The sequence below is a fragment of the Lolium perenne genome, chromosome 5, assembly GCF_019359855.2.
Source record: "Lolium perenne isolate Kyuss_39 chromosome 5, Kyuss_2.0, whole genome shotgun sequence".
Lineage (NCBI taxonomy): Eukaryota > Viridiplantae > Streptophyta > Magnoliopsida > Poales > Poaceae > Lolium > Lolium perenne.
The window spans coordinates 124,356,131-124,427,749 of NC_067248.2; the positions used below are offsets into that span (position 1 = coordinate 124,356,131).

At 43.8% G+C, this 71,619-nt stretch overlaps 4 protein-coding genes and 1 long non-coding RNA gene across 6 annotated transcripts; all 5 read right to left on the reverse strand.

Annotated features, from left to right (window-relative positions):
- Positions 1-2,856: 2,856 nt before the first annotated feature.
- LOC139831285 (uncharacterized) lies at positions 2,857-3,302 on the reverse strand. Its single transcript, XR_011745985.1, has 3 exons — positions 3,171-3,302; positions 3,008-3,067; positions 2,857-2,916 (listed from the first exon to the last, which is right to left on the reverse strand). It is a non-coding gene; the product is annotated as an uncharacterized lncRNA (long non-coding RNA).
- Positions 3,303-5,196: 1,894 nt separating this feature from the next.
- On the reverse strand, positions 5,197-8,988 carry LOC139831585 (uncharacterized). The gene is made up of 4 exons (XM_071820884.1): positions 8,778-8,988; positions 8,017-8,431; positions 7,609-7,920; positions 5,197-7,495 (listed from the first exon to the last, which is right to left on the reverse strand). The coding sequence occupies exons 1-4, from the start codon at positions 8,986-8,988 to the stop codon at positions 5,197-5,199; spliced, it is 3,237 nt and encodes a 1,078-aa protein (XP_071676985.1).
- Positions 8,989-12,583: 3,595 nt separating this feature from the next.
- Positions 12,584-14,561, reverse strand: LOC127304796 (uncharacterized). 2 transcript variants are annotated; one of them, XM_051335382.2, is made up of 5 exons: positions 14,280-14,561; positions 13,996-14,114; positions 13,431-13,713; positions 13,088-13,317; positions 12,584-13,004 (listed from the first exon to the last, which is right to left on the reverse strand). In XM_051335382.2, the coding sequence occupies exons 2-5, from the start codon at positions 14,110-14,112 to the stop codon at positions 12,753-12,755; spliced, it is 882 nt and encodes a 293-aa protein (XP_051191342.1). In that variant the 5' UTR covers positions 14,113-14,114; positions 14,280-14,561; the 3' UTR covers positions 12,584-12,752. The 2 variants fall into 2 exon arrangements, with proteins under 2 accessions (XP_051191342.1, XP_071676697.1); XM_071820596.1 differs by having other exon boundaries at positions 14,218-14,561.
- A 154-nt stretch (positions 14,562-14,715) lies between these two features.
- Positions 14,716-17,063, reverse strand: LOC127304795 (uncharacterized). Its single transcript, XM_051335381.2, has 5 exons — positions 16,356-17,063; positions 16,093-16,259; positions 15,554-15,711; positions 15,282-15,463; positions 14,716-15,151 (listed from the first exon to the last, which is right to left on the reverse strand). The coding sequence occupies exons 1-5, from the start codon at positions 16,773-16,775 to the stop codon at positions 14,816-14,818; spliced, it is 1,263 nt and encodes a 420-aa protein (XP_051191341.1). The 5' UTR covers positions 16,776-17,063; the 3' UTR covers positions 14,716-14,815.
- A 51,098-nt stretch (positions 17,064-68,161) lies between these two features.
- LOC127299811 (sialyltransferase-like protein 2) lies at positions 68,162-69,657 on the reverse strand. Its single transcript, XM_051329857.2, has one exon. The coding sequence runs from the start codon at positions 69,507-69,509 to the stop codon at positions 68,355-68,357; it is 1,155 nt and encodes a 384-aa protein (XP_051185817.1). The 5' UTR covers positions 69,510-69,657; the 3' UTR covers positions 68,162-68,354.
- Positions 69,658-71,619: the final 1,962 nt, after the last annotated feature.

Consider the following 71,619-nt stretch of genomic DNA (forward strand, 5'->3'; position numbering starts at 1 on the left):
GAGCTAAGACCTGTGGCCTGACTCTTTCAATTTTATCAGCTGGACAAAAAAAAATTAGATAGAAGGCGCTAAATAGTCCGACTTTAAATTAATAAAGTCTTTTAGGGCTGAGATTACATAATGCTAGAAACAGCTTACATGTCACAAATGCAACAAGCAAAAGAAAGAGAAATGGAGCGCTACTTGTGTATCGAAGCCTTCGTCCCAACTCCGCGCACCGAGTGGAGGAAGCCAAGAATGGAGAGGCCGGATCACACCACCGTCTACTGAGATTCCGTCACGGGCTCCGCGGTGGCTCCGCCGCAAGACTAGTCACCAACCCGGACCAGGAGAATTCTATTTGCCATGGGCCGAGGCCCAAGCATTACCCACTGCGTCAGGTACCCAGTTTGCCGGCACAAAAAAGTGCCGGCAAAGGCACCAAAAGTGCCGGCAAAGGTTTTTCGAGGCACAAAAAAAAGTGCTGCGTTTATTCCAGTCGAGATTGCTCTTTGCCGGCATTTTTCGTGAGATGCCGCGGTATGTAATTCAAGGCACAAATACTGGTGCCAGTAATAGCTATTTCAGGCAGATCAGTTTTTGCCTGTTAAGAGTTTTGCCGGCACTTTTCGATTGTGCCGTGGAAGGTTTTTGCCGGCACTTTATGGAGATGCCGCCGAATCTTTTTCTGGCACAAGGTGGTGACGCCGCGGAACCTTTTTCTGGCACAAGGTGGAAATGCCGTTCAAAGCTTTTGCCGGCATTTCTGCAAATGCCTCCAAATTTGTTTTCAGGCATATAGGCCTAATGCCGCTGTTTCTTTTTGTAGGCAAATTTTGATATACTGTACTGGCAGCATTCATGAACATTCAGTCAAATCATTTAACTTACAATTCAGTCATAAGCATTCAGTCAACACTTTGAAACATCCAAGTATTTAACTTACAATTACACAAACAAGCATTCAGTCATAAACAGAATTCAGTCATAAGCAGTCATAAACATGATCATCCAGCATCAGATAACTTACAAGCATTCAGTCATAAGCAGTCATCAACATCATCCAGCATCATCCATCATTAGATAACATACAAATTCATCAGCTTGAAAGCATCATCCAGCCTGGTCACACATCATCCAGCAATTCATCAGCCTGGACTGGAGAAGCTATGGAGGCTTTTGACTTGAAGGTGAAGGTTCTCCTCCTCTTAGTTCTGTCAGGGTTTTGACTGTCATTGAGGTTATCTGTTCTCCTAATTTTATCCCGATTCGCTGCTTGCTCCTGCAATGTCAACACCCTACCATCTGATCTGGAATGAATGCGCAAGTTCTTGTCCATGCTGCTCACAATTGATGCATGAGTCATGTCCACTTCTTCAGTACTGACCTGCAAGCATTACCCAACAAGGTTCAAAATGAAGCTATGGTCCCCAACAATAGTTGGCATCCCTATAGCTTGAGAAATAGAAGTAAGAGAGTCATTACTGCAAAGCAATTCATTTCAAACAACCAACTGATAGGCAACAAGCTAGGCTAGGATGATTGGAAAGCATCACAGAGGTCACTGTATCAATACACATGCTTTTCCAACTATAAGCAACCACCAGTACATGGTGAGGAGCAACAACACAGTTTGTCAGGCAACATGCATAGATAGTTAAAGCATTAGATAGTTATCAAGCAATTGTTTGGGTATCTATGGAAGCAGAATCCTGATATATTGAAGTTCCTCTAAATATCAGCAGGTGCACCAATACTACAATCATGGTTGTTTCATGACACTACAGTATTGATCATGTTTCACATGGTTTTTTTCATGACACTACAGTATTGACACTACAGTATTGATCAAGTGATAATTGGCATTCTCAAGAGGCAAGTGTAACTTACATTCTTCCTTGGCCACTGGATTGAGTGTGCCTCAGCTTCACCGAGTAGCGTCATTCTCCCCTTTGCTTGTGGTAACCTCGTGGTTCTCTTCAAGACCATGTTGATCATAACCTCAATGTACTCATCAGTGTCTGCATTCTGCACAGTGCCAAGAGCCACTATTGTTTCACTGGTTGGTGAAGTTAAAGCGACGTCCATTCCTTTTTTCACATTTACTGTCCCTTTGTTCCTTTTCTTCTTCACCTCACTGTTTTTCATCTTGTTCTCTTGTGCCTTCTCCACTTTGACCGATTTAATGATCTTGTTCACACTAGCTGTCTGCAGATAACATATTTTGTTATTTCTTTCTATAAGGCTCAGTTATAACATATTCTGTAGAGTATTTTTCATTCTATGAGGGTCAGTACCTTTGCCTCTAGATGCTTGTAGGTTGTCTTTGAATGATTCCCTTCTTCTTGATTGGTAAACATTTCTTCCTGGCTAAACATACTTTCCTGGCTGTATACACCCTGCTGGCTATACGTTGTTTCATGGGTATAAATTGTTTCCTGTCAAATACCAAAAATGTCGCATGAATGTATGATTAGGTGGTAGATTCAATTACCAGTTTTAAAAAGTACCAATGTTAGCAGCTCATACCTTTGGTATAGAACTATTAGGTTCCTTCACACTCTTTCTCTCCTTTATTTTTCTGGCTCTTCTATCTTCATGAGTTGTGGTGGCCTACATTTAAACAATCAGAGCACACAATTAACAGGACCATCTAGGGGCCAAGTGGACATGGAACTGTTGATACTTTACCTTGGCTTGAGATCCTCCAACTTGTGAGGTATGACTATGTTTTTGGCTTCTTTTTGCATGTGTTACTTCAGTTGATCTAGTTTCCTGCATTTAAACAATCAGAGCACACAATTAACAGGACCATCTAGGAGCCAAGTGGACATGAAACTGTTGATACTTTACCTTGGCTTGAGAACCTCCAACTTCTGAGGTATGACTAGGTTTTTGGCTTCTTTTTGCATGTGTTACTTCAGTTGATCTAGTTTCCTGCATTTAAACAAAATTATCAAATACTTACCTGCACCATCTGGATAGTATGATTACAATACAGATCATGAAAGAAGAAGCTGAGTCTTACATTTTCTTTGCAACCTGTAACCTCACTGCTAATAACTTTCTCAACATTTTGTTTGGTAACCTACATTGGTTCAATCATATCACTAATTTAGATATCACCAGACTTTATGGAAATATACTGTTGACCATGTAATTAGTCATGAATGAAGAAGTTTGTAGTGTACCTGGATTGTAGGAATACCTTCCATTCCCTCTTCACTTGTCTGCTGTTGCTGTTGCTGGTTGTCCTGTATTTTCTGGCTAGCTTGGTACACTAGCATTAGTTGACTCAACTGCCCTTCTATGATATCAGTCTTTCGTGCCATGTTTTCGACCACAAGCTTTAGGTCTCTGGTCTCTTTCCTACTCTCTTCAAGAGCTGCTAGTGCTTGAGCTAGATTTTCTGATCCTTTTCCACCAACTACCATGCCTAGACCATACCTTGTTGACTTCTTTGCTTTGGGAAACAATGTTGAATAGAGGTCATTGGGATTTGGTTCCTCCCCATGCAGCTCAGGATTGGCATTTAGTTTGTTATTGATTTCATTCTACAAGGAAATCAGTGTCATGGGTGTATTGTTGCAAGAACAAGTATGTGTGCTGGCAGTAGTTACTTGAAGGTGAAACTTACAATTTTTCCAGCAGCAAAATTGTCAACTGGCAGTCCTTTGCTATTAGTGTGAGTGATCCTGTACAGCTCAGCCCTCCCAATTTTTTTACCTTCTAGGATCTCCTGCAAATCACATGGATTATGCCCTCATGAACTTGTAAAAATATTTCAAATGGTAAGGTTGTACACAAAGTAATATGCAGAAAATTTAATTCTGAATTGATTAGTTTGGATTATTACTGTTTGATCTTGTACAACTGCGAAGCTCCTTGACCCAGTAGTGTGTGTACTATTTGGCTGGTTTTTCCTTGCAGTTTTGTTCTTCCTTGACAATCTCTGCAATTTAAGTTTACATTTTCAGTTCATGGTAAGATTAGTAAGCATACATTTTCAAATTGAAAGTTTGAAAATGTAATGATTCACCTTGCACTTTTTTTGCTTCCAACGCCTCACCAACCAATCCCATTGAGCTTCAGGAAGTCTTTGGCCACACCTGTTCGCAACGTTCTCTTCTATTGATAACTTTGACTTGTAATATTTCTTCTTTAAGTAGCACTTGAAATCTTTCCATTTTTTACCTGCAGACTTTAGTACCCAGTACCTATGTCTTTCTTCAACATTAAAGAATGCCTGCAATACATAAGTAGCAACAGTTAGACAAAAAAAACCTTTCCACTGTTATTGCAGTGAGAAATAAATGTAATGCAGTTTAAATACCTTAACAGTTTCCCACAAGTGCATTTTCTCAGATCTGGGTACTTTGCTCCAGCTTGTTGCTGCCATTGAAATTTCTTTTCCTTTAACTAAACTTCCAATAAAATTGGAGAACTGGCTGGTGTTTGGACCACAAGGCTGTCCATTGTCATTGAATTCCACATCTATTTTACAGTTTGGATTAACATGTTTCCAGAACCCCTTCAGTAATGTTGGACCTCTATGGGATTTCTCTTCTTCTGTGCCTAAAACCATAATTGTTAAAACAGATTAGATATACTATATTTCTTTCCATTAGATACTGTTAACAGAACATTGATAGATCAAGAATCTAGCCTGGAGTGTTGTTAATTTTAATTGATCCATCTTCATATTCATCACCAGGATCAGTAGTTGCATCACTGTCATAGCCTTCACCATCATTTTCTCTCTGCCCATCCTCAGCACCATCTTCTTCCTCATCATCCTCTTCATCACTGTCATCTTCATCATCATCATCATCTTCATCTTCCTCTAGTTGTTCATATATAGTTTTATTCTCAACAATCTGAACAAAGGATATTTAAAAGTAATAGTTAGACAAATATCTTGGAATCCTGCAAAACTAGTTGTGTACAAAGGTGTTGAGATGTAGAATTCATTACTTACTTGCTGGTTCCCTGGCAAGTATCCAGTAGCTTTTGCTATGTGTATGAACCTTTCCAACATATTATCACCATTGCTTCCAGCTGCTACAGCTTCACCTACTTTGATCATCTTTTCCTTCCATTCTTGAGTATCTGACTTATTTGTTCCTGCACATATATTAAATGAATTATTTGTTCCTGCACATAATAGTAACTTCAAAGAAAAGTAAGAACATGTCAAACAGGACTGTCATACCCAAACTAACTGTCTATTCTAGGCTCCATGTCAAAGTAATCTCTAATTGAAGGACAGACAACAGAGTACCAATCATCATCTACAGCATCTTTCACATAGTATATCTGCTTAGCTTGGCTTGCAAATATAAATGGTTCTGATCCAAATTCTAACTGCTTCAGGTTTACTTGTGTTATCCCAAAGTTGGCGATGTTTTTAACTCCAGCAGGTTTTGACCATTCACATTTGAACAGTACAACACTTCCTTGGTTGGAATAATTTAACTCAACAATCTCAACTATTCTACCATAATATTCTACTTCTCCTTTTAATGGGTTCTTATCTTTCGAACTAGAATAACTGGAAGTCATAGATGAGTTTGAAACTCCATCACATTGAGTGCTTTTGCCTGCTGCAAACTCCTTTGTGTGGAATACACAACCATTAATGCAGTAGCTGTTGTACTTCTTGACCATCATGTAAGGCTTGTTTGCTAGCAAAACAATATCTTCTGGCAATTTTGTGCCTTTAAGAAGCAAAGACTGCACATGGTCAATGAACCAAGTATGGAATGTTCTGTGATGTTCTACTTCTACCTGTCTTTTACTTTTTCTCTTTTTCCCAGCAGCTAAAGCTTTCATATGCTTCTCTGTGTAAGAACTGATGTGCTCATAATTGAAGAGTACATACTTCTGTGCTTGTGTCCATGACAGGTAATCTAGTTCAGAAATACTGCAAGCTGATAATGGTCTTCCAAAAATCGTCAGGTACTTGCTGCAATTTTTGTTTGCACTACTAGTCAAATTATCATCATGTCTTGGTGGTCTGTTGAACTTGGTGTTACAATCATCCACATATCTACTGCAGAATGTCAAACACTCATCGAACAAATATGACTCTGCAATGGATCCTTCAGGGTGGCTTCTATTGTGTACCCAGTTTTTCATGTTGCCAATGAACATTTCTGTGGACCACATGTTCCTGAATTGAACAGGCCCAGCAAGTCTCACTTCAGTTGGAAGATGTATAACCAGGTGCTCCATTATATCGAAGAATGTGGGAGGAAAAATCTTCTCAAGTTCACATAATATCTCTGGCAACTGGTCTTCAACAATTGCTATCTCTTTGTTGCTGACGATCTTCGAAGTAATGACCTTGAAACACTTGGCAAGCTTCACCAAGGGCAATGCAACTTCTTCAGGCAATGTCTTCATTACAGCCAGAGGTAATATTTCTTCAAACAAAATGTGGCAATCATGAGTTTTCAGCCCAACAAACTTGTTTTCCTCTAACCTTACCTTGTTGTACATTGAGGAAGCATGGTTGTCTGGAAATCTCACATTTTTCACCAGACCACAGAACATCTTCTTCTTTGATGACTCCATGTAGTACACTGCATCTGGCAAGTCAGGTTTTTCTTGTGTTTCATCAATATGCAAATGTTCTCTGATCTTCATTCTCTTCATATCCATCCTAGCATTTGCATTATCTTTTGACCTTTTGTCCACATCAAGCAAAGTGTTGACTATGTTGTCAAACACATTCTTTTCAATGTGCATTGAATCCAAGTTGTGTCTCACTAGCAAAAATTTCCAATATTCTAGTTGGAAAAAGATGCTCCTCTTCTTAAAAGTTGATTCAACAGTATGTACTTCCTCCTTATTCTCCAAATCCTCATCCCCTTCTCCTCTTTTCCTTTTCTTCCTTCCACTCCTCTTTTGCTTCTGTAGTTTTCCATATGCAGTTTGGATATCCATTGTCATAGCAGAAATTTCTTCCCCTGTTGGCTGTACTGGAGGATCCCTGAAATCAGTAGTACCATCAAAAGATTTCTCATCTCTTCTGAATGCATGATCCCTTGACAAGAACCTTCTGTGACCTAAGAAACATGCTTTGTGCCCATGCTTCAACCTTCTAGAGCAAGTTCCTAAGAGGCAATGAGAACAGACAACAATACTTTCACCACTCAATATTCCACGGCCCAACCAGTCACTAATGGTCCAGAGAAGTGCAGCATAGACTCTAAACTTTTTACCAAAATGAGCATCATGTACAAGAACACCATGGTGCCACAACTCCTGTAGCTCATCAATTACAAGTTGCAGGTATACATCAATGTCTTTCCCTGGTGATCTCCTTCCTGGTACAATGACAGACAATATGAAGTTGGTTTCCTTCATGCAAATCCAGGGAGGGAAGTTGTATGGGATCAGAATTATAGGCCAGATGCTATATGACAAGTTCATATTCCTGAACGGGTTGAATCCATCTGTAGCTAGTCCAAATCTGATGTTCCTTGGTTCTTTGCTTGAACGACCTGCACTGCTGTCAAAGTTCTTCCAAGCGTGTGAATCAATGGATGCCTCATTACTTCATCTTTGGTTCTCCCATCATTGTGCCAACTCATCAGAGCTGCTGTTTTGTTAGATATGAACAACCTCCTGACTCTTTTCTTCAGTGGGAAATGTCTGATAACTTTCCTTGCAACTCTACTGATTCTCTTCCCACCTACTACACTTCTCTCAGTCTTCCATCTGCTTGTTTTGCAAACTGGGCAGACATTGGCATTGGCATGGATGCCTCTGAAAATTATGCAGTCATTGAAACATACATCATAAGTATCATATGCAAGACCAACTCCTCTGATGTACTGCTTTGCTTCATGAAATTTCTTCGGCAGAGAATGTCCTTCAGGTAGTGCTTCCCTGAACAGTGTCAGCATATCTTCAAATGCAGCATTTGTCATTCCCCTGACATTTTTAATGTTGAGCAGTCTTACTAGAAACTGCAGCTTTGAAAACTTCTTGCATCCTGGGTACAACTACTGGCCACCATCATTGACTAACCTCTTGTATGTTTCGACATCTTCATCTTCACTATCATCTTCACTGCCTTCTTCTTCTTCTGAATGCAATGAACTTCTAGGGTACATGTCAAACCCATCTAACAATAGCTGGTCAATCTCATCTCTAGCATTACTACTATCTTCTGGAGAGCTAGAGTGTGTGTCAGGATCATTGTTAACAACTGGTTCACCATGAAACAGCCAGGTTTTATATCCAGGCATGAATCCAGTACAGACTAGATGATCATTCACAATGTCTACATCATGCCAGAACCTGTTACCACAATTTTTGCATGGACACAGTATCTTCCTATCTTGCACTTCATTTCTTACAGCAAATTTTAAGAATAAGGAGACTCCAGCTGCATACTCATCTGAAGACCTTGAAGCTTCCATCCAACTCTTATCCATTATTACTGTTTTTTAGTAAAACTTAGAGTTTAAATAGAATCCAGTAATGAACTAAGCCATCTTATACAATCACAAGGGAACAACTAATAGAGCAATGCAGTAACCAAGCAATAGAGCAATGCAGTAACTATGAATTGCAGTAATCCACTAACCAAGATCAAGCACAATGCATTAACCAAGCAAACAATCACAAGGGAGCAAGTAATAGAGCAATGCAGTAACCAAGCAAACAATACAGGAAGGTTAGCATGCTATCCAGTACTAGAGCAATCCAGTAACCAAGCAAACCAGCAAATCATAGCAAACCAGTAATACAGGAATTTGTAGGTGGAGGTTCGATTCACCACGTACCAGATGAACTCGCCTCCGTGTTGTTTGAGTTCGTGAATCGACGGAGAAAGGACCGCCGCGGATCAACCTTAGCTTGGACTCCAGTAGGATCCACCTTGGCTTGAACTCCAGTAGGATCCACCATGGCTTGAACTCCAGTAGGATCCACCATGGCTTGAACTCCAGTAGGATCCACCATGGCTTGAACTCCAGTATGATCCACCATGGCCATCAGCACGCGGATCCTAGGGGTCGCCGTCACCTGCGAAACCTCAGGCCGCCGCCGCCACGCAGAATCCGCAACCCTAATCGGTGGAGGGCCGAGGTGGAGGAGATCTAGATCGGTGGAGGAGGAGGTCGGTGGCGAAGGAGGAGGGCCGAGGTGGAGGAGATCTAGCGGAGGTGGAGGAGGAGGTCGGCGGCGGCGGAGGAGGGCCGAGGTGGAGGAGATCTAGCGGAGGTGGAGGAGGGCCGAGGTGATGGAGGAGGGCGGCAACGGCGGAGGAGGGCGGCGGTGGCGGAGGAGGGCGGCGGCGGCGGATCAGATCGGCAGAGGAAGGAAAAATGCGAAGGAAAATGCGAAGGGTTGAAGGAAACGTTGGGTGGAAGGACCATATTGTAAAAATGAGTTCGGTGGAAGGACCATTTGGTAAAACGTTTTGAGTTGCATTAAAACAAAATCACTTTCGGTGGAAGGACCAAATCATTTTCTTTTGTTTGAAAACAAAACGTTTTGGTAAATTTTTTAAAACATTAAAACATTTTAGCATTTAAGAAACCATGTTAACATAAGCCAAAGGGTTGAGAACCATCCTTTGGTAACCATCATGGATTGAGAACCATGTTATCTCCATGTAAGGATTGAGAATCAAAGGGTACATGCTCCTTTGGTAAAAAATTTTAAACATTGCAAGATGTTTAAAAGCAATGCAGAGGTTGGCTTCTATCCATGTTTGTAAACATGTCAAGGGAATCACTACTGCATAAGCAGTTCATCCATTTATGTTGTTCAAAAAGAACAACATAATTTTCAATAGAATTTTCAAAAATATGCAGCAGCTATTGTTGCAAGAAAAATTCAATGCAAATGTGATGACAGCACAAGTGCTTTATGAATTCTTGCAATGACATATATAGTAATACAAAATCAGTTAACTTCCTAACACATAGTAATAGCACACATATTTGATAATGCCATCATCAGGTCATACAAAGACTGGACAACATAATGACAGTAGTCTTACATAAGCAGCACATCAACAAAAGTAAACACCAACAAGATGTGTTCCATAGCAGCACATCAACATAAGCCAACAACAAGATGTGTGCCATTGCAGCACATCAACAAAAGTAACCACCAGCCATATGTCTTCCACAAACTAACAGTAATTACATACTGCACAAACTACAGTCAAAAGCACCAACATAAACTAAAGCATCTTCAGTCAGCAACCAGCTTGAATCAGCATTTCTTTAGATGTCTTCTATCTTGTGGACAGAGACACCAATGTAGTCTTGCATCATATCAACCCTGATCAGAAGAAGAGAGCCTTGAACTATGGAGTTGGCCTCACAGAAATTGTCCATGTCTTGTCCATTCAGCCAGACGACCAGCCTGCCCAAGACCCCAGTTTGAATGAAGTAATGCCCAGCAATGTCTTCACTGATAGTCCTGCTAGAAAACCTTGCAATTCCCCTCTTTGGGTAATTGTAACCATGGACAAGGTTTTCTGGCAGTGCCTGCAATAGAAACCACAGGAGTAGAGCATTAAGCAATGCTGAATGTGAAATGTAAGAACTGTACGAACTGTATGAACAAGGTTTGTGAGACTTGAAGATTACCAATCTTTTTGATGTAGCATCAACTGCATCAACTCTGTGAACAAAGTACTGAAGCTCATCAACTGAGTCGACATCTTTTGAGGCATCCTTGTACATTTCCCAGACAATCTCAGTCATGTCTGCTTCACCAACAGCATGCATGTTTGAGAATACTGTCTTGTAAAGTATGTCTCTGATTTGCTCAGGTACATAAATTGGTCCTGCAAAAATTTGCAAAACAATGAACACAAATTATTAAACAAACTAACTGTCTGACAAGTTTCCAGAAGAGTAATGTACATACCATTCATAAGAAAGAAGGGCTTTTGGTTTCCATCAGGATCTGCAACAGATACTTGGAAGATGCCATCACCAGCCTCTTCTTCATACTCCATACCTTCTGCATCTTCATCATCAAGCTCATCTTCACTGTCATCTTCAGTAGGTAACTTGAAGGTGACAACATCGTTGACATCAACAAGGTGTGACATGAGGAAATAAGACCACCAGGGGCCACATATGGCTGTGGAGTTTGTACTCTTCTCTAAGTAAAAGTCCAGCCTGTGGCCAGCAGCAAGAGCATGCAACCACTTGTCCCCATACTTGTTTAGTTTTTCCTTGAAGTAACAAGGAACAGTCTGTTCAAAGCATGAAACACAATGTGAGATTAGTCTTGCAGATAAATAGAAATTTAAGCATGAAATTCAAGTAATCAATGTACAAGGAATTGCATACCGCAGAGTGATCATAGTCCTCTTGCATGATGATCTTGAATGATGTAGCACGCCTGTTTGAATATTTGCAGTTGGCCATAGGCTGATGGCAGAACCGACAGTTGCCTTGATCCATTTGAACCTATCCCAAAGTAAATGTCAGTATATTAATTGATATGAACCCTAAAAAAATTGTTTACAGTGATGGAAACAGATCTAATCTAGCAAATGAACCCTAAAAAGGTTGAATGGGTTGAAACCATGATATATAATCTAGCAAATGAACACATGCAAGGATGAAAAGGTTAAACAGATTGAACCAATGCAGTCAAAACAAGCAAATGAACGCATGCAAGGATGAAAAAGGTTAAATGGATTGGAACCATGCAGTCAAATCAAGCAAATGAACGCATGCAAGGAGGAAAAAGGCCAAACAGATTGAACCAATGTGAACAGATCTGAGAAGATTAGAAAGAGGGAATGAAGAATGTTCAATAGATTGAACCCATGCGAACACATCATCAATCAAGAAGAAGTGGCACAAAAAAATCACCTTGCAAAAAAGATGGCAAGAACTGGAAGCAAGGAGAGGGGTTTTTTTGTTTCGAACTAAACTTGCAGGAGAGGGTTTTTTTTTGTTTCGAACTCACCTTGCAGAAGAAGCGACTGCAAGATCTAGATGAACTTGAAGAAGAACCGTCGACGAACTGCTACAGGAGATAACCGCTTCCAGTCGTCACCGTCGAGGAACTGCTACAGGAGAAGTGGAAGAAGTGGAGCGAGAGAGATGAAGTGGAAAAAGTGACGGAGAGAGAGATGAACTGGTTAATATAGTAGGGGGACGGTATGACTTCCAACAACCCAGCCCAGGATGAATTATATATGGGCTGACGACCGGCCCAAAATGAAATTGAAGGCCCAGATCTGGTTAATGTTAGCCCACGATGCAGAGAAACTTCTGTTTTGAAATGTCCTTTATAAATGGCAGAAAGAACAACAAAATTTAGCCAAAACAATTTTGAAGATGTGCAGCTATTGTTGCTAGAAAAAATTCCATGCAAATGTGATAAAAACACAAGTGCCTCAGGAATTCTTGCATGGTAAAACTTAAAAATCCTGATTTTTTTTGGAAATCTCCTTTAGAAATGGCAAAAAGAACAACAGCTGTTGCAAGAAAAATTCCATGCAAATGTGATAAAAACACAAGTGCCTCAGGAATTCTTGCTTTCACATATATAGTAGTAATCACAGTAGATTACAGTAGTCTTAAAATTGAATCTTAGCACATTCAAAACACATTTAATATCATCAAGCAAATCACAGTACATTCCACAGTAGTCTAAAACATTACAAATCACAATAGATTCCACAGTAGTCTAAACATTTCAAATCACAATAGATTGGTAGAAAATAGATTAAACAGCAAGTCACACATGACCACTTAACAACTAGACCCTATACTTCATGGGTTGATGATCTCCACAAAGTCCAGAACAATTGCTTCAGCCCTTGGTGTTGCAATCATCAGAAGGAGAGTTCCTTCAACAATATGTGATTGCTCCCTGAAGTTATCCCACCCAATGGTAATTGCAATGTGATCATCTCCTTCAATGTGGTACCAGGCTACAACAGGCTCTTCAAGGTCCCTCTTCCACAAGTGTGCAAATCCATTGACAGGGGAGCCGACATGGTTAAATGGTTTTGGATTCAGGTACTGAAAGAGGGGAAAAAAAATCTTGTCAGTACAGACTTGTATTCACAGTTCACAGCACATGTCTTATTACATGTACAACATACCAGGGCATCAAATTGCACATTTTCCTCATTATAAATATGAGCAAAGAACTGCAACTCCTTTGTACTCTCATAGAACTCATTTTCATCAAGCTCCTGGTTTGGAGCAGCCAACACAACTTTGGTCAGGCCAAAGGTAATGGCAGCCATATGCTCCTCAGTGATGGCTCTGATGTTTGTGAATATTGTCTTGTGGAGTTGCATCCTGATTCTTGGGATTACATCATAAACAACTGGTGCAGAACAAAGAAACAAGTCAGTATAAAAATGAATACCTTGTCAGTGTTCACAATTTGGTATATGAACAATTTGTTGCCCTGGTATGTTTGTGAATAATGTATCATACCTTGTTCTCTAACATAAGGTTTCTCTACCTTGTCAGTGTTCACAATTTGGTATACATTGAGATGGAATCTGTTCTCTTCTTCCATGTAGGTGAAAGAAACTACATCACCAAGTTGGATATCATACAACCTCACAAGGGACCTCCAGTATGGACCACAAATTGTTGTAGTGGTACCATCTTTCTCAAGATACATGTCAAAAACCCTCATTGGGCATTTTGCCACCATCCAGTTCTCTGAACTTGCAAGCTTACTAACTTGCTCCTTGAATTTGCAAGGCACAGCCTGAAATAATTTAGAAGAGCAGATAGGAATGAAAAAATAATACTGAGCATTGCAATGCACAGACTGAAATAATTTAGAAGAGCAGAGAGGGGAATGAAAAAGTAATAGCATGTCATACTGAGCATTACAAGGCACATAAAGACATAATTTGGTATAGCAAGGAGGGAAGAAAAAATAATAGCATGTCATACTGAGCATTGCAAGGCACATCAAGAAATTATTCAGTATAGCAAGGAGGGAAGAAAAAATACAAGTTAGTGGTATTAATGCAATGGTACTAACCACTCCATTTTCAAATCCCTGCATCATCTGAACTTCGAAGGAAACTGCACGCCTGTTAGAACGGCGACCACAGTTTTCCAGGGGTTGACGACAGAAAAAACAACCAACCGCATCCATCCCTGATAAGAACATGAGTTGCAATCTCATCCATTGGTTGATGACAGAACAAATGAACATGAAGATTCATGCAAGAATGTGAAACATGTAAAGAAATTTACCAACCAAAAGTGCAATGCAAATGAAGGAGAACAAACTGCCCAAACTGCCCAAACAGTAGAACTCACCAGGAACTGCTTCTTTGGATTTCGCTGGCCGGTTTTTCTCCTTATGTAGGTGCCAGGCAATGATTCCACGTAGTGGTACCACTTACCCACGTTCCCACGATAGAACAGAAAAGGCCCACAGGCCCACAGGCCCATTGTGCAAATAAGTAATTAATGTGCAGGCCCAATAGAACAGAAAAACATTGAATGGACATTTTTAAAATTGCTTTTTGAAGAAAACAAATCAAAAAAATGTAAACGCCAAATGTTGGCTACCTGCCTTGTTCTGAATATAGATTATTTCAGAACATTGATGGCAGGATAGTCATTTTGTACAAAAGGAATAAAATCATCAACAATATGACACAGGATATTGATTTAATCTTTGATAATATTTCATACATTGTAGAACAATGCAGGCAGGATGATCATACTTAATTGATAAGATCCATGCATAACTTACAATAGTCTTAACCAGTATTACAGAAGTACCCAATAACACTTAACATCATAACTTATAACTAGTGAACCATCCAACACTGCTCTTCTCCATTAGGTCATTCTTGTAAATCTTCAAGCTTTGTGATCACCATCCGTAACCAGGCAAATTGGTCCCTCCTAGTGTATGGAATTTCCCTCTCATCCTTGAAGGTTATCTTGCAAACGTCTCCTTCCTTGAGCTTGAATGCTTCTACAGTTTTTGTCCAGCCAACACTGATCTTGGCCTTTCGTGATCCATCGTACCTCATCCTGCAGTACTTGTTTAAACTGCTTGTACTAGAGTTGACAACTACAGCGACATCCTGAGCTCCACCAGAAATACCATACTTAATGTGCTGATGTGACATTAGAAATTGAACAAGGTATGCACTGGTGTACTCTTGTGAAAAATCCTGAAATTCATGGATCGAATTTGAATTCAGTAAAATTTCTACAATCTTATAGAACATGCATCAATGGAAGGCAACAACATTCATCATCAGATGCTATTCAAAATAATGCAGAGAAAGCAGGAGGACTTACCAGTTTACCTTCACCTGGTATTACATTGTTCTTCATCAGTGTGCAGACATAGTGCTTCATTTCTGGCATTGGCAGCTCCTCCACAATGCTACATAGCTGATCCCTTTGTTTACAAGTCAGCTGTACTTCATTACCAAAAATGCAGCACTTGTCAAATGATTGATCACCAGATAAACCTGGCCCTATTTGACAAAATAGTGTGGTGTTAGAATAATAGTAAGGTAATGCAGCACTTGTCATCTTTGAAACATAACTTTGATTCAGAAACAAACCTCTAAGAATGGTCCACGTGTTCCAATCATCATCATCAGCACTGAAGTAATCATCCTCTTCACTGTAATGATCATCCTCTTCACTGTAATGATCATCTTCTTCACTGTAATAATCATCCTCTTCAGTCTCATAGTCTGGCTCCTCTTTGTTCTTCTCACTGTGATGGCAAACAAGATGAATTAAGCTTCCCATGATGGCAAACAGAAATTTCATGATAGGCAAAGAAGAAATTTCCAAAGCAAATAAGGGTAGGCTAGAATTAACTAGGTGCCTGCATTGTCTTGACTCACAAAAGAATTAACTACATTGTTGAACAAGTAGTCCAGATCAGCTCTTAAATACTCCAGACATGCAAACCACTTCAACAAGCATAAGCAAATTGCAGATATATGCTTAAATACTCCAGACATGGTAACACCAAGTAACCTATCCTTGTTGACATAATTTTTGAACTAAAAAAGGGGTATGTATTCGTAAGTTAACTGAACCCAATATCCACTTCCTCATTCTGCAAACAGAATTTTCATGATGGACAAACCTGTGGGATGCACCAACTCCTCGGTGTCCTTCGCCTGAGGTGGTTGCAGGTCGTAAAACGGAGATGTTGTGAATCTGTCCCGGTGGCAGGGACTCCAGGGAGGGAAATGTTGAGGCAGTTGTTGAGAGCGGAATGGTGACGGTCCTGCGGAGGGGAGCCTGTGGTGCCTGCGCCGGAGATGATGTCAGTACCTTGTTTCAAACATTCACCAACTAAATCTACATAATAGAGAGAGAAATTTGAGGGGCAGTTGATGTCAGTACCTTGTCTCTCCTCTCCTTGCCTTGGTCAAGCGAATGAGATGGTGACGGAGATGGGGCAGCGAAGGGCCTGCGATGGGGACCTGCTCCGGTAGATCTTGGGACGGGTAGCTTGCGGTGAGGAGCTTGCGGTGGCTGCACAGGTGGCGCCAGAGACGGAGACGGCGGCCCAAGATTGGGGATCCTGCGGCCTGAAGCTTGCGGTGGCTGCACAGGTGGCGCCAGAGACGGAGACGGCGGCCCAAGATTGGGGATCCTGTGGCCTGAAGCTTGTGGTGGCTGCACCGGTGGCAGCGACGGAGACGGCGGCGTGATCTTGCGGCGTGAAGCTGCTGGTGGCTGCACCGGTGGCGATGGCTCTGCATACTTGCGACGGAGAGAAAGACCAGAGGAGAACGGCCATTGCGGATAAGAGGGATCCATGGCGGTCGGCGAGGGAGAACGGCGGTGGCGAAGGAGGAAGAACGGCGGCGGCGACGATGGGAGGAGAAAGTTAGGGTTTTTTTTGGTGGAGAGTGGTAAGTGACGAAAGTGTTTAAGTGCAGCCACTGGGAACGCCGCGGTGGGAGGACGAAAGTGTTTAAGTGACAAAGCACGAAGGGCCTTTTTGAAAAATGAACCACTATATACTGCCTCTTCCTCTCCGCCCGGAAGATCTAGGTTTCATTTCCCCCCCGAGCTAGGGTTTTCCACTGAGCACGGAGCTGAGGAGCCGGAAGGAGACGGAGCTGAGGAGACGGAGCTGAGGAGCCGGAAGGAGGAGACCACGCCGGCGCACGTCGGAGGCAACGCCGGCGAGGAAAGGTACAACCAAATCTTGATCCTTGATCCCCATTCCAAGAAGACGATAAAGCAAAAGAAATGGCTTTATCTTGTCAACCATTCCTCGTCTAGAAAGAAAAGTTGGGCAAATCACGGATGGTCTGTTGTTGGGGATGGAGATGGTGGAGACGACCCTTGGGCTTGACTGCTTGACTGTACTGTAGTACGATTTGTGACTAATTGATTTTAATTTTCCTGGACCTTACTAATTAGGCTTTAAATAGGCAAATCATGTGTGTGAAGCTTCTAAAAAGATGAACAATTGAAGTTCAGATGATTGAGTTTTGTTGGGCTGTGCATTTACTGGTCTTAGTGGTTGATGAGGAGCATTTCTGTCATTTTGCATTGATTGCATGTACTGGCTTGTGCATCCAGTGGTGCTGGTGCTGGTGGTCTTTTTGGCTACTGTCAACTGTCAAGTCTTTTTGGCTATTCAAACAAATGAAACACAAGAGATAAATTTGTTTTGTGCTTGGTGATAATGACTTGTTTTACATGGCAATTGCTTTTGTTGGATGAGTTACATGGCAATTGTTTGAAGTGGTTTGAAGTGGTTTAATTCTGTCTGGATCAGTTCCTCCTATTGTCTGGTTGGTTTAGCTACCAGTCTTAGAAAAAAGTACATGAAAATGTAGCCCAACCTACTGTCTTCAGTTCAAATGCATTACTCTCTGTCTGTATTCATATTATTTTTAAGTTGGTTGATGAGTTTAAGTTAAAATGCATTACTTTGATATTTATTTGATTTAGTTGGGGAGGTAACACAAATATAGTAACTTGTATTGTATGTCTTCATATTATTAATGCTCTACTATCTTCATATTATTGATTGCCTATTAATATTATAACTTGAACCTTATAGATGGGATCCACTAAAGACAATCCAATAGAAATTGACAGTGATCCAAGCTCTGACAGTAGTGCTCCAAGCATGTTCTTCAGTTCTTCAAGCTCTGACAGTGATGGCATGTCTGAATGTGACAAGTCTGAATGTGACTGTCATTCCAATGTGGTCTTCAGAGGTATTAACATGCATTTGATTCTTTCTTCATCCTGTTGGTTAACATCATCTCTAGTCTAATGTGGGTTAACATCATCTCTAGTATAATGTTGTTATTTATTTATTTATACTAATGTAGGCTTCCATTACTTAACAATGAAATTTCTCTTTGTTACAACTAGGGCCACTGGTGAGTGGGAGACAAGATTTTGATGAGCACTGCATGTTTGGAAATGACATGTACCTGACAAAAGGTCAAGTCACTTTCCTTAATGACCACTGCCACCAATTTCCAAAGGAGGATTTTGAGTACTATGTCTACAGGATGACCAAATCATCAGTGGTCAAAAATAAATGCAAGCTGGTAAAAATCTAACCTTCCTTAATATTTACATAACAATGTTGTTACTGTTGCTGATTGGAACTGATTGGATACATTGTATGGTTGACAGGATATTGGAAAGAAGTTCACTCAGCAGTACCTGAAGAAGTTCATTGACCGTGCTCCAGGCAATGCTGTTACCGTTGGTCTGGAGTACATAGACAACGATGCATGCTTTGATGTGACCATGAAGATGGCAAAGGGTAAGGCCGAGAATGCAATCATAGCAACTGGATGGTCAAAAGCAATGAAGACATATGAGATCGAAGAAGGAGACATCTGCATCTTTGAATTCTTCCTTACGAGGAAAGGTAAGCTTGGACTGATGATCCACAATGTGCATGATGACTCTGATTCTGATATGTCTGAGTCATCAGAGTAAGTGCTAAACTCTCCTGAGTCATCAATAACTGTTAGTTATCTAAGAACTTTTAGTTATATATGGACTGTTAGTTATCTATGACCTGGTAAGTGTTGAACTATGTGGACCTATAAGTTCTGAACTGCTTTTGATGCCTACCAATGGGCATTATTATGTATGGACTGTAATATGTATATAGTTAGTACTGCTTCTGAACTATCTATTATGCCTGTAATGCATGTTATGCCTGTAATGCATGGAATTGTGCCAGCAAAAGGAATTGCAGGCACTATCAGTAAGTGCCAACAGAAGGAATTGCCGGCACTTTTGAGGAGATGCCAGCAAAAGGCATTGCCGGCACTTACTGTATGCCTGTAATGACTGTATTTTAAAGGCAGTCTCAAAAAACGCCGGTAATACTGTGAATTGCCGGCACTTTTGAGGAGATGCCACTAAATAAACTGGAGGCCATTCGATAATGTGCCGGTAATACTATGCATTGCCGGCACTTTTCTGTAAATGCCACGAAAACAACTGCAGGCATATCGATAATCTGCCGGTAAACCTAGGAATTAACGGCTCTTTTTCAAAAATGCCGAGAAAACGACACTTTTTACTGGCACCTGCTAAAAAAATGCCGGCAAATGGGACAAACGCAGGCACATTTTAGAAGTGCCGGCAAGAAAGTGCCGGCAATTCTAGCACCTGACGTAGTGACCCCCACCCTTGATCTCTTCTCGACGCTGTGGTGAATGGGTGATTACCAATCCGAAGTGGAACCCATTTCGGAGCTGCGGCAGCTCAAGTCCGACTCCGGCGTCAGCATGCGTGGGATAGAATTCACCGACGTTGTCAAACCGATTCCGACTCCAACACTCAGTACCGAAGAGATGGAAACTCAATAAATAGGCACCCAATTCGATCCCACACACCCCATCAGATCATCCATCGCTTCGTTCCCCGGTCGGCCAGCAAATCTCTCTCACTTCCGAGCACGCCTGTGGTTGTGAATCGAGAAGATCATCGATGGCGTCGGTCGAGCGAGCAATGGCCAAGGCCGCCGCAGCGCTTCTCCCGGGTCTGCTCCCGACCCCGCCGAGGAGCACGATCGCACCGTGCCTCATCATCCTGCCGTCTTCCTTCGCCGCCTCCAAGCCCAAGCCCGGCCGCGCCGATTCAGTTGAGAGGTGGGACGCGAACAAGAAACCTGGTAGCCCGTCTTCTTCGTCGTGTGGCAGCTCAAGTCCAGGGCGCGCATCCTCCGTCGAGCGCTGGGACATCAAGAAGTTCGGGAGGAGCAGCAGCAGCACGTCGTCTTCGTCTTCGTCGAGCCGGGGAAGCAGCGGGATACCAGGCCGTGCTTCCTTCTGCGACAAGTGGGACAGCAACAAGCGTGCCCCTAGCCGCGCGCCCTCCGCCGATCGCTGGGATATCCACAAGAAGACTCGTGCAGCAGAGTCCGAAGCCGAGAGCCGGACGAGCGAGCAGGAACTGGAAGAACCGGAGATCATCAACGACGAGCAGCGGCAGGAGGACGAGACGATGGATTCCGTGTTCTCTGGATCGAGCTTCTTCGCCTCGCCGGAGCCCAGCATGCTTCCCATGCCGGCCTTCTTTCGATCACGGCGCCCTAGCATGATGCCCGTACCAGCAATGTTGCGGGCACACTAGTTTGCTGCAACCAACTAGTTTGTAATAATCCAAATCGGCAACGTGGTAGCAATAGCATTCATTCATAAATTTTGTACGTGGACGTTGTAAGCTATTGATCGGTATTCTGTCTTGTATACGTCTTATGATTAGGGAACCCCTTGATTAAGTTGTGCTGTATATAATCTTAGTTATTTAGTTAATTTCAGAGGCCTGTTGTTGGTTGATCGTATGTGTTCAGAAAGTTTGAACTAGCTCGCATTCAGTCCACTCTCGTTCAGCTCTTTCCATCCTTCTCGTTTCAGGGCATCTCCAGCGGCGCAACGCATTTCGGACACCCAAATTGTTCGCGGGCGCCTGTTTGCAGACGGACGCGGAAATGGTCGTGCGTCCGTTTGTGTCTGGGGGTCGCTCCAGCTGGACGATGCATTCTCGACGCATGCCAGAATTCAAAAAAGAGGTTGTAGCCTCAAATTTGCACGAAATTACAGCCTTAAATTGAAGTCTGAAATAAGTTCATCTCACTTTGCACATGATACAACGCAAAGTGGAGTCCAAAAGGGGGACAACAAGGCCTGAACAGCAATTTAAAAAGTACAAAAGGAGGCCAAGGTGTGGGCGCATGGCGCCGGCGATCAGGCATCTCACGCGCGGATTTCGGCGTGCCTCTTCATGAACCAGGCCTTGGTGTCGTCGTTGACGCCGCTCAAGTCGGCTAGCATGATCCTTGTGTCTTCTGCACGGGTCTTGGCATCGGCGTCCATCCTCCTGGCCTCGGCATCACACAATTTGGCATCGGTGTCTGCCTTTTTAGCCTCGACGTCCATCCTTTGGACCTCAATGATCTCTTTCGTGAGGTTGAGGAAGATGTCAGCTGCAGCCTCTTTTTCCAGACGCCTCTTCTCGTCCCTAGCAGCCAATGCGGAATGATTGGCGGCCATCATCTTCTCCAGGCTTTGGGTGAACGCAATGACCTGTGCCTCCCGGACTAGATCGGCCTTGGTAGCTAGCCTTATGGCCGCGGGGACGAGGTGGAAGGGCTTGACGGCCATGATCGTCATCTTCGCCATCGAGGTTGACCGATGTCCCATTCTTCACAGCTTGATCATAGGCCGCAAAGCTTGTCCTCCACTTTTGCGCGTCCTTGAGCCTATCCCAGCAATCGACCATATGGTAGCCCTTCTTATGCACTGCCTTGAACATCTCTAAGCATGTAGCCCTCCGCTAAACTCGGATGGAGGGCTACTTGCGCGACGCCGGCTTTCATCTGCATTTGCCGCACCTGCTGGTTGGCGGCCGCAACAGTCTTCTCCTTCAGGTTCTTGCGCCGGCCTCGACGCTTTTCTCCTCCTTGGAGAGCACCTTCTTTGCCGCCTTCGGCTTTGCCTCCCGGCCGCCGGTGGCGGCCCGCTTTGCTTCCGCCGGAGCTGCAGCCTCCATTGTGGCTATGGTCGTGGCTACGGGGGAGTTTGGGGCAGCGGCGGGTGCGGCGGTTTGCTTGGCATCCATGGTGGTGGCTGCGGCGGCGAGGACGTCCATCGCTTCTAGACTGCTCCCGCCGGTCTACTTTGATTTTTCGCGCGGGAATGGTGTGGTGACCCTGCATACCACTGCATGTTGTAGTATGCCAGTCGGTGATATAACATTCACGAAGTACCATTCCGCAAATATTACATCCCTCAAAGTAGTACAACAGAACATAGCAGGTCCATAACTCATTCATTTATTATTACAAGCATAATATACATATCATCTCGGAGCTCCTCTTGGGTCCTAAGAGGGATACTCCTGGGTTCGAGGCGAACCCATCTTAGCTTACAATATAGAAGTTTTACTAGGTGATACATTTATTCCCACGAGCAGTTGAGTACTAAGAGTTCGTACTGCTCGGATACTACTATTACTTATTGGTCTAAGCCTGCTCTCCTCCGGAACCCTCCCCGGTTCCGTAGACTATAAGGTAGTCTACACCTTCGACACCTCCAGACAGGTCTGCTTCTTCATAGCCGATGATGTCGGCTCCTTCAGGGTTGTCGTTGTCCTCCTCTAGATGGTTCAGACAATCTAAGCAGGGGATTTAAGAGTGGTATGAGTACGAGCGTACTCAACAAGTTCATTATAGAAAAGAGGTGTTTAATGCACTAGCTACGATATTAGACCAGAAAGTCTAATACAAATGCAAGTTTTGATAAACATTTCTTCAAGAGGTTGCTTTTATTTCAAAGAACTATGTCCGTCAGCCTTCACCGGTTCACTAGAACTTCATGGAGCTCCTTTCCGGCAGCGTTCGCAGTTCCAAATCCCGGTACAGGGAGTGACAGGTCACGGTTCATTACACTCTGCAGAGGTGTGTTGCTTTACCCATAAGAGATCTTAACCTTGGTGCCAACCGGGCAGCTTTCCCGTCCACACTTCCTTCGGTGTGGGGCCCGGTATAAGGTCATAGCCAATCATATTCTTCCGCTACCTCGCACACCCACCCTTTGTTGCATCCCCGACCCTGGGTCCTCGCCGGTCCTGTTATACCAATTAAGGATGGACCTAGGCCACGACAACAGTTCTGGGCTCATACCATAAACTCCTTCACCGGCAGCTGCGACCCCTCATAGACCGCAATACCGTGGGGAACTTTTGGCTTCCCCAGCCTACCGCTTGCACTTCGGCGACAAGTGTACTACGGACAAAGCCGTGGGGAACTTTTGGCTTCCCCATCCTACCGCTTGCCCCGACAGATGACAAGTGTCTACGGTAAAGCGCATCCGTTGATGTACAAGAGGTGGAAATACGATTGACTATCCCGTCCCACTCCAGATCTTATGGTTAACATGGGTATTACGGCACAAGAATCACTCGACAACATTTGTTGTTTAATCCTAGATGGATATAAACCCTTGCAATGGAACCTCCACCATATCAAAACAATCCATGGTTCCATTGCCCACCACTTAGTCATATTCATAGTTATGAAAATAGTGGTTTTGCTTTTTATGCAATAGTGATAAACATAGTACTTTGCAAGTAATTTGGTAAAAATACTCGAATGACATGAGCAAGTGATGAACTTGCCTGAACACTGCAAAGTGTTGCAGTTGGATGGTGTGGACTGACCCTTGTCCCCTGTTGCTGAAAAATAGCATCATTGTCCGATAAGGGCAATGGTTAAAGAAGCATTTATGCATGATTCCAGTTTTTAGGGTTTGTTCCCCCCTTCCGATGTCTTTATTATTTCATGTGAGAGGTTAATACTAAGAATAACTTAGGGATACTCTATTTAGGGCAAAATACAACCATGAAATGTTGTCAAGGTGTTTTTAGAGTCCAAAAGAATTTATGGACTTATTTTCATTATTGAAAATATAAGGTGTGATTTAAATGATTATTTAAATCATCAAATTTGAACTTATTCTTGTTTAACTTCAAAAATTCTATTTCATATTTTATTATGATAGAGTTTTTTATACTGAGTGGTTTTCATATTTTAATTTTTTTTTAGAGCTATTAAACATTTACTAGTGATTTTCAAAGTTTCAGCATTTTTATGCATTTGTGAAAAGACACATTTGCCCCTGGGCCCACCTGTCAGTGGAGCCCAGTGGGTTGGGTTAGACCAGCTCGGGTCCAACCGACCGGAGCGGTCGCTCACATTTCGCCTCACCTCGTGCCGCCTCGACGAAACCCTAATCCCCTTCTCTCTCTGGCGACCTGCATCGCCCGCACCGTCGCCGGCTGATTCCGGCGGTCTCCGACCGCCATGGCTCTCGCCATGGGGCGCAATCGATCCGCCTCGCGACGCTGATCCTTCTCCTCCGTGTCGATCTGGAGCAGGCGCTGCTCCCGCTCGTCCTCGACCCCCTTCGCGGTGGCTAGGGTTACGGGATCCGCGCGATCTTGCTGCTCCCACGGTTCCTAGAGCGATGGCGCCGCCGTGGGCCTCGACACGGTGGTTCGGGGAGCTGCGGCGCTTGTCGGAGCATGGCCTGGCCTGGCCAGGTGCTGCCGTGCACTCGGCGCGCGCCGCCGTGGCCGCCATGGCTGCATCTGCCGTCTGCTCGCCCCGGGTACGTGCGCCACCCTTCTCTCTCTCTTGTGCCTATTCTTCTTCCTCATTATCTAGTTCTGGCCACGGCTGCTCCACCTCGTGGAGAGGCTTGCCGTGCCCATGCTCTGCTGCCGTGCCTAGCTAGCTGTGCAAGCTCGGGTGCTGCTGTGCTGCTGTTGTTCGTGCTGCTGTGCTCCAATGGCCTTGGCCATTATTGCCATGACCATGCCAGGCTTGTGTTACTGCTGTGTGCAGCCCTACCATGCTATCCTTTATACTGTGTAAGAATTCCTTGTCTAAGTGCTTGCTATGCTTGCGTTTCTTGCTTAGTTATATCTCTGTGCATCTGTTCTTGTTACTATGCTTGCCAGATACTCAAGTGTATTCATGTATGCTGCCCTGGCTTGATTACAGTGTGTATTTCTTGCAATTTTGCAAGTGCCAGAGCCATGGTGTGCTGTTTCTTGTGCTCAAATCCATGAGCATGCTCAACTGAGCATTGCTGTTGGCTTAACAGTATGATTCAGTGATAAGTGATATGTGTTTTATTTGTTTAGCATGATCCAGTGGTTCATCAAGCCTTTGATATGCTTCTGGATACAATCATAAGGTTATTAATTCAATTATCTGTTTATTCATTAATGACATGGTTGGATTTCTTCAGTATCTGGTTAATTCCTGTTGCTGTACTTGGCTGTGGCAATCTGTAGCAAGAGCTAGTGGTGCTCTGATGATCAATTGATCAATAATTGCTTGTGAGAAATTGGTGTGCTACTCTCTGTGCTCACTCTTTGATGTGTGTGCATCACACAGGCTTGGCCTGTGTGTTATGGTGCTTGCCCAAGCATCAGTGGATGCTTGCAATGATCCATTGGATCATCTGCAAGGCTCTGTGCATCAATTGCTTGTCTGTTTCATTTATCTGTTTATCTGCCTTAATAAATGGATGAATGATGTGAACTGTGATTCAGTGATGATCATTTCAATTAGATTTGCTAGGGCTAGCTGGATGACAACCTCTGGTTGGTACCCTAGCCCTCTACTGAATCCAAATGGATGATGATGTGGTGGTTTCATGTGTTGGCTTTGGGTTGAGGTGACCCTGGCAGCACTGTGATGCTGTCATGGTAGCTCCCCCTCTCTGTGGCTTGCTATGGTTGATGTTTGCTTGCTGGATTTGGATAATTGCTCACTGGCTTGATCCAATACTGGATTTCCAGTGGCTTTTGATGCTGAGAATTCATATAGACAAGAATTTGTCTATAGTCTGATGGCCTAGATAGCTGTAGGTGCTAAGTGTGTAGGGCTAGGCTAGCTGTGATTTCATTCTATGCTGGATTTCTTTAGTTGTGCATTGATTTGCATAACTGATGTTCCCTTTGGATGATATCCTATTGGCCTTACCCATATTTGCTTGCAACAAATGGCTGTGTAGCCAGATGATGACACAAACAGGGTATTCTACCCTTCTGTGCTCCTGTGATGCATTGTATGCTTATTTATGAGCAAAACTTGGTTTTGCTCAGGTTGATTTGGTTTATACCTCACTCCAGCTCCTAGATGGTTTGTTGGTGTAGGGGATTTCTTTAGTGTTGAGCTTATGCTTGCCCTGCTCCTCCTTGCAATCCTATTGTGCTTGATTCAGTACTGAGGTGATTTTGGACAGGTTGAACAGCAGTGCTGTTCTTCCTGTTCTTGTGTTCTTCATTTGCTGGTGACTTACCCAGTGAAGCATGTCGATGGATTTGGCTTAGGGTTTACTATGGAGGCTTTTATGTGGCCTTCTCCTTCCTCTCTGGTCGACAACAAGGCCTGCAGCTTGTGGTGACTCACTGGCCTGTGTGTGCTGTTGAGCATGCACACTGCCTGGTGAGCAGTTTGGCTGTGTGTGTGTACCAAGTGCTTCGTACCTGGCTTGGTACTTGGCTGTGAGTAGATCAGCTCGGCAGAGCTGTGATCATATCATCTCTGTTGCCATTTTCTTTCTAACCTGACAAGTGGCATTGCCACTTGGCATAATTGTTGCTTTGCTTTGTTGTGTGCAGGGAATCAAGGTGATGATCAAGTGAAGATCAAGCTCAAGCATCAATGAAGTTTAGCTTGTAGTTTTAGGATAGATCATTACATTGTACTTTTCTTTCTTTTTCTTTTTCCATTTTGCCAATTCTTGTAATGTGTTGTAATATTCTTATATTTCAATTGTGAATATTGTAAAGACAATGTATCTTGTGTGTTTATCAATAAAGCTCAACTTTTCTCTAATGAGCTTTACTTTATATTTGTATTATTCAAGTTCTTTATTATTTATAATTTACTTAATGAATTACCTCACATTTGAATTATGAGAAATTCCTTTGATGCTTGAATTTTAATTTCAAATGCAACTCAAGTTTGAATTCAATCATGCAACTTAAGTTGTGATGCAATTACTCTCCTCTCTTCTCAAAACCCTAACTTAGTTGAATAAGAAACAAGTTTATCGCACTCTCGAAACCCTAACCCTGTAAGGTGTCGAGAGAGAAACTTGTCCCCCTTCGATGCAGTTTTGTTTTAAAAGCGCCAAATTTCCATAGAATTTACGATGCAATGCACATCCCTTTCTAAAATCTACCCCTCGATCGTCTCTAAACCTGGGACATTACAGCCTTTCCCCCTTAAAGAAAACTTCATCCTGAAGTTGTGGTTGTAATACCTGAAGAGTTCGGAGTATGTTTTCCTCAGGTCTTCTTCCTTTTCCCAGGTGGCCTCCCTCTCGGGGTGATGCTTCCATTGTATCTTACAGTACTTAATAGCTCGATTCCTGAGTTGTTTCCAGTTCTCCTCGAGAATCTTTGCTGGCTTCTCGATGTATGTCAAATCTGGTTGTAACTCGAGCTCATCATGTGATACTGGTTCATCTGGGGTCTTTAAGCATTTCCTGAGTTGCGACACATGGAATACATTGTGAACTTGAGCTAACCTCCCCGGTAGTTCCAATTCAAAGGCTAACCCTCGGTTCTGACTCAAAATCTTGAAAGGTCCGATGTATCTAGGGCTTAACTTCCCCTTCACTCCAAATCTCTGAAGACCTTTCATCGGGCTTACCTTAAGATATACCATGTCTCCAACTTGTGGCTCTCATGTCCTTCTTTTCTGATCGGCATAACTCTTCTATCGACTTTGGGCTATCTTCAACCTATCTCTTATAATGTCAATGATTTGTTGCTTTTCCTTGACATAATCAGGATTGAACTCCTTGCTTGATCCTGCCTCATACCAACATATTGGTGATCTACACTTCCTTCCATACAGAGCTTCAAATGGTGCCATCTTGATGCTGCTTAGATAGCTATTATTGTATGAAAAATCTGCTAGTGGTAAGTGCTCCTCCCATGATCCTCCGAAGTCTAGGGCACAAGCCCTAAGCATATCCTCTAATATCTAGTTTGTTCTCTCTGTTTGTCCACCTGTCTGAGGATGATAGGTGGTGCTATAGTCTAGCTTGGATCCTAAAGCTTCATGTAATTGCTTCCAAAATGCTGATGTGAACACGGATCCTCGGTCTGACACGATCTTCTTGGGCACTCCATGTTTACTCACGATCTCTTTGATGTAAAGATCGATGAGTTTCTCTCCTTTATCCTGTTGATTTACCGCTAATAAGTGTGCACTTTTCGTCAACCGGTCCACGATTACCCATATCATGTCCTTGTTTTTATTGGTCATGGGTAGTCCGGTGATGAAATCCATTCCTATCTCTTCCCATTTCCATTCTGGGATTGGTAAAGGTTGTAACTTTCCTGCCGGACTTTGATGTTCAGCCTTCACTCTTTGGCAGGTATGGCATTCCGCCACATATTGTGCTATCTCTCTCTTCATATTATTCCACCAGAACAACTCCTTAAGATCCATGTAAATCTTTGTACTTCCCGGATGTATAGAGTATGGTGTTTGATGTGCTTCTCGGAGTATCACTTCCTTGATCTCAGCAATATTCGGAACGCAAATCCTTTTCTGGAACCATAATGATCATGATTCTCCTCGGTGGAATTCTGATGGTCTTCCTTCATCAATCCTTCTCATCTCCTCCACGATGAATGGATCGTCCAATTGACCCATGATTATCTCATTCTTTAAGTTAACACTTAACTCATCGGCTACTTGTAAAGCCGAAAGTCCTTCATGAGCTTCTTTCTCCCAAAGTTGTATTTGGGCTTGGCTTATTTCCTTCCTCAACTCCGGTGATAACTCTTGTTCCACTCCTCCAGTGCTCTTCCTACTCAAGGCATCTGCTACAACCTTGGCCTTTCCTGGATTATAATTGATGGTCAAATCATAATCCTTTATTAGTTCAAGCCATCTTTTCTGCCTCATATTGAGTTCCTTCTGAGTGAAGAAGTACTTGAGACTCTTATGATCCGTATAGAGCTCACACTTGGCTCCATAGAGAAAATGTCTCCAAGTTTTAAGTGCAAATACGACTGCTGCTAACTCTAAATCATGTGTTGGATAGTTCACTTCATGAGGTCTGAGTTGCCTCGATCCATAAGATATTACTTTCCAATCTTGCATGAGTACGCAACCCAATCCATGCTTGGATGCGTCACAATACACGGTGTAATCCTTGCCAACTTCCGGAACTGCTAACACCGGTGCTGTGGTGAGTTTCTCCTTCAGAGTTTGAAAACTCTTCTCACACTCCTCCGACCACATGAATGGTGTGTTCTTTCTTAACAACTTAGTCATCGGTCCTGCTATCTTGGAGAATCCTTCAATGAATCTCCGATAGTATCCTGCCATTCCTAGGAATCCTCGGATTTCCTTGACAATCTTGGGTGCTTCCCAATCTAAAACTGCTGCTACCTTGCTCGGGTTAATAGCTATTCCATCTTTGCTAATGACATGACCAAGAAATTCTACTTGATCTAGCCAAAACTCGCACTTGCTGAATTTGGCATAGAGTTGATGTTCTCTTAGTGTTTGCAGCACTAACCTCAGACGTTCAGCATGTTCAGTTTTATCTTTGGAGTATATCAAGATATCATCGATGAATACGATGACAAACTTGTCTAGATATGGCATAAAGATCTTACTCATAAGATTCATGAAAATCGCTGGGGCATTGGTTAATCCAAAAGGCACTACGAGGTATTCATGATGTCCATACCTTGAGACAAAGGCTATTTTCGGAACGTCTTCCTTCTTGATCTTTATCTGATGATAACCGGACCTTAGATCAATTTTGGAAAAGACTCTCGCGCCTCTAATTTGATCGAATAGATCTTGTATTCTAGGAAGTGGGTACTTGTTCTTGATAGTAACATTATTCAAATTCCTGTAGTCTCCGCACATCCTTCTACCTCCATCTCTTTTATCCACAAAGATCACAGGTGATCCCCATGCTGAGATACTCTCCTGTATGAATCATTTCTGTTCCAAGTCATCCAATTGCTCCTTAAGTTCTTTCAACTCTTTAGGCCCCATCTTGTACGGTGCTTTAGCAATCGGAGCTGTTCCTGGAATTAGGTCGATAGTAAATTCTATCTCCCTGTCTGGTGGCATTCCAGGTAATTCCTTAGGAAACACATCCTGGAATTCATTTACTACAGGTATGTCCTCCAACTTCACCTCCTTCATGCTGTTCAGCTGTAGCTCGACTTCGATCTATGTATGCTTATCTCCTTGGTAGATCATTCTACTTCCATCGGGGCTTTTCAAAGACACGGTCTTGTTCACACAGTCGATCAATGCTCCATTAGCTTCTAACCAGTTCATACCAAGAATGACATCAATGTCCTTCATCGGTAAAATGAACAGGTCTGTGTCAAACACGTATTTATTGATCATAATGACTTGTTTTTGTTTGGTATGGGTTACTACTATCGTTCCCCCCACGGAAAGTATGGTTATAGGTGTATCTAACTTAGTGCAACTAATCCCATGTTTGATGATGAATTGCTGAGAAATGAATGATGTACTTGCACCAGTATCAAAAAGTACTTTGCCAGGGTGAGTAAGTATCCGGAGCGTACCTATCACTGCCTGATCGGAGTTCACCACCTCCTCCAAGCTGGTGTAGTTTAACTTGCCGAAGGGTTTCTTGTTCTTCCAGTTCCCTCCGGTGTTTCCTCCTCGGCTTCCTCCTCCTCCTGACTGTCCTCCACCATTCTTATTCTTAGGGCAATCCCTAAGCATGTGTCCTTCCTCACGACAACCAAAGCAGATTATCCTTGGCCTCTTGCAATCCTTGGAAACGTGTCCTGGTTTCCCACAGCTTCGGCAAAATATCAGGTTTGCCGACTGGTATCCTTGGTTCTTTCTCTGGTCGTTGTTGTTGTTGTTGCTGTTGTACCTTGGCTTGAAACTCAAGCTGGTATTGGGCTTGTTGATGACAAACCTCTTAGGCTCAAATTTGGCCTTCTTTCTCTTTTCATCTTGCAGCTGCTTGAAGTCATCTTCAAGAGTGATGGCTGCATCCACCAACTCTTGAAACTCGGTCGCTCTCATCATTCTGAGCTGAACCTTGAACTGGGGATTTAATCCCCGCATGAACCTCTTTTTCTTCTTGTCCTCGGTGTTGACCTCCTCAATAGCATACTGGGACAGCTTTGAAAACTCCCTGACATAAGTCAGGATGGCCTTATCCTTCTGCTCGAGACTTTCAAATTCTCGACACTTCAACTCCACAATGCTTTCAGGGACATTGGATTCCCTGAACTTCCTCTTAAACTCCTCCCAGGTGAATACCTTCTCAGCCGGATAAACGGCTACTATATTATCCCACCATGATGCGGCGGGTCCACACAACAAGTGTGTTGCATATCTGACCTTCTCCAGGTCGTTGCATCCAACGGTATTGAGCTTTCTCTCCGTGTCCATCAGCCAATCCTCCGCGTCCATAGGTTCGGGCGCGTATGCGAAGGCTATAGGCTTAGTATTCTGGAAGTCTGACAGAGTGACTCCCTGATTGTCAGGTCTCTCCACCTTAATCTGTTGAAGCAGCTCCTGGAAGAACTTATTTTGCTGCTCCAACGTTATACGTTGCCTTTCCTCCAACATTTGCATGTATTGGAGGAAGTTCTGCTGCGTCATGGGTGGTGGTGGAAACTGGTTTCTGGCTGCTTCATCAGCCTCTTCTTTCTGCTTGGCTTCGCGCTCCATGCGCTGCGCGTCACTCTCCTCACCCGTCGGTCCCAACATATTCCCCTAGTTCTGCAACACAAAGTGGTACTCATAATTACTCCATGCGCAAGTTTTCTGAGCTCAACATTGTGCACAGAACTAGTCACGCAATGGAAATCAAGAAGCAAATCCAAATCATTCAAAACATATACCATGTATATACATACTTAAGTGGTTTTATTACAATACTCAGTGACGCTGTGAGTATGCAAACTCACTTATTGAAGTATATGTACAAATTTCTACATATATTACACACTACAATACATGTGGTACTGTTGTATTGTAGTCTCGCCTCCCTTGGTGGTCTCTAGTCGTGCTTCACTCCCGGTACATCCCAGGCTTCCATCCGGTCGAACGTGTTGTCCTCCTGACAGAATCTGGAACGTAGGGTCTTCCCGTCGGCTGGTAGTCAGAATCAGAGGATGATCCGAGGGAGAAATCTATGTTCATGAATTGATTATTCAAAACATCATAATCCACCCATCGGGTATACTCCCCTGTGACTCCGCCATAGGTATTACCTCCATCAGTATCTGACTCAATCAGTATAGGGTACTCCTCATAGTCACCCCTATTATACTGATTGTCCAGGAACTGGGTTGTGGCGTCCTCATTCATCTCCGCATTATTTCTGACTGTGTCGCCAGAGTTTCCTGTGTCTGACCCCCAACGCCAACCTGTTGAGTTCTCTATAGGAGTCTCGGAACGCTAATGGTTTCCGGATTCCTCTCCACCCTCATATCCTCCACGTGAACTACTAGGATAGTACCTAGGTGTAATGGGTGTGGTTTGTAGTTCGGGATGGTCAATACTAATGTAATCACCAGCTGAATAAACTGGTGTGTGCACTTCATTCTCCATTGGTTCCTTCCCCTTAGTCTCCTCCTTGGGCTCAGTGAACTCCTCTAGCATTGTATCAATTGCTCCCGACAGATGTCAGTTCAACTGAAAGAACAATGATAGTAGGTTGCGGCTATTGTCCATGTACTTAGCGGCTTCTGCTGGTTTGCGTTTTGCAAATTTGAAGTGGTTAAGCATAGGATCATCTTCCTCCTCCATATGAGGAATGTGTGAGAATTCGGAACCCATAAGCTCTTTCGTCTTATGTTCCCGGATATCAGTGATGGCTCTTGATACGTCTCCAACGTATCGATAATTTCTTATGTTCCATGCCACATTATTGATGTTATCTACATGTTTTATGCACACTTTATGTCATATTCGTGCATTTTCTGGAACTAACCTATTAACAAGATGCCGAAGTGCCAGTTGCTGTTTTCTGCTGTTTTTGGTTTCAGAAATCCTAGTAACGAAATATTCTCGGAATTGGACGAAATCAACGCCCAGGGTCCTATTTTGCCACGAAGCTTCCAGAAGACCGAAGAGGAGACGAAGTGGGGCCACGAGGTGGCCAAACCCTAGGGCGGCGCCCCCCCCCCTTGGCCGCGCCGACCTGTGGTGTGGGGCCCTCGTGCCCCCTCCTGACTTGCCCTTCCGCCTACTTAAAGCCTCCTTCGCGAAACCCCCAGTACCGAGAGCCACGATACGGAAAACCTTACTGAGACACCGCCGCCGCCAATCCCATCTCGGGGGATTCAGGAGATCGCCTCCGGCACCCTGCCGGAGAGGGGATTCATCTCCCGGAGGACTCTACGCCGCCATGGTCGCCTCCGGAGTGATGTGTGAGTAGTCTACCCCTGGACTATGGGTCCATAGCTGTAGCTAGATGGTTGTCTTCTCCCCATTGTGCTTCATTGTCGGGTCTTGTGAGCTGCCTAACATGATCAAGATCATCTATCTGTAATTCTATATGTTGCGTTTGTTGGGATCCGATGAATAGAGAATACTTGTTATGTTGATTATCAAAGTTATGTCTATGTGTTGTTTATGATCTTGCATGCTCTCCGTTATTAGTAGATGCTCTGGCCAAGTTGATGCTAGTAACTCCAAGAGGGAGTATTTATGCTCGATAGTGGGTTCATGTCTCCGTGAATCTGGAGGGGTGACAAGAACCTCTAAGGTTATGGATGTCTTTGTTGCCACTAGGGATAAAACATTGATGCTATGTCTAAGGATGTAGTTGTTGATTACATTACGCACCATACTTAATGCAATTGTCTGTTGCTTTGCAACTTAATACTGGAAGGGGTTCGGATGATAACCTGAAGGTGGACTTTTTAGGCATAGATGCAGTTGGATGGCGGTCTATGTACTTTGTCGTAATGCCCAATTAAATCTCACAATACTCATCATAATATGTACGTGCATGGTCATGCCCTCTCTATTTGTCAATTGCCCAACTGTAATTTGTTCACCCAACATGCTATTTATCTTATGGGAGAGACACCTCTAGTGAACTGTGGACCCCGGTCCAATTCTCTTTACTGAAATACAATCTCTTGCAATCTTTGTTCTACTGTTTTCTGCAAACAATCATCTTCCACACAATACGGTTAATCCTTTGTTACAGCAAGCCGGTGAGATTGACAACCTCACTGTTTCGTTGGGGCAAAGTACTTTGGTTGTGTTGTGCAGGTTCCACGTTGGCGCTGGAATCTCTGGTGTTGCGCCGCACTACATCCCGCCGCCATCAACCTTCAACGTGCTTCTTGGCTCCTACTGGTTCGATAAACCTTGGTTTCATACTGAGGGAAAACTTGCCGTTGTACGCATCACACCTTCCTCTTGGGGTTCCCAACGGACGCGTGTTGTACGCGTATCAGCTCTCATAATGGCTATATGGTAGGCTGTTTGGGTAGTTCTAGCCTCACCTGCTAGCATAACTATGCTCATTCCTAGGGATTCTGGAAGTCTTAATCCTACCCTACACTTTGCCAATACTGTACTGTCGTAGTACATGTATTTCTTTACTTGGATCTGGGGATCGCACCCAAATTCAAGTAACATGGCACGAAGAATATCTGCGAGTCCTCCTTCATATTCACTCAGTGTTGACTCCATCACTTTCACGTTTCGTCCCGGATGTGAACTTGCCATAGTTGGCTGTAGAATAGAAAGAATATAAGGTTAGTAATAATGCATCATAATAGAGATAATAAAGAATTATCGCACTAAAAGATATGATTGTTTTATTCTCAAGTGAATATACACCATATTTTTAGAGAATTCTTTACTAATCCTATTTGACTCCTAACGTTCTGTCCCATTTACTAGGTTCCAACCTAAGGTCAAAGCTTTTGCTCTGATACCAACTGTGGTGACCCTGCATACCACTGCATGTTGTAGTATGCCAGTCGTTGATATAACATTCACGAAGTACCATTCCGCAAATATTACATCCCTCAGACTAGTACAACAGAACATAACAGGTCCATAACTCATTCATTTATTATTACAAGCATAATATACATATCATCTCGGAGCTCCTCTTGGGTCCTAAGAGGGATACTCCTGGGTTCGAGGCGAACCCATCTTAGCTTACAATATAGAAGTTTTACTAGGTGATACATTTATTCCCACAAGCAGTTGAGTACTAAGAGTTCGTACTGCTCGGATACTACTATTACTTATTGGTCTAAGCCTGCTCTCCTCCGGAACCCTCCCCGGTTCTGTAGACTATATGGTAGTCTACACCTTCGACACCTCCAGAGAGGTCTGGTTCTTCATAGCCGATGATGTCGGCTCCTTCAGGGTTGTCGTTGTCCTCCTCCAGATGGTTCAGACAATCTAAGCAGGGGATTTAAGAGTGGTATGAGTACGAGCGTACTCAACAAGTTCATTATAGAAAAGAGGTGTTTAATGCACTAGCTATGATATTAGACCAGAAAGTCTAATACAAATGCAAGTTTTGATAAACATTTCTTCAAGAGGTTGCTTTTATTTCAAAGAACTATGTCCGTCAGCCTTCACCGGTTCACTAGAACTTCATGGAGCTCCTTTCCAGCAGCGTTCGCAGTTCCAAATCCCGGAACAGGGAGTGATAGGTCACGGTTCATTACATTCTGCAGAGGTGTGTTGCTTTACCCATAAGAGATCTTAACCTTGGTGCCAACCGAGCAGCTTTCCCGTCCACACTTCCTTCGGTGTGGGGCCCGGTATAAGGTCATAGCCAATCATATTCCTCCGCTACCTCGCACACCCACCCTTTGTTGCATCCCCGACCCTGGGTCCTCGCCGGTCCCGTTATACCAATTAAGGATGGACCCCGGCTACGACAACAGTTCTGGGCTCATACCATAAACTCCTTCGCCGGCAGCTGCAACCCCTCATAGACCGCAATACCGTGGGGAACTTTTGGCTTCCCCAGCCTACCGCTTGCACTTCGGCGACAAGTGTACTACGGACAAAGCCGTGGGGAACTTTTGGCTTCCCCAGCCTACCGCTTGCCCCGACAGATGACAAGTGTCTACGGTAAAGCGAGTCCGTTGATGTACAAGAGGTGGAAATACGATTGACTATTCCGTCCCACTCCAGATCTTATGGTTAACACGGGTATTACGGCACAAGAATCACTGGACGACATTTGTTGTTTAATCCTAGATGGATATAAACCCTTGCAATGGAACCTCCACCATATCAACACAATCCATGGTTCCATTGCCCACCACTTAGTCATATTCATAGTGATGAAAATAGTGGTTTTGCTTTTTATGCAATAGTGATAAACATAGTACTTTGCAAGTAATTTGGTAAAAATACTCGAATGACATGAGCAAGTGATGAACTTGCCTGAACACTGCAAAGTGTTGCAGTTGGATGGTGTGGACTGACCCTTGTCCTTTGTTGCTGAAAAATAGCATCATTGTCTGATAAGGGCAATTGTTAAAGAAGCATTTATGCATGATTCTAGTTTTTAGGGTTTGTTCCCCCTTCCGATGTCTTTATTATTTCATGTGAGAGGTTAATACTAAGAATAACTTAGGGATACTCTATTTAGGGCAAAATACAACCTTGAAATGTTGTCAAGGTGTTTTTAGAGTCCAAAAGAATTTATGGACTTATTTTCATTATTGAAAATATAAGGTGTGATTTAAATGATTATTTGAATCATCAAATTTGAACTTATTCTTGTTTAACTTCAAAAATTCTATTTCATATTTTATTATGATAGAGTTTTTTATACTGAGTGGTTTTCATATTTTTAATTATTTCTTTAGAGCTATTAAACATTTACTAGTGATTTTCAAAGTTTCAGCATTTTTATGCATTTGTGAAAAGACACATTTGCCCCTGGGCCCACCTGTCAGTGGAGCCCAGTGGGTTGGGTTAGACCAGCTCGGGTCCAACCGACCCGAGCGGTCGCTCACACTTTGCCTCACCTCGCGCCGCCTCGACGAAACCCTAATCCCCTTCTCTCTCTGGCGACCTGCGTCGCCCGCATCATCGTCGGCCGATTCTGGCGGTCTCCGACCGCCATGGCTCTCGCCATGGGGCGCAATCGATCCGCCTCATGACGCTGATCCTTCTCCTCCGCGTCGAGCTGGAGCAGGCGCTGCTCCCGCTCGTCTTCGACCCCCTTCGCGGTGGCTAGGGTTATGGGATCCGCGTGATCTCGCTGCTCCCACGGTTCCTGGAGCGATGGCGCCGCCGTGGGCCTCGCCACGGTGGTTCGGGGCGCTTCAGCACTTGTCGGAGCATGGCCTGGCCTGGCCAGGTGCTGCCGTGCACTCGGCGCGCGCCGCCGTGGCCGCCATGGCTGCATCTGCCGTCTGCTCGCCCCGGGTACGTGTGCCACCCTTCTCTCTCTCTTGTGCTTGTTCTTCTTCCTCATTCTCTAGTTCTGGCCACGGCTGCTCCACCTCGTGGAGAGGCTTGCCGTGCCCATGCTCTGCTGCTATGTCTAGCTAGCTGTGCAAGCTCACGTGCTGCTGTGCTGCTGCTGTTCGTGCTACTGTGCTCCACTGGCCTTGGCCATTATTGCCATGACCATGCCAGGCTTGTGTTACTGCTGTGTGCAGCCCTGCCATGCTATCCTTTATACTGTGCAAGAATTCCTTGTCTAAGTGCTTGCTATGCTTGCGTTTCTTGCTTAATTATATCTCTGTGCCTCTGTTCTTGTTACTATTCTTGCCAGATACTCAAGTGTATTCATGTATGCTGCCCTGGCTTGATTACAGTGTGTATTTCTTGCAATTTTGCAAGTGCCAGAGCCATGGTGTGCTGTTTCTTGTGCTCAAATTCATGAGCATGCTCAACTGAGCATTGCTGTTGGCTTAACAGTATGATTCAGTGATAAGTGATATGTGCTTTATTTGTTTAGCATGATCCAGTGGTTCATCAAGCCTTTGATGTGCTTCTGGATACAATCATAAGGTTATTAATTCAATTATCTGTTTATTCAGTAATGACATGGTTGGATTTCTTCAGTATCTGGTTAATTCCTGTTGTTGTACTTGGCTGTGGCAATATGTAGCAAGAGCTAGTGGTGCTCTGATGATCAATTGATCAATAATTGCTTGTGAGAAATTGGTGTGCTACTCTCTGTGCTCACTCTTTGATGTGTGTGCATCACACAGGCTTGGCCTGTGTGTTATGGTGCTTGCCCAAGCATCAGTGGATGCTTGCAATGATCCATTGGATCATCTGCAAGGCTCTGTGCATCAATTTCTTGTCTGTTTCATTTATCTGTTTATCTTGTCTTAATAAATGGATGAATGATGTGAACTGTGATTCAGTGATGATCATTTCAATTAGATTTGCTAGGGCTAGCTGGATGACAACCTCTGGTTGGTACCCTAGCCCTCTACTGAATCCAAATGGATGATGATGTGGTGGTTTCATGTGTTGGCTTTGGGTTGAGGTGACCCTGGCAGCATTGTGATGCTATCATGGTAGCTCCCCCTCTCTGTGGCTTGCTATGGTTGATGTTTGCTTGCTGGATTTGGATAATTGCTCACTGGCTTGATCCAATACTGGACTTCCAGTGGCTTTTGATGCTGAGAATTCATATAGACAAGAATTTGTCTATAGTCTGATGGCCTAGATAGCTGTAGGTGCTAAGTGTGTAGGGCTAGGCTAGCTGTGATTTCATTCTATGCTGGATTTCTTTAGTTGTGCACTGATTTGCATAACTGATGTTCCCTTTGGATGATCTCCTATTGGCCTTACCCATATTTGCTTGCACCAAATGGCTGTGTAGCCAGATGATGACACAAACAGGGTATTCTACCCTTCTGTGCTCCTGTGATGCATTGTATGCTTATTTATGAGCAAAACTTGGTTTTGCTCAGGTTGATTTGATTTATACCTCACTCCAGCTCCTAGATGGTTTGTTGGTGTAGAGGATTTCTTCACTGTTGAGCTTATGCTTGCCCTGCTCCTCCTTGCAATCCTATGGTGCTTGATTCAGTACTGTGGTGATTTTGGACAGGTTGAACAGCAGTGCTGTTCTTCCTGTTCTTGTGTTCTTGATTTGCCTGTCGATGGATTTGGCTTAGGGTTTACTGTGGAGGCTTTTATGTGGCCTTCTCCTTCCTCTCTGGTCGACAACAAGGCATGCAGCTTGTGGTGACTCACTGGCATGTGTGTGCTGTTGAGCATGCACACTGCCTGGTGAGCAGTTTGGCTGTGTGTGTACCAAGTGCTTGGTACCTGGCTTGGTACTTGGCTGTGAGTAGATCAGCTCGGCAGAGCTGTGATCATATCCTCTCTGTTGCCATTTTCTTTCTAACCTGACAAGTGGCAATGCCGCTTGGCATAATTGTTGCTTTGCTTTGTTGTGTGCAGGGAATCAAGGTGATGATCAAGTGAAGATCAAGCTCAAGCATCAATGAAGTTTAGCTTGTAGTTTTAGGATAGATCATTACATTGTACTTTTCTTTCCTTTTCTTTTTCCATTTTGCCAATTCTTGTAATGTGTTGTAATATTCTTATATTTCAATTGTGAATATTGTAAAGACAATGTATCTTGTGTGTTTATCAATAAAGCTCAACTTTTCTCTAATGAGCTTTACTTTATATTTGTATTATTCAAGTTCTTTATTATTTATAATTTACTTAATGAATTACCTCACATTTGAATTATGAGAAATTCCTTTGATGTTTGAATTTGAATTTCAAATGCAACTCAAGTTTGAATTCAATCATGCAACTTAAGTTGTGATGCAATTACTCTCCTCTCTTCTCAAAACCCTAACTTAGTTGAATAAGAAACAAGTTTATCGCACTCTCGAAACCCTAACCCTGTAAGGTGTCGAGAGAGAAACTTGTCCCCCTTCGATGCAGTTTTGTTTTAAAAGCGTGAAATTTTCCCAGAATTTACGATGCAATACACATCCCTTCCTAAATTCTACCCCTCGATCGTCTCTAAACCTGGGACATTACAAATGGCCACTAGCGGGAATAATATCGGCATGCCTGCCACTGAGGCGCTGGTCCTACGTCTTTTTGGTGGACACTCGGCGCGACCGCGCAGCGTCCACGGGGACGCAAACCTGGCGCATATTTGGACCAGGTTTGCGTCGCCGCGGATGACCCGGTCACTTTTCGTCGCCCCACTGGAGAAGGGCCCACACGCACGTGACCGGAAATGGACGCTCGCCCCTGGAGATGCTCTTAGGTCTATGTTATATATTGAATGAAATGGAGAGACCTCTACCGTATGAATATGGGCACGTTGATGCAAATTTTGTGATCATAGACATAAGTGACGTAACGAGTTTGGTTTAGAGTAGATAGTTTTAACAGATCTTTTAGAAACATACTTTTTTTAGTGGAGAGACTCACTTTTCTTCACTTTGAGAAACCCTCTCTTTATCCCGCTCATTCATTGTCGTTGCCTATTCGACAATACCTCGGAGGAGGGATCCTCACGAGGGGGAGAATAAGTAGGGGCCATAGGGCGAAGAGCAATCGGGACGGTGGTACGCGATTTACCCAGTTTCGGAACACCTGCTCGAAGACAGGGCCTACTGCTGCTTGTCTGGAATTATCTGGGCGCTTTCGCGTTGTTACAATGAGTTGTGGATCGTCTCGCTTCTAGCTCGAGATCTACCTCTAGGGCTCCCGGAATCCGGCTTATATAGGCGCCCGGAGCTAGGGTTTCTATGGAGAGTCCTACCCGGAATACAAATTGCCTAACTACGGAATATTACATTGCCGTGTACGTCAAGGATCCACCTATTCCTAACTTGAAGTCATGGATCCGGATTCCTTCATGGGCCTTCACGGATCTGACCCCTGGCATAGACCTCTTCGGATCCGGGTACCTCTGTAGGTCGGTTCGGATCCGGGTACCTCTGTAGGTCGGTTCGGATTCGGCTACCTTCGTAGGGCGGTTCGGATCCGGCTACCTTCGTAGGGCGGTTTGGATCCGGCTACCTTTGTAGGGCGGTTCGGATCCGGCTACCTCTGTAGGTCGGTTCGGATCCGGCTACCTTCGTAGGGCGGTTCGGATCCGGCTACCTCATAGGTCGGTCGGGATCCAGCTCCTTGTTCCTGGGTTGGACATCTTCCATCTTGATCAACAACAACTGGGCCGCCCGGTGGGCCATATGCCATCACCATCATCTGTGGGCCACCCGGGCTTGCCGGAATCGGACCATGTCGATGGTATACCTATGAAGTATATCCACAACATTCATGGACTAAGGATATCTCCAACGAGGCTACCCATTTCGGGCACAAGGTGTACCCCTTTGCTTCGCTTGGGTGGCCACAACCAGAGGCACATGTATTCACTTTGTCCGTTTGGTTGTGTCGATGAACCCAACGCCACCGGAAATTTCAACTTCTTTCACAAATTTGTAAAATTAAACTAGAGTGACATGAAGTTTTAAACTAGATAGGATATTATAAATAATTTACATAGATGAAAACCCTATTTGGTGTAGGGTTTGCTGCCGGTGGCCTAGAGGTCATTGTCGCTCTTTTTCTTGATGAGGAGCCATATGGGCGCCTCATGATGAGCATGCCAATTTGGAGTCGCGTGGAAGGGGGAGGGGGAGGCTCGCTCCACGGTGGCCACATCTCCCACAATGAGAACTTCACCAGTAGACTACTTGGTGCCATGGTCCTTGCCGCAGCCTCCAGAGCAGCCTCCCTCTCAGCCACAACAATGGCCTCCTTCGCCGCCGCCTCTAGAGCGGTCTAGCGGAGCACATCAGGTAGGTTTGGCCTCTGGCCGACCTCATGCAGCTTCGACGCCTCGACGGTGGCTTCAAGGTTGCCTCCCTCTCCTTCACTACCGCTCATGGTGGCAAATCCAAGGCCTCGACCTCGTCCTCCACCTTCGGCACCGATGCGTAGAAGCGAAAAAGGTCTAGCGCCTCACGTTCCGCTCTCACTCGAACCAACGATCCCAATGCGGTGACCCCTCAGCCTATGACGGTTCGGCGCGCATGTCCGATGAGCACTTCTCCCTTAACAGGCTGTGGCCCATCCCGCTTCCTCCCTTAGTATCGGCACGCTAACTGGCACTTAAGGCGTCAAATAGGATTTGTCGTCGTTGATCTCCGAACTCGAGAACGAGAAAATCCCTTGTGTTTATCTTGGGCGGGCCGAGGCCTCGATCATGTGAGTTCGTCTTCCCCTCACTGCCTCTTGGCCCGCCTTTCGTGACGTCCAAAAGCCACCCTACTCCCTTTGGCCGACCAGGTCGGTGCCTACTCGGCACCGCACACCCCATGGTCAGGTTTGGGCCAGGCCCATTTTTTTGTTTTGCCTATATCAATTCAATTTTCTTTTTCGGTTTTTCTGTCTGATTTTTCTTTTTTTCTGGTTTCTTTTGGTTTTCTTTTTTGGCTGGTTTCCAAATTTTAAAATTATTTACTTTTTAAAATATTCAATTTTCAAAAAATTTCAGATTGGAAATTTTGTTCAAATTAAAAAATGTTCAGATTTTGAAAATATCTTGAATTGAAATCTGTTCAAATTTTAAAATTTCGAAAATTTCGAAATTGTTCCGATTTTAAAATTTCTTCAAATTTTGAAAATGTTCAAAGTTCGAAAATGTTCAAATTCTTAGAATGTTCAATTTTAAAATTTGTTCAAATTAAAAATTATTAAACTTTTAGAAATTTTCAAGCTCAATTTTTTTTATATCTGGTAAATGTTCACATCTTGAGAAAATATTCGAATATTTTATATTTCTGTTTTTCAAAAATAAACAGATTTTGTAAAAGAGAAAAGAAACAACTAAAAAAAGAAAAAAGAAGATACTAGCAGATTCCTGGGCCGCGGCCCAACTAGCCGCCTGGGCACCCGCGCGCCCTGCCGACCAGGTCGGTGGTGAGGCGCTCCCTGGCTCAGCATCGAACGCGCATATCCTTCTCCTCTTCCCTCTCCCCGACGCTGGGTGATTACTTAATACGAAATGGAACCCATTTCGGAGCTGGGGCAGCTAGATCAAGGGAAAACGTTTCGCATCCGGCGACCGATCGCTCGCCAGCGATCGGTCGTCGTCCCCGCTCCCGCGCGGTCCTATATGGGCCTGGTTTTTCGGCCCAAACTGGAGTGTTGCTTTTTTTTAAAGAAATGTACAGTGTTGTTTCCAGATTTGTAACAATTAGATAAAAATTTTGTTGTAAACCCACACGACATAATTTATAAGATTTTTCTAAGTGATATGCTACGAAAATGTGTGTTTCTTGATACGTTGTAAACGGATGACTTTTTTGTTGTAATTATTTATGATTTTTGGTGTAATTGTTTTAGTCATGGACACTTTTTTCGTAGAGATGTTGTATATGTTCATTAGTTTTGTAACAAATACGTATAAAAGTTATAGAGAAAGCATGTCAGAGATGTTGTAATGTTTACCTGGACGTTTGCTATAAATTATTTTGTTGTAATCGCTAATAATTTTTGGTAAAAATAGCTAGTGATTTTTGTTGTAATTTGATATATATAAAATGTGTTATTTTCAATCAAATTTTCACAGCCACGAACACGTGTTTTTTGTTGTTATAGCTTTTGATTTTTTATTGTAATTGTTGTCAATTTTTGTTGTAAACCAACCTATAGCAAAAAATTGTTGTTTAATCATTTTTTTATAATACTATTTTGTTTATATTTTTTTGTAATTTTTTTTGTTGTAATAGTACATATTTTTTGTAAGCGAAGTGAGATATTTTGTTGTAATACTTAGTATAAGGACCGCGGGTTAAGTTTCAGAAAAACAGGGGACAAAATGCAAATCTCGCACCGCGGTAAATTTCGGACGTCGGATCATGATCGTACGGCGCAGAGAACGACCGATTTTCGGCCTTTCCATCCACCGACCGACGCGTAGCAGTCGCCTGGGGTAATTACCTATCCGAAATGGAACCCAGTTCGTTGCAGTGGCAGCTCAAGTCCGACTCCAGCGCGCGTGGGATGTGATAGAATTCACCAACGTTGTCAAACCGAGTCCGACTCCTACACTCACTACCGAGGAGATGGAAGCTCAATAAATACTCACCCAATTCGATCCCACACCAATACACCATCCATCTCTCAGTTGCGTTCCACGGCCGGCCAGTAAATCTCTCTCTTCCGAGCACGCCTGTGGTTGTGATCTGTGAATCAACAAGATCATCGATGGCGTCGGTCGAGCGAGCAATGGCCAAGGCCGCCGCAGCGCTTCTCCCGGGTCTGCTCCCGACCCCGCCGAGGAGCACGATCGCACCGTGCCTATTCATCATGCCGTCTTCCTTCGCCGCTGCCAAGCCCAAGCCCGGCCGCGCCGATTCATCCGAGAGGTGGGACGCGCACAAGAAGGTCAAGGCACCTGGCAGCACGTCTTCGTCGTCGTGTGGCAGCTCAAGTCCAGGGCGCGCGTCCTCCGTCGAGCGCTGGGACATCAAGAAGAAGTTCGGGAGGAGCAGCAGCACCATGTCGTCTTCGTCTTCGTCTTCGTCGAGCCGGGGAAGCAGCGGTATACCTGGCCGTGCTTTCTTGTGCGACAAGTGGGACAGCAACAAGCGTGCCCCTAGCCGCGCGCCCTCCACCGATCGCTGCGACATCCACAAGAAGACTCGTGCAGCAGAGTCCGACGCCGAGAGCCGGACGAGCCAGCAGGAACTGGAAGAATGGGAGATCAATGACGAGCAGCGGCAGGAGGACGAGACGATGGATCCCGTGTTCTCTGGATCGAGCTTCTTCGCCTCGCCGGAGCCGAGCATGCTTCCCATGCCGACCTTCTTTCGATCACGGGGCCCTAGCATGATGCCCGTACCAGCAATGTTGCGGGCGCACTAGTTTGCTGCAACTAACTAGTTTGTAATAATCCAAATCGGCAACGTGGTAGCAATAGCATTCATTCATAAATTTTGTACGTGGACGTTGTAAGCTATTGATCAGTATTTTGTCTTGTATATGTCTTATGATTAGGGAACCCCTTGATTAAGTTGTGCTGTATGTAATCTTGGTTATTTAGTTAATTTCAGAGGCCTGTTGTTGGTTGATCGTATCTGTTCAGAAAGTTTGAACTAGCTCAGTTTACTTGCCGGTTATTATCGCGTTCAGTCCTCTCTCGTTCAGCTCTTTCCATCCGCTCTCGTTTTAGGTCTATGTATATATTGAATGAATTGGAGAGAACTCTACCGTATGAATATGGGCACGTTGATGAAAATTTTGTGATCATAGACATAAGTGACGTAACGAGTTTGGTTTAGAATAGATCCTTTTAACAGATCTTTTAGAAACATACGTTTTTTTAGAGAAGACTCATTTTTGTTCTCATTGAGAAAACCCTCCCCTTATTCCGCACATTCATGAGCTAAGGGTATCTCCAACGCGGCTACCCATTTCGGACACAAATTGTGTCCATTATGCTGCGCTTGGTCGGCCACGAGTCGGAGGCACATGTACTCACTTTGTCCGTTTGGGTGCGTCGATGAACCCAATGCCACCACACATTTCAACTTCTTCCCCGAATTTGTAAAATTAAACTAGATTGACATGAAGTTTTAAAGTAGATAGGCATTAAGAATAATTTACATAGATGAAAACCCTATCTAATGTAGGGTTTGCCGCCAGTGGCCTAGAGGTTGTCGTCGCTCTCAGTCTTGATGACGGAGCCTGCCAATTTGGGGGGGTGGGGGGGGGGGGTTTGGGCCGTTGCCGGAGCCGGAGGATGCCAATTTGGAGTCGCGTGGGCGGGGGGGGGGGGGGGGGTCGCCTCCAGAGCAACCTCCCTCTCATCCGCAGATGTCGCCGCCTCTAGAGCGGTCTGGCGGAGCACATCAGGTAGTTCTGGCCACTAGCCGACCTTGTGCAGCTCCGACGCCTCGATGAGTCGATTCGTTGCCACTAATGGTGGCAGATCCAAGGCCTCGGCATCGGCCTCCTCCTTCAACACAAACACATAGAGGCGAAAAAGGTCTGGCACATCATGTTGTGCTCCCATTCGAACCAGTGGTCCCAATGTGGTGACCCCTCGACGTACGATAGGTTAGCGCGCATGTCCGTAGGTAGAATGGACTGGGATTTAGTCGAGCAAATAGAAAAACGGGCATTGTCACAAAATGGATCGCCCCACTGAGTTGTACCTATGACTGACAAACAGATGCGTCCCGGCCAAATGGATGAGGCGTGCTTCAATGTCCCCCCCTCCCAACGAACTTAAAGGGGCTAAACGTGCGTTTGGTTTGTGACCAGAAAATATGGATGATCCCATCCCCAAAGCCGAATATTTCTGAGACCATATGATCCGCAAATTTCATGATTAATCTCACTAGCCGCCTGAGAATCCATGGCCGTCGACGCGACTCCGACACCTGCCACCGTCATATGTGTGGCTCCCCAGCTCGGCGACGGCGGCCACCATGTCACGGCGAGCGGTGGGCTTGCTTTTCCGCGTGGCTCCGCAGCTCGGCGTCGGCGGCCTCCAGGGTGCAGTGAGCGGCGGGCTTGATTTTCAATGTGGCTCCCTAGCTCAGCGGCGGCGGCCTCTATGGCGTGGCGAGCAGCGAGCTTGCTACGTCTGCGCGACACCCAATCAACAGAAACGGCTTCACTAAATACGTGCGGGCAGTGACCTTGCTAGGCACTGGTAGGCGGCGGCCCCGCTAGGTCCGGCCTCTGCCACGAAGGGAAAATGACCCGTTAATTACATATTAACCGATGTGTTAATGCCATACTTATTCTTTTCTATTAATCGTTAATTAAACATATTTTATCTCATCCCATCCCGTACATGTTGCCCATGAAGCAAACACATACGTTAAGTCAACCCACGAAGGAGTATCAGGAGATCCTAGCCGTCTAAATAGAGCAAAGTTTAGAGAGGGGACACCGGAGCAAAAGCCCAAATGGATCGTGCCATTGGAGATGCCTTAGAACCCGTGGTCTGAGTCTTTCAATTTTATCAATTGGACAGTGTGACGGTGTAGCTTGTGAATTCACAAACATGGCGACATTTGGACGTGGGAGTCTCTCGCCGCTGCCACTGCCATGGACGAGTACGGACTACCGAGACGGAGACGGAGAGAGAGTACGTTATGACTTGCATGATCCGATTTTTTTCTAATTTTCTCACACAAAAAGCTCAATCCGAGATGGAGTACGCTTCGGAGTTACAGTCAGGTGAAGGCCGTTTCAATTTGCAGTGCTCGATAGTCGATACCGAGTCCGAGACGGCGTCCCATTTCTACGGGCTGGCAATCAATAAATGCATGCCCGATTCAATCTCACAGCACATCATCGTCCTCGGCGAAGCACATCTCTCTCCCAGCGCGCTTGAGCATCTCGGACACAGTAGAAGATCGAAGATGGCGTCGGTTGATCGAGCAATGGCCAAGGCTGCCGCAGCGCTTCTACCGGGTCTGCTCCCGACCCCGCCGAGGAGAACGACCACGCCGTGCCTCATCATCCTGCCGTCTTCCTTCGCCTCCGAGCCCAAGCCCGGCCGCGCTGACTCTGTCGAGAGGTGGGGCGCGCACAAGATACCCAGGAGCCCAGCATCGTCGTGCGGCAGCTCAAGTCCAGGGCGTGCATCCTCCTGCGAGCGCTGGGACATAAACAAGAAGATCCAAAGCAACAGCACGTCGTCGTCGTCGAGCCGGGGAAGCAACACATTGTGCGAGAAGTGGGACAGCAACAAGCAGCGCCTGCCCAGCCGCGCGTCTTCCACCGATCGCTGGGACACGCACAAGAAGGCTCGCTCGGCACTGGCCGACGCCCAGAGCTGGACGAGCGAGCAGGTGGAGCGGGAGATCGGTGGCAAGCAGACGCAGGAGGACGAGGCAACGACGGTGATTCCAACGTTGCCGGGCATGTATTCCGTGTTCTGTGGATCGAGTTTCTTCGCCTCGCCGGAGCCGAGCATGCTTCCCATGCCGACCTTCTTCCGATCGAGGTGCCCAAGCAGTAGCATGATGCCAGTGACCTAGTGTCTGTATACTCCTGTGTATACTCCTGTCTGACTTGCAACTCTCAAGTAGTCAAGTAGTATATACGATATAGCATTCATGTGGAGATGTACGTGGCTGTGAAGCTTCAGAATTCTGTGTACTTTGCCTTCTGATTAGCAATGCGCGCTCCCTCCCGCGGCATCAGGGCAATGTTGATGTGTCTGATATTAGGAGTCGTTTGGAAGCCAGGTTTTCATTTCATTTGTAGCATTTTGAAATGAATACATGTATTCATTTCATTTACATTGTAATTCCAGAAATTGACACTTGTTTGGTTGCCACAGGAATTGTAATTGACAGTAGAATTCAATATTGAATTTGTTTGGTTGCCACAGGAATTGTAAATGACAGGTTTCAGCTCGGAATTGTGACTACACATGGCATCATTTTGCTGGATTTCCTAAATGAAATGATGGCCCAATTCTGTGGCAACCAAACAGCCCACCTATGGAATTTTAAAATGAATTCCAGGATTCCAGGCTCAAATGATGGATACCAAACGACCTCTTAAGGATTTCCAATCCTCTGAACTCCTTCGGTTGACAGACCGTAGCCCAATCACAAGACAATGGGAGCCATTCGACGTCTTCATACTTCTCTCCTGGCGGACTTGGCTTGATACCTTGTGCTACTCTGTGTTGTGTCTTGGTTGGAACTATTCAAGCGCGTCCGTTGTGTGATCTGTATGCTTCAGATGTGGGTACCTGATACCGGTGTGTTGGTATTGTGTTGTATAGGATGTTGTATGGATGCTGCTTGTGTAGCTTATTAAGTTTAAATTAGTAATGTACGAGTATTGTGCTAGAGCACTACTCGAGTTGTACTTCAACTAAATAGTATGCACCATTTTTTTCAATCGGTCTTATTACCCCATCAAATATTCGGAATTGGCTTGTACTTAACTTTTGTCTGAATCTCAGAATGTATTCAGTTAACTCAAATTGACCAACACGTATTTTCAGTTAACACACACCAACACCTCTGTTTTCTCCCCTAGCTGAGCACCACCATGACTCATCTCAATGCGTTATGTTCCTTTATGCAACCTTCCACCACCCTTTGAAGTTGATTCAGGCTCATTCCCTTTGAACGCTACTGGGTTGGAAAAGAGCAGAGCAATTGAGCAACCATAATCAAAGTGAGGTGAGGCGCCACTAGTAGAAAAAGGTGCTTCCGTCCAGGTCTTTTGTACCAGTTTCCTTACGAACCGGTACTAAAGGGTGCATTAGTACCGGTTGCACTGCCCAGGCCGCCGGCAACCTTTAGTACCGGTTCGTGTGGGACCTTTAGTACCGATTCGTGTCACGAACCGCTGTTAAAGGGTTGGCGTTGATGGGATTCGTAGCATAGAAAACAAAAAATTTCCTACCGCAAGAACGAATAACAAGCCAAGATGCAATCTAGAAAATGGTAGCAACGAGAAGATCATGAGACTAACCCTCGAAGATTTCTAAAGCCTACGAGATTAGATCTCGTTGTTACTGTAGTCGATCACTTGCCGCTTTCGAAAGCGCGTAGAAGATCTTGACGGTGCCACAATCGGGCAGCACCTCCGTACGCGGTCACACGTTCGGTGTTGATGACGACGTCCTTCTCCCCGTTCCAGCGGGCAGCAGAAGTAGTAGATCCTCCTCGGAATCCCGAAAGCACGACGGCGTAGTGTCGGTGGCGGTGGAGATCTCCAGCAGAGCTTCGCCGTAAGCACTACGGGAGAGAGGTGGAGGAGGGAGGTGTGCTAGGGTTTGGAGAGAGGGAGTGGCTAGGGCGCAGGCCAGGGGTGCCCTAGGTGGTGCGGCCAAGGCTTGGGCAGCCCCCTCCCTCTCCTCCTCATTATATAGGTGGAACCCCAAGGGTTTGCCCAAAGTCTTCGAATAAGACCCCAACAGAAAAACTGCCTTATGGACGAAACCTAGAGGGACATGGACTCTCCCCTTCCCCCCTTGTTGGCCGGCCAAGGAGGTGGAGTCCACCATGGACTCCACCCTCCCACTTGGTTGGCTGGTTAGGGTTGGTGGAATCCAACCGGGACTCCACCTTCCATGGTGATTTCTTCTGGAAGGTTCTAGAACATTCTAGCGCCTTCCATAAATGCACCGGATCATTTCCAAACTTGGAAAGTGACTTGCTATATATGAATCTTATTCTCCGGACCATTCCGGACCTCCTCGTGATGTCCTGGATCCCACCCGAGACTCCGAACAAACATTCGAACTCCATTCCATATTCCATATCTACTTAAAACGACATCAAACCTTAAGTGTGTCACCCTACGGTTCGTGAACTATACAGACATGGTTGAGACTCTTCTCTGACCAATAACCAATAGCGGGATATGGATATCCATAATGGCTCCCACACATTCAACGATAACATAGTGATCGATTGAACCATTTACATACGATACCGATTCCCTTTGTCACGCGATATGTTACTTGTCCGAGGTTTGATCATTGGTATCTCTATACCTCGTTCAACCTCGTCTCCGACAAGTACTCTTTACTCGTACCGTGGCATTTCATCTCTTGTGAACCATTCACATGCTTGCAAGCTAATCAGACGACATTCCACCGAGAGGGCCCAGAGTATATCTATCCGTTATCGGGATGGACAAATCCCACCCTTGATCCATATTCCTCATCTCACACTTTCCGAATACTTAATCCCACCTTTATAACTACCTATTTACGCAGTGGAGTTTGATGTAATCAAAGTACCCTTCCGGTATAAGTGATTTACATGATCTCATGGTCGAAGGACTAGGTAACTATGTATCGAAAGCTTATAGCAAATTAAACTTAATGACGTGATCTTTATGCTACGCTTATTTGGGTGTGTCCATTATATCATTCATGTAATAACATAACCTTGTTATTAATAACATCCAATGTTCATGATCACGAAACCATGATCATCTATTAATTAACAAGCTAGATATACAAGAGTCTTACTAGGGACTCCTTGTTGTTCACATAACACACATGTATCAATGTTTCGGTTAATACAATTATAGCATGGTATGTAAACATTTATCATAAACATAAAGATATATAATAACCACTTTATTATTGCCTCTTGGGAATATCTCCAACAGTCTCCCACTTGCACTAGAGTCAATAATCTAGTTTACATTTGTAAGGATATAACACCTTGGCCTTCTCGTGCTTATCATGTTTTGCTCACGGGAGAGGTTTCAGTCAACGGATCTGACATGCTCAGAAACGTATGCATTTTGCAGTTCATTTTGCGTCTCAACGCATCACTCATTTTCCAAATGAGTCGGCATTAAATATGTTTGGTCTTCTGGTGGAACCTTAATTCCGCGGTCTGAAATATGTCACTAACATTGTCACACACAATATAGCTTCAAAGTTCTGACACTATCAGAACTACACCAAGTTCTCAAAGAACTTTTCGACTTAACATCCTCAGTCATTGTCAGAACAATGACATACTCTGCTTTCGTTTGTAGAATCCGTCACAATATTTAGAACTCATCTAAATCTAGCATAGATATCTTCTAGCTCATTGTGCTACCTTTTAAACAACACTTAGCCTAATTGAGATTTGAAATTCATTTTTATATGTGACCAATCAAATATCGGTGTAACACCTTACAACGATTTGCTTGTCATTACCCCATACAAAACTATATATATCCTTGGTTCTTCTAAAGCACTCAGGGATATTCTTACTGTTTGTCCAATGATCATCACATGAATCATTCTGGTATATGATCCTAACTTTTTAGAGCACAGGACATCTGATTTTGTACATATTATTCGTGATCTAAAATCACTCATGTGTTTTTACTCATCGAGTGTCAAATACACTCAAGTCTTGTTAAACCTTCATATGGAAAAGAACACCTTCTTATATTTTATTTTGAACTACTTCAATATTTATCCTATGTACTTTAACTTAAACTTATTATGTGTTTTAATCTATCTTCATAGATCTTGACACTAAATATGTTTTAGTTCATATCTTTTCATTGAAGTTAATACTCAATGAAACCTTTTTAATCAATTATATAATTACATTATTTATAATCAACGATATGTCATCTACATAAAGTATTACAATTATGTCTCCGCGCTCCCACTTTATTTCTTGCAAATGCAAGCATCTTAATCGTTTCTGATGAAATCAAAAACTCTTTGACTATTTCATCTGGGGAAGATTCCAACTCCGCGATACTCACTTCATCCAATTGAAGTTTGTATACCTATCTATTATTCCATGGACCAGCAAAACTCTTGGTTTTATCTTGTATACACCTTTAATACACACTTCTGTTAAGTAATGTATTTTGCCATCCTACTAGCATATCTCATAAAAGAAATATGTAGCGATTACTAGAATAATCCACATAGACTATAAGCATCGCTACGGAAGATCTAATCTTATCGTAGTCAACTCTTTGAACTTTGTCGTAAACAACTTTTCGACAAGTCGAGCTTCTTCAAGGATATTACATCCAATTCCATCAATCTTATAGATCCATTTACTTTCAAAAAGTATTCATCTATCTTGGATTTCATGGCGCTTAGCCATTTTAACGGAGTCAGGGCCCATCATAACTTCTTTGTATGTAGTTGGTTTATCATTGTTCAAAAACCAATCATTTGTCCACAAATCATTTATTTGATCACAAAGTAAACCATATCTATAAGGTTCAATAGGTACTTTGATCTCCATGACTATAACACTTTGTAGAAATGGGAGCTATGATCTTCGTGGCCGCTTCCGGAACCATTTCCGATGCTGCGCTACTCTGATCATGCTCAGGTTCATAAACCTTATCAAGTTCTATTGTCCTCCCACTCAAATACTTCACTAGAAAAAATTTCTTGGAAATAAGAAACATTGACAAACACTTTTGTCTTTGTCTCCATAGTGGAAAGAATTCCCAATCAAATCTCTGGGATAACCAACAAAGACATTTATCCGATTTTGGTTGTAAACTTATTTACTTATGCTATGCATACCAAAAATTTAAGAAAGGACTAATAGGGTTTATACCCATGCCATAACTCGTATGGTGTCATTTCAACGGATTGTGATGATGCTCTATTCAGTGTAAAAGCGGTAGTCTCTAAAGCATAATCCACAAAATATAATGGCATCAAATTATATCATCTCATCATTAATCCAACAAGGTTTGGATACGTCTCTCGGATACTCTATCATCACTATGATACTCCAAGAAACGTGAGTTGTAGAACAATTTCATAACTCTATTAGATGTTCGCTAAAACTCGTAATTCAAATATTTTCACCATGATCCAATCATAGATATTTGACTTTTCTATTACGATGATTTCCACTTCATGCTGAAATTTATTTGAATCCATTCAAATATTTCAAACTTCTTCCTTATCGAATATATCCACATATATATACTCAATTCATTGTTGGAAGTTTTCATGAAGTAGAAGAATCTCCCGCACACAACTATGTCCAGTGAACCATATACATCATCATGTATGTTTCCACTAAGTTAGTTGCCCGTTCAACTCTTGGCCTATGAACGGTATTTCAGTCATTCACTTTAGAAGAGATTTGCAAGCGCCAAATGATTCAAAAATCAAATGACTCCAAAAATCCATTTGCATTGATTTCCGTCATGCGTTCCTTTCTAACATGACCTAAATGGCGGTTCCACAAATAAGTGGAATTCAAATCATTTGCCTTATGGCATTTTAGCGTCAGTGTTATGTATGTGTGTTTCACCATTAAGATTTATAATAACTTATCCATCGTACATGGAGTAAGGTCATAATTTGAACAACTCATTGTTTTCATTTGACCAAAGCAAAATAACAATTATTAAGTTCTTTATTATAAATCCTAAGGGCTAGGTAATGCCAACGACAAACATAATAACACTTTATTATGTTCTAGCCGTGCATTATTACCATATTCCTTGTCAATCACTTAGGCCATCGTATTCTTGTATTGCGTTGTATTGTATGACATCTCATACCAACCAATCTGGTACAAATACCCAAGAATTTCATTATGTGGCCAAACAAGGAATACATCCATAACACGTATATCATCTATATATACCCGAGCTAGACTTTCTAGTCTTTTCTTTCTTTCTGCCAAAATATCTTATGTAGTTTCTCTTTTAGCTTTCCTCATTCTCAGAAAACACTTCACCTTCAATAACTTCTAGGTCCATTGGTCAAATACCAATAATCTTGAGGTTCTTACTTTGAAGTTGATCATCATATGACAAGTGTTCCAGATTTCACTATTAGTAACTTTGTAATATGATGAACAATTTCACTCATAATTTTATCCATCATGAAGACTTTCCGAGACCATGTTTGTACATGCTAGGCTCGTAAAGTTTAACCTTAGTATTCGCATGTGCAAATCTGTCTTGCACCCGTTATATGCACACGTAGAATTTATAACATCCGATCATCGCGAGATGCTTCGAAACGACGAGTCTTAGCAACGGTGCATACTAAGGACGATCACTTCATGGATATGCGAATATCGTTAGTGCCCAACTTAGTTGGAGGATTGGGACGCCTGACGTCTTAAACCTTCGTACATTCCCATAAAACTTATGAGTTCATGTAGTCTCACTAAATTATATTCTATCATCTTGCAATAAGGTTTTAGATATCACATATATCTCATACCTTGCTTATTTCTGAAAACAAAATTTCCAGCTCCTTGCTTTTCAAACGGATTTGAACTTCAAATTTCACGAAGACAAGATGATTTTGGGTACTAATTGAAACCATTGTTCTTTGAATCAGCAATGTGAGGTTTACTAAAAGTTTGCAATAAGACTTAATTATTTCTTAATTCTTTAACAATACGGTACCAGTCCGTAAAGTTTCTTGTTAGACTTAACAGTATTTCTATCTCAATTACAAGACTAGCGCATGGTAGATAACGGATGCCAATTCTACAAATTTAATTCAAAATACTATTCAGACTATGTTCATGATAATTAGTTCATGTTTTAATCTAATTACTAATGAACTCTCACTTAATACAACATCTCTCATAGTTGTTTAGTGGTACACGATCCATATCCACTACACCAAAACCGATCATCACGTGAGATGATGTAGCTTCAATGGTGAACATCAACATGTTGATCATATCATCCATATGACTCGTGTTCAACCTTTCGGTTTCCTGTGTTCCGAGGCCATGTCTGTACATGCTAGGCTCGTCAAGCAAACCCAAGTATTTCCGCGTATGCAACATGGCTTACACCCGTTGTATGTGAACGTAGAATCTATCACATCCGATCATCACGAGATGCTTCAAAACGACGAACTGTAGCAACGGTGCATACGAGGGGAGAACACTTTATTATCTTGATATTAATTTGAGGGATCATCTTATAATGCTACCATCGCGATCTAAGCAAGATAAGATGCATAAAGGATTAACATCACATGCAATTCATATGTGATATGATATGGCCCTTTAGTCTGTGCGCCTTTGATCTTCATCTCCAAAGCACGGACATGATCTCCACCATCAACGGGCATGATCTCCATCATCGTCGGCGTAGCGTCAAGGTCCATGGCGCCGTTTTCATGGTTGTTCACCACATGTAACAACTATTACAACTACTTTGAAATAATACTATTACATGAAATATAAAGACAACCATAAGGCTCCTGCCGGTTGCTATAATACAATAATGATCATCTCATACATATTCATCATCACATCATGGCCATATCACATCACCAAACCCTGCAAAACAAGTTAGACGCCTCTAATTTGGTTTGCATATTTTACGTGGTTTAGGGTTTTTGAGTAAGATCCAATCTACCTACGAACATGAACCACAACGGTGATACTAGTGTTGTCAATAGAAAGAGTAAATTGAATCTTCACTATGGTGAGAGAGACAGACACCCGCAAAGCCACTTATGCAATACAAGTTGCATGTCGAGCGTGGAGCAAGTCTCATGAACGCGGTCATTGATACGTCTCCAATGTATCTATAATTTCCGATGTTCCATGCTTGTTTTATGACAATACCAACATGTTTTGTTCACACTTTATATCATTTTTATGCGTTTTCCGGAACTAACCTATTGACGAGATGCCGAGAGGCCAGTTGCTGTTTTCTGCTGTTTTTGGTTTCAGAAATCCTAGTAACGAAATATTCTCGGAATCGGACGAAATCAACGCCAGGTTCCTATTTTTCCCGGAACCATCCAGAACACACGAGAAGGGCCAGAGAAGGGGGAGAGGGCCACCAGACCACACCCCGGCGCGGCCAGGGGGGGGCGCGCCCCCCTATGGTCTGGGCAGCCCAGGCCCCCTCCGACTCCGACTCTTCGCCTATTTAAGTCGTCGTGACCTAAAACCTCGACACCAATTGACGAAACTCCAGAAAGACTCCAGGGGCGCCGCCGCCATCGCGAAACTCCAATTCGGGGGACAGAACTCTCTGTTCCGGCACCCTGCCGGACGGGGAATTGCCCCCGGAGCCATCTCCACCGCCGTCTTCACCGCCATCTTCACCGCCATCGCTGCCCCCATGATGAGGAGGGAGTAATTCACCCCTGAGGCTGAGGGCTTCGCTGAAGCTATGTGGTTCATCTCTCTCCTATGTACTTCAATACAATGATCTCATGAGCTGCTTTACATGATTGAGATTCATATGAGTTTGTATCACAATTTATCTATGTGCTACTCTAGCAATGTTATTAAAGTAGTTCTATTCCTCCTGCACGTGTGTAAAGGTGACAGTGTGTGCACCGTGTTAGTACTTGGTTTATGCTATGATCATGATCTCTTGTAGATTGCGAAGTTAACTATTGCTATGATAATATTGATGTGATCTATTCCTCCTACATATGCATAAAGGTGACAGTGTGCATGCTATGCTAGTACTTGGTTTAGTCTTTTGATCTATCTTACACTAAAGGTTACTAAAATATGAGCATTATTGTGGAGCTTGTTAACTCCGGCATTGAGGGTTCGTGTAATCCTACGCAATGTGTTCATCATCCAACAAAAGTGTAGAGTATGCATTTATCTATTCTGTTATGTGATCAATGTTGAGAGTGTCCACTAGTGAAAGTGTAATCCCTAGGCCTTGTTCCTAAATACCGCTGCGTTACTACGCTTGTTTACTGTTTCACTGTGTTACTACTGCTGCAATACCACCACCATCAACTACACGCCAGCAAGCTATTTTCTGGCACCGTTGCTACTGCTCATATATATTCATACCACCTGTATTTCACTATCTCTTCGCCGAACTAGTGCACCTATTAGGTGTGTTGGGGACACAAGAGACTTCTTGCTTTGTGGTTGCAGGGTTGCATGAGAGGGATATCTTTGACCTCTTCCTCCCTGAGTTCGATAAACCTTGGGTGATCCACTTAAGGGAAAACTTGCTGCTGTTCTACAAACCTCTGCTCTTGGAGGCCCAACACTGTCTACAGGAAAGGAGGGGGAAAGTAGACATCAAGCACTTTTCTGGCGCCGTTGCCGGGGAGGAAAGGTAAAAGGCACTCATACTCCGGTTCCAGGTAAAGTACTTTTCTGGCGCCATTGTGTTTGTGCTCGAAGCTATTTCCTTTAGATCCTGCAATTGCAACTTTTTGTTTCTTGTTTACACTAGTTAGGCATAATGGAAAACAACAAAAAAATTAGTGAGCTTTTTAATCTTTTTCCTGATTTAGAATTGTTTGATGCGAAAATTAAAAAACCTATGGAACCTTATTTGCATGCTAGTAGCGATGTTATTAGTATGAATGCAATTACTGCTAATGCTATGAAGAAGTCTAAGCTTGGGGAAGCTAGTTTTTGTGGTCTTTTTAGCTTCCCATCTTTAGGGGAGAAAATTTGTTCTGATAATGCTTTATCTCCCATATGCGATAACTCTAATAATGCTTCTGATATTTTAAAACCACCTGCTGAAAGTATTCCGTATAAAATACCCATGAAAATTATTGAACGTGTTATGGACAACCACTATAAAGGGGATGGAACTGTCCATCCTAGAAATCATTTACTGTTTTTGCACGAATTATGTGGGTTATTCAAGTGTGCAGGTATCTCTATGGATGAAGTGAGGAAGAAGCTATTCTCTGTTTTGCTGTCTGGTAAAGCAGCGCATTGGTATAAATTGTTGGAGAATAGGCATTCTCTTGGTTGGGAGGAAATTGCATCTCTCTTTTATTCTAAATTTTATCCTCCGCATGAAGTGCATATTGATAGGAATTATATTTATAACTTTTATCCTCGTGATGGAGAGAGTATTTCTCAAGCATGGGGGAGATTGAAATCACTAATGCTCAAATGTCCCATTCATGAGCTCCCCCGTAATGTTATTGTTAATAATTTTTATGCGAGACTTTCAGGACAACACAAGGACTATCTGGATGCCTGTTCGGAGGGATCTTTCACAAGCAAGGAGATTGAAGCTAGGTGGGATCTTCTTGATCGGATTGAGGACAACGCTGAAGGATGGGAGAACGACAAAGGTAAAGAGTCAGGTATAAATTATGATTATGAATGCATTGAAGCTTTTATGGATACCGATAAATTTCGAAATATGAGTGCTACTTATGGTCTTGACTCTCAAGTTGCTGCAAATCTTTATAAAGCCTTTGCTTCTCATTTTGAATTACCTAAAAATAATTTTGATAAGTATCATGAACCTTTTAAAGAGGCTTGCATGAAGAATGAAATTGTTGTTAATTATTGCAATAAGCATGCTCAAACTCCTAAGAATGCTATTTCCTATAAGCATGTTAATTTTTGTGGAATACATAGACCTTGTGGAATTAATCAAATCAAAGATGAATATTGTATCCATCATGCTAATGAAAAAACTAGAAAGTGGTTTAGGGCTCTAGATGATCTTGGTAAAAAAGTTTGTGCCCTCTATCCTTTTATTTGTGAAGTTTGCCATGAAGTGGGTCATTTTAATTTTCAATGCTCCTCCAGTGATATATTAAACCCAATGAGTGCTGCAAATTTGTATTGTGATGATGAAATTACTCCTAATCAGCATGATGAACTTACTTTATTTTTGGGGTGTGAAGAATTGTCGAGAAAAATCTCTTTGTTACATATGAGTGATCTTGATATTGATGATGTCCTGCATGGGTGTTTTTCTTATTGCATTGATAATAGCCATACAAATACTTACATACAAAATATCTTAGAAGATGACACCTTGCCAAAATATGATAGGACTGCTGTGTGTTTTCAACTAATTAATGAAAAGGAGGGATTCTCCCAAGTTTCTTCTATTGTTTCTGAAAGTAAATCAGGTTATGCGGACAAGCCACCCTTCAAGCCTCTTCCACCTAAAGAAGGGAACGAGGAGAAGGAAGAGAAGAAGAAGAAGGGAACGAAGAAGAAGAAGAAGAAGAAGAAGGGGAATAAAAAGAAAGAGGTAACATCATATCCCCGCGTATATGAGATAACAATAGGTAACCGTAAGTATGTTGCTCCTAATGATTATCGTAATAATGAATCTGAATATGATGATCTTCCTATGCCCTTTACATACATTAGCAATCATGATTTGAATGAGCACACCACTTTTGATATTGCAAATCTCTGGGAAATTGATTCTGAAAATGATGATGATAATAATTGCCATAGTGTCAGTGCTATCCATGCTTCCTCCCATAATGATATAGAAAGCTCTAAGCTTGGGGAAGAGGTGTTTGCAAATCCTTTAGCTACTGGTCATTATGTTCTTGATACATCTCCTTCTAATAACAATAATGGTGTGGACACAGATAAACCGATTGTGAAGGATAACTATTCTATTTCTTATGATGACACTATGCCTCCGATCTCTAATGATTATTATAAAGAATGCTATGATGTAGGTTCTAATTATCCTTATGAAACTTGTCATAGTCATGATTGGATTACCAAAAACAATTCCCTTAATAGGCAACTTGTTTACCATGTTCAAATTCTTGATAATAATCTTGCTCCAATTACTATTAATGAGAATAACTCTTCTTATGCCAAATTTAATGATACTTCTATGCATATGAACCATGATAAGAATGTTTTAAGTGATGGGTATATTGTGGATTTCATCAATGATGCTACTGAAAGTTATTATGAGAGAGGGAAATATGGTTATATGCATCTTAATAATATTAAGTTTCCCCTCTTTATGTTGAGAATCTTGAAGTTGCTCGTGTTTTATCCTCTTATGCTTGTCACTTTGTTCTTCATGAATTCATTTGTGTACAAGATTCCTCTTCATAGGAAGCATGTTAGACTTAAATTTGTTTTGAATTTTCCTCTTGAAGCTCTCTTTTGCTTCAAATACTATTTCCCGCGAATGGTTTATTAAAACTGCTGAGCCCATCTTAATGGCTATAAAGAAAGAACTTCTTGGGAGATAACCCATGTGTTATTTTGCTACAGTAATTTGTTTTTATTTTGTGTCTTGGAAGTTGTTTACTACTGTAGCAACCTCTCCTTATCTTAGTTTCGTGTTTGGTTGTGCCAAGTGAAGCCTCTAATCGAAGGTTGATACTAGATTTGGATTTCTGCGTAGAAACAGATTTCTATTTGTCACGAATCTGGGATTTTCTCTCTGTAGAAAAATCAGAAAAATATGCCAATTTACGTGCGTGTTCCTCAGATATGTACGCAACTTTCATTAGTTTTGAGTTTTCTGATCTGAGCAACGGAAGTATTTATTAAAAATTCGTCTTTACGGACTGTTCTATTTTGACAGATTCTGCCTTTTATTTCGCATTGCTCCTTTCGCTGTGTTGGGTGGATTTCTTTGTTCCATTACCTTCCAGTAGCTTTGAGCAATGTCCAGAAGTGTTAAGAATGATTGTGTCACCTCTGAACATGTGAGTTTTTGATTATGTACTAACCCCTCTAATGAAGTTTATGAGAAGTTTGGTGTGAAGGAAGTTTTCAAGGGTCAAGAGAGGAGGATGATATACTATGATCAAGAAGAGTGAAAGCTCTAAGCTTGGGGATGCCCCGGTGGTTCACCCCTGCATATTCTAAGAAGACTCAAGCGTCTAAGCTTGGGGATGCCCAAGGCATCCCCTTCTTCATCGACAACATTATCAGGTTCCTCCTCTGAAACTATATTTTTATTCCATCACATCTTATGTGCTTTGCTTGGAGCGTCTGTATGTTTCTTGTTTTTGTTTTTGTTTGAATAAATGCTTGTGTGGGAGAGAGACACGCTCCGCTGGTTCGTATGAACACATGTGTTCTTAGTTCATAATATTCTTGGCGAAGGTTGAAACTGCTTCGTTAATTGTTATATGGTTGGAATTGGAAAATGCTACATGTAGTAATTGCTATAATGTCTTGGGTAATGTGATACTTGGCAATTGTTGTGCTCTTGTTTAAGCTCTTGCATCATATACTTTGCACCTATTAGTGAAGAAATACATAGAGCTTGTTAAAATTTGGTTTGCATGAGTGGTTTCTCTAGAGTCTAGATATTTTCTAGTGAGGTGTTTGAACAACAAGGAAGACGATGTATAGTCTTATAATGCTTGTAATATGTCTTTTATGTGAGTTTTGCTGTACCAGTTTATACTTGTGTTTGCTTCAAACAACCTTGCTAGCCTAAGCCTTGTATCGAGAGGGAATACTTCTCATGCATCCAAAATCCTTGAGCCAACCACTATGCCATTTGTGTCCACCATACCTACCTACTATGTGGTATTTCCTGCCATTCCAAAGTAAATTGCTTGAGTGCTACCTTTAAACAATTCAAAATTTATCACCTCTGATTTGTGTCAATGTTTTATAGCTCATGAGGAAGTATGTGGTGTTTAGCTTTCAACCTTGTCATTTACTTTTGACGGACTCTCATATGGACTAGTGGCACATCCGCTTATCCAATAATTTTGCAAAAAGAGCTGGCAATGGGATTCCCAGTCCCAAATTAATTAACAAAAATAGACACTCCTCCATGGTATGTGATTGTTGGACGGCACCCGAAGGATTCGGTTAGCCATGGCTTGTGTAAGCAAAGGTTGGGAGGAGTGTCATCATAATAAAACTAAAATAAAAAGGCACTCCTTCATGGTATGAGATTGTTGGTAGGCACCCGAGGATTCGGTTAGCCATGGTTTGTGAAAGAAAGGTTGGAAGGAGTGCCACCCAAAAATAAAATAATTCATGGGAGCCGCTCTTGGAAGTCCGGTTGGCAAGGTAGTTAGTGTACCCATTACCATTCGTTGACAACAACAAACACCTCTCAAAATTTTACTTTTTATGCTCTCTATATGTTTTCAAAACCAAAGCTCTAGCACAAATATAGCAATCGATGCTTTCCTCTTTGAAGGACCATTCTTTTACTTTTATTGTTGAGTTAGTTCACCTATTTCTCTCTACCTCAAGAAGCAAACATTTGTGTGAACTGTGCATTGATTCTTACATACTTGCTTATTGCACTTGTTATATTGCTTTGCATTGACAACTATCCCTGAGATATACATGTTACAAGTTGAAAGCAACCGCTGAAACTTAATCTTCCATAGTGTTGCTTCAATACCTTTACTAAGAATTTATTGTTTTATGAGTAACTCTTATGCAAGACTTATTGATGCTTGTCTCGAAAGTACTATTCATGAAAAGTCTTTGCTATATGATTCAATTGTTTACTCATTGCATTTACATTGTTTCGAATCGCTGCATTCATCTCATATGCTTTACAATGGTATGATTAAGATTATGTTGGTAGCATGTCACCTCAGAAATTATCTTTTATCGTTTACCTACTCGAGGACGAGTAGGAACTAAGCTTGGGGATGCTGATATGTCTCCAATGTATCTATAATTTCCGATGTTCCATGCTTGTTTTATGACAATACCAACATGTTTTGTTCACACTTTATATCATTTTTATGCGTTTTCCGGAACTAACCTATTGACGAGATGCCGAGAGGCCAGTTGCTGTTTTCTGCTGTTTTTGGTTTCAGAAATCCTAGTAACGAAATATTCTCGGAATCGGACGAAATCAACGCCCAGGTTCCTATTTTTCCCGGAACCATCCAGAACACACGAGAAGGGCCAGAGAAGGGGGAGAGGGCCACCAGACCACACCCCGGCGCGGCCAGGGGGGGGGCGCGCCCCCCTATGGTCTGGGCAGCCCAGGCCCCCTCCGATTCCGACTCTTCGCCTATTTAAGTCGTCGTGACCTAAAACCTCGACACCAATTGACGAAACTCCAGAAAGACTCCAGGGGCGCCGCCGCCATCGCGAAACTCCAATTCGGGGGACAGAACTCTCTGTTCCGGCACCCTGCCGGACGGGGAATTGCCCCCGGAGCCATCTCCACCGCCGTCTTCACCGCCATCTTCACCGCCATCGCTGCCCCCATGATGAGGAGGGAGTAATTCACCCCTGAGGCTGAGGGCTTCGCTGAAGCTATGTGGTTCATCTCTCTCCTATGTACTTCAATACAATGATCTCATGAGCTGCTTTACATGATTGAGATTCATATGAGTTTGTATCACAATTTATCTATGTGCTACTCTAGCAATGTTATTAAAGTAGTTCTATTCCTCCTGCACGTGTGTAAAGGTGACAGTGTGTGCACCGTGTTAGTACTTGGTTTATGCTATGATCATGATCTCTTGTAGATTGCGAAGTTAACTATTGCTATGATAATATTGATGTGATCTATTCCTCCTACATATGCATAAAGGTGACAGTGTGCATGCTATGCTAGTACTTGGTTTAGTCTTTTGATCTATCTTACACTAAAGGTTACTAAAATATGAGCATTATTGTGGAGCTTGTTAACTCCGGCATTGAGGGTTCGTGTAATCCTACGCAATGTGTTCATCATCCAACAAAAGTGTAGAGTATGCATTTATCTATTCTGTTATGTGATCAATGTTGAGAGTGTCCACTAGTGAAAGTGTAATCCCTAGGCCTTGTTCCTAAATACTGCTGCGTTACTACGCTTGTTCTTGTTTCACCGTGTTACTACTCATCTGCAATACCACCACCATCAACTACACGCCAGCAAGCTATTTTCTGGCACCGTTGCTACTGCTCATATATATTCATACCACCTGTATTTCACTATCTCTTCGCCGAACTAGTGCACCTATTAGGTGTGTTGGGGACACAAGAGACTTCTTGCTTTGTGGTTGCAGGGTTGCATGAGAGGGATATCTTTGACCTCTTCCTCCCTGAGTTCGATAAACCTTGGGTGATCCACTTAAGGGAAAACTTGCTGCTGTTCTACAAACCTCTGCTCTTGGAGGCCCAACAATGTCTACAGGAAAGGAGGGGGAAAGTAGACATCAGTCATGTAAAGTTAGCCCGGTCCGCTTCATCGCACCATGCCGCAAGATGCAAAGTACACGAACTAAAGACAACAAAGCATCAACGCCCACAAAACAATTGTGTTCTACTCGTGCAACCAATCTATGTATAGACACGGCTCTGATACCACTGATGGGATTCGTAGCATAGAAAACAAAAAAATTCCTACCGCAAGAACGAATAACAAGCCAAGATGCAATCTAGAAGATGGTAGCAACGAGAAGATCATGAGACTAACCCTCGAAGATTTCCAAAGCCTACGAGATTAGATCTCGTTGTTGCTGTAGTCGATCACTTGCCGCTTTCGAAAGCGCGTAGAAGATCTTGACGGTGCCACAATCGGGCAGCACCTCCGTACTCGGTCACACGTTCGGTGTTGATGACGACGTCCTTCTCCCCGTTCCAGCGGGCAGCGGAAGTAGTAGACCCTCCTCGGAATCCCGACAGCACGACGGCGTGGTGTCGGTGGCGGTGGAGATCTCCAGCAGAGCTTCGCCGTAAACACTACGGGAGAGAGGTGGAGGAGGGAGGTGTGCTAGGGTTTGGAGAGAGGGAGTGGCTAGGGCGCCGGCCAGGGGTGCCCTAGGTGGTGCGGCCAAGGCTTGGGCAGCCCCCTCCCTCTCCTCCTCATTATATAGGCGGAACCCCAAGGGTTTGCCCAAAGTCTTCGAATAAGACCCCAACAGAAAAACTGCCTTATGGACGAAACCTAGAGGGACATGGACTCTCCCCTTCCCCCCTTGTTGGCCGGCCAAGGAGGTGGAGTCCACCATGGACTCCACCCTCCCACTTGGTTGGCTGGTTAGGGTTGGTGGGGTCCAACCGGGACTCTACCTTCCATGGTGATTTCTTCCGGAAGGTTCTAGAACATTGTAGCGCCTTCCATAAATGCACCGGATCATTTCCAAACTTGGAAAGTGACTTCCTATATATGAATCTTATTCTCCAGACCATTCCGGACCTCCTCGTGATGTCCTGGATCCCACCCGAGACTCCGAACAAACATTCGAACTCCATTCCATATTCCATATCTACTTAAAACGACATCGAACCTTAAGTATATCATCCTAAGGTTCTTGAACTATGCAGACATGGTTGAGACTCTTCTCCGACCAATAACCAATAGCGTGATCTGGAGATCCATAATGGCTCCCACACATTCAACGATAACTTAGTGATCGATTGAACCATTTACATATGATACCGATTCCCTTTGTCACGCGATATGTTACTTGTCCGAGGTTTCATCATCGGTATCTCTATACCTCGTTCAACCTCGTCTCCGACAAGTACTCTTTACTCGTACCGTGGCATGTCATCTCTTATGAACCATTCACAAGCTTGCAAGCTAATCAGATGACATTCCACCGAGAGGGTCCAGAGTATATCTATCCGTCATCGGGATGGACAAATCCCACTCTTGATCCATATTCCTCAACTCACACTTTCCGAATCCTTAATCCCACCTTTATAACCACTCATTTACGTAGTGGCGTTTGATGTAATCAAAGTACCCTTCCGGTATAAGTGATTTACATGATCTCATGGTCGAAGGACTAGATAACTATGTATCGAAAGCTTATAGCAAATTGAACTTAATGACGTGATCTTTATGTTACGCTTATTTGGGTGTGTCCATTATATCATTCATGTAATGACATAACCTTGTTATTAATAACATCCAATGTTCATGATCACGAAACCATGATCATCTATTAATTAACAAGCTAGTTATACAAGAGGCTGACTAGGGACTCCTTGTTGTTCACATAACACACATGTATCAATGTTTCAGTTAATACAATTATAGCATGGTATGTAAACATTTATCATAAACGTAAAGATATGTAATAACCACTTTATTATTGCCTCTTGGGCATATCTAAAGGTTTTGCTGCTCCCCACGCACCTCCCCCCCCCCCCCCCCGGATCGGCTTTTTTTGCTTTATAAAATACAAATGAAAATAATAGAAAATTCAAAAAATAAAATATTTTGAGATTCTTGTATGTTATGCAACCTACTATTCGGTGAAATTAAGAAATTCGAATGATGACTTTTTTTACAAAAAAAGTTTAAAATGGTAAAACCGCATTAACTTTTGCATACGACGTGGAAAAAAACTTATAATATATCAAAAGCATCGTGGGAAAAAGTTACATCCGAATTCATCGGGGTTTACCCGGTTAGCCAATTTTTTTATTCTCAAAATTCCAAATGAAAATATGAAAGGAGGAAGATTTTAGTTTTTTTCTAGAAATTTAGAATTTTATATATTTTTTATTTTTTTAAATTAAAATTAATAATTATAAGATTTTTTGAATCCCAAAATATTACTATTACTTTTAGCAAATTATAAGATTTTCAAATTTTTAGGTTTTAGGTTTGGCAAAAAAAATATTAAAATTTCTAAAAATAATAAAAATAATACAAATTTAAAAGGTTAATTTTATTTATTTATTCAACTTTATTATTACATCATTACTTTTGTTTATTAAAAGAATTATTTGGAATTTAAACAATAAAGAAGTGTGACATCGACCAACATGTTAATAGGGTTGGTATGATACTACTATCAACAACATGCGCGTGAACCACTTGAAAGTGAGACGGGAAGGAACTCGAAAGTTAAGCGTGCTAGTGCTGGAGTAGTGTGAGGATGGGTGATCGACCAAGAAGTTTGACCACAGGTAAGTAATTTGACTAAAGATTAAGTGTAGTTAGAGACTAACGGAAATACTAGAAATTCTGGAAAAAAAAAGAGGGAGTGAAAAATAATTAGAAAATAAATGGAAAAAATTAACGAAATAGCCTTTAGTACCGCTTCGTGTTACAAACACGAACCGGTACCAAAGGTCTCCAGCCCCGCGGGCTCCCCCGTGCCCACGTGGAGGCACCTTTAGTACCGGTTCGTAAGGAACCGGTACCAAAGGTAGGAACCGGTACTAAGGGGGTTTCTCTACTAGTGTGCGGAACGCTACTGTTTTTTTTTTTTTTTTTTTGACATGGAACACCTCGATTCCAGAACAGCTCGGTCTTAACGGGACGGGGGGCGACGACCGTTAAGCCACGCCGGCCATGACAGTGGGCCTGCGACGGCTAATACGTTGTTTATCAAAGTTTTGCTTGATTTGTTGCTTCCTGCCTCAGAGATAATACAGACTTGAACAAATTAACAAAACTGATACTGACTCGTCGAATTCGTCCTAATTGTGGCAGTTCCTTGTAATTTACTCCATAATTTCTCACACATTGGAAATTTTCCATATAAATACTATGTGCATGTGACAACTGACAAGTCATATCAGGCTTCCGTTGGCGGGAAAGATTACTCTAAGAATCTAAGAAGAAAGGTAAAGATTACAAACAGCATACCCTGTAATCTGTTATATTAATGCAACATGAGAGTGCAGCAACAAGATAATCTGTTTCCTGCCATATGGCAAACTAACAGAACAGCTGAAACAGCCTATAATCGTTAGCACCACACTGGACTATTTTGCACACCCGTCTTTTTGAATGTTTTATGTGCTGAACCATTTTTCAGCTGCTGGTTTTTAGCTGCAAGACTGCTACGGCCTACTGTTGGCCAAAAGAAATAGGTGCATCACTTTCAGAAGCAGAAACAAGGTAGGCTACCAAACTGAAAAAGGTTAACTTTGTAAACGTCAGGTAGTGATTATTATGAGAGCTGACAGTGCAGCAACCATAATGCTTTGGACGTGGTTATCTAGTCATACTCCAAAACAAAAAAATTATATTGGTTCAAAGAATTACCTGCAAACTCCAATGATTTGAACCATCTGATTCTGACCACAAAGCTGGGCTACATTTCTGCTTACAATTTCCGATGAGACTTTCCTTTTCATTCCCAAAAAATTTACAATTCTGTCTCGACTAATTGACCCCATTTGTATCAACCAGTCAAGTGTAACAACAATTTTACAACAACACATTAGTGTACGTAGTTAAGTTAAGGCACCTCACCAGTTCAACCTGACCGGCGGCAGCGTGAAGCCTCGGGCCTCGTCGAGGAACGGCACCGTCTCCGGCCGCGCCTGGAGGTCGCGGTAGAAATCGTACTCCGCGGCGTAGTCGTGCAGGTCGAGCTCCTTCTTCTGGTTGGTGTGGTAATGGTGCTTGGCCCCGGCCGGCTTCCCGAACCCGAAGAGGCTGACCTGGTCGCACACCCCGAGCGCCATGACCACGGCCTGCATCCCGGACGAGTAGTGGAAGTACCTCTCGTCGTGCTTGCTGGTCCAGTTGCTGGCGGGCCCGCCGGTGTGGGCCAGGAAGCGGCGGAGCGAGTAGTACTTGGCGATGCGCGCGGCGAGGGCGTCGAGGCGCGCGTCGGTGAGGAGGAGGCGGAACGGGGAGGCCGCGGTGGCGGTGGCGTTGCAGACGACGGCGTCGAGGAGGTGCGCGGGCTGGCAGACGTACATGGCCATGGGCACGGCGGGGCCGTACGGGTGGCAGCCGCAGCCGGCGGCCGTGGCGGCGGCGCGGGCCGCGCAGAGGTGGAGGATGTTGGAGTTGACGAAGGAGAGGGAGGTCCTGGCGCCGACGTCGGGGGAGAAGCCGGCGACGCGCGCGTTGTTGAGGCGGATGACTAGGTCGTGCGCGTCGATCTGCGGCCCGCGGCCGGAGCCGAGGAGCGCGCCGCTGTTGCCGACGACGGCGCAGGTCGGGAAGCGGCGGCCCAGGAGGCCGGGGAGGTCGCGCATGACGCTGGCCACGTTGTGGCGGCGGCGGTGGTGGCCGGCGAGGAAGGAGCGGAGGGACGCGCGGAAGGACGCTAGGAGGGATCCGTCGGATGGGAGGGTTGAGACGGGGACGCGGAGGCGGGAGACGGTCCTCGGGCGCGGCGGGCCGCCGGAGGGGCGGACGTAGGGGAGGCGGAGGTAGAGTAGGCGCTGGCGGTTGCCGAAGCTCGGGAAGGTGGATATGGAGCCATTGACGAGGAGCGCGGCGGCGTCGGCGAGGACCTGGTCGACTTCGGAGCCTTCCGCCGCGGCGAGGCGACGGAGCAGTGGATCCCCCGCCGGGGAGCGCGGTTGTTGGGGGTGGAGAATGCGGCGGCGGAAGGAGAGGGAGAGGAGCAGGAGTAGGAGGACCGGCGGGAGGTGGCGGCGCTTCATTTGCGGCGGTGCGGGCGGCGAGATCCGGCGGCCATTAGTAGGCGAGAGGGGCGGGGAGTCGCCGGCATGGGGGAATGTGGGAGTGGGGTGGGGAGAAGCAGGTCGGGTGGTTCGAACCACGTTGCCGACTGGTGGGCCCTAGTGCACGGTGGGGTATGAGTGTCGGTGGTGGGTTGGCGGTTTGGCTGCGCTGCACTCAAACGTCCCAAAAGTAGACGGGGTTTCAGTCGTGCAGCGAACTGCGCAACTGGCCTATAGTGTGGGGATCAAGGGAACATCGTGATCGGTCCACGTAAGGGCATGGCCAACGCGCCGCTCCAACTCGCTGCCCCGCAGGCCACTAGGCTCGGATGTCAGACCCGAGCCTGCAACTCGTCGCCCTGCAGATTAAGTAGTCTCTTGCAGGGGAGGCAACATCCTCAGCAGAGAAAGGCAAGAGAAATAGGAAAAAGGGAAAAAGGTAGAAGAAAGAAGATGGCACGACCTCCAAAATTACAGCCATGGACGGCCGCGGCAGCTGAGGGTCACGGCCATGGCGGCCGAAATCCAGCCAGCCGGAGCTCGTTGGTGAGGCCATGGCGGACGCAGCGAACTCGAAAAATACGGCCAAGACCGGCACCGGCAGCTCAAGGTTCCGGCCATGGCAGCCGAAATCCTACTAGCAGAAGGTCGTTGGTGCAGCCATGATGGGCCGCGCGAGCTCGAGACGATGCAGCAAACAATGAGTTCGGCGATTGACCAACTTGGTGCTTTGATTGAACCGATTTGAGCAGCTATTGTGGCCATCTTCCTGGTTCTATGCGTGTATCTGGGAAAGAATGGGCCGGGTATCATCAAGGAAGTGTACTAGAAAGGGGAAAGGGGAAAGTAGTACAAAAGAGAGCAATGTAGGCCCCACATGCTACTGCTTCCGTTGGGTGAAAATTTAAGAACATATCAGCTTCAGCACTACAAGCCTACGTGGAGAGGATGAAGCGACTGCTTGGTACCGCCTCCATTGTACATGCCCTAACTAGAAATGTTCTTCTCCTGAAAAAGAAGGCCACTAGAACAACTCTAACAGCTTTTCAAACGCCTATAAGGGCATGTCTGCAAGAGCTTAAAGGTCTTTAGAGAAATAAACAGTTTTCTAGGTAGAGGTCTAACTACCCACATCTTCTATACATATAAGCACGCTTAAGGTAATATTTCGTTTATTTTCGGAAGCATCCATCTAAACACCTTGCATTGTAGATGCCATAAAGCCACTGTAGATGAGATTCCGGTTTGTGAATTCGTAACAGAAAGCATATAAATTGTATCAATTGAAAAAAAAGTTGTCCGGCCAAATTTAAGACCGAGACAAGATCATACATACTCTCTCCATTCCAATGGATAAGACCCCTTTGTTTTCTATGCTTTTCATTTAAACATTAATTATTTCAAATATATATAAATTAGCATCATTACAAAGAGTTTTTCAATATGAATCGAACGACGTATAATATGATTAAGTTTTTGTTTCTCAATTTTTTGATCATAGTTCGTCTTGAAATACACATGCGTCTTGTTCATCGAAATGGATGTATTAGTTAGATTGGTCATAATGTAGTTCATACATTGGTGATATTACATAGATCCATGGCTAGGAGATACCGCCGCTAACCCTAATCCTAAAATGACCAAAACTCGGGACCGGGACACCTCACCAGGGCCTACGAGCGCGATGGCGAGCTTCACTCGCGCTGTCGAAAGAGAGGTCGCCGAGAGCTGGGCCTCTCGCGTCCACGCCGTTTGGCGATCCTGGTGCTCTGAGCACTGTGCGAAATTGAGCCGCAGCAGGGCGTCCTCTCGGTCGTGGCGACGCTTCTCGTGCTCACCCTCAGTGCGAAGAGTATGGCGCTTCAATATCGTCTCGTCCCCTCTCCTCGTCAGAGTAGTGGTCGACAAAATCCCTAATTGGGACGACCACATCGCTGTTAGTGGCCACGACTTCCTCGTCGATGGAGGGCAATAGGGGGAGCATGCCTTCAGGCACAGCGGTTCGGGGACCTAGTTGAGGTGATGACGACAACCGCATTTTCGCGCAACCTCTGATTGCACTTGATGTGTGTCTAGCTCCGCGTCAGAG

Bases quoted from the DNA above. Each gene is read 5' to 3' on its own strand.
- LOC127304796 (XM_051335382.2), bottom strand. From the start codon at position 14,112: ATGGATGCGGTTGGTTGTTTTTTCTGTCGTCAACCCCTGGAAAACTGT. The intron at 13,714-13,995 runs GTTAGTACCATT...AAATTATTTCAG, and splicing joins AGGGATTTGAAAATGGAGTG to GCTGTGCCTTGCAAATTCAA. The intron at 13,318-13,430 runs GTATGATACATT...GTTCTGCACCAG, and splicing joins ACCTTATGTTAGAGAACAAG to TTGTTTATGATGTAATCCCA.
- LOC127299811 (XM_051329857.2), bottom strand. From the start codon at position 69,509: ATGAAGCGCCGCCACCTCCCGCCGGTCCTCCTACTCCTGCTCCTCTCC.
- LOC139831585 (XM_071820884.1), bottom strand. From the start codon at position 8,988: ATGGCCATGGTGGATCATACTGGAGTTCAAGCCATGGTGGATCCTACT. The intron at 7,921-8,016 runs GTTAGTCAATGA...TAAAAATGTCAG, and splicing joins GATGTCGAAACATACAAGAG to GGGAATGACAAATGCTGCAT. The intron at 7,496-7,608 runs GTTGTTCATATC...GAACTTTGACAG, and splicing joins CTGAAGAAAAGAGTCAGGAG to CAGTGCAGGTCGTTCAAGCA.
- LOC127304795 (XM_051335381.2), bottom strand. From the start codon at position 16,775: ATGGATCCCTCTTATCCGCAATGGCCGTTCTCCTCTGGTCTTTCTCTC. The intron at 15,712-16,092 runs GTTTGTCCATCA...TTGCCATCACAG, and splicing joins GGAGTTGGTGCATCCCACAG to TGAGAAGAACAAAGAGGAGC. The intron at 15,152-15,281 runs GTAAGTCCTCCT...CATGAATTTCAG, and splicing joins TACCAGGTGAAGGTAAACTG to GATTTTTCACAAGAGTACAC.